This window comes from Microcaecilia unicolor, chromosome 10 (genome assembly GCF_901765095.1).
Source record: "Microcaecilia unicolor chromosome 10, aMicUni1.1, whole genome shotgun sequence".
Classification (NCBI taxonomy): domain Eukaryota; kingdom Metazoa; phylum Chordata; class Amphibia; order Gymnophiona; family Siphonopidae; genus Microcaecilia; species Microcaecilia unicolor.
In genome coordinates, this window is record NC_044040.1 from 155,043,204 (window position 1) to 155,115,292 (window position 72,089).

Consider the following 72,089-nt stretch of genomic DNA (forward strand, 5'->3'; position numbering starts at 1 on the left):
ATCAGTCCATGATCTCTAGAGGGCTCTGGGAACAAATACGGAGGAGGAGACCCCCGGGGAGGGAGGTCTATGAAGGGAAAGTGGCCATACAATGTATTCATGGGGCTAAGACGCCTTATGCTCTCCACAGGGTCAACTTACAGGGACCCCTGGGGGACATAAAGTTGGCGGTGGCTATTCTGCCCAGATTACCTCATGAGATGATCTTAGGAAGGGATTGGCCCCAGTTTATGGAATGTATGGGAGAAAGAAAAGTGTTGGTTACTACCAGGGCTCAGTCTAGCCGTGAGGCAGATGGGGGTGGGGAGGACCTCGGGGGTGTTTTCCCCTTTCAAGGCGAGGTCCTAGGGGATCCAGGCCGAGAAAGGAAAGGAAAATCTATGAAAAGAAAGGAACAGAAGGATAGAAGGGAGGCTCTTCAGAGGGTACAGAGGGAAAGTTACCTGCCGGTGGCCCCAGAGGAATTGAGGGAACAGTTTCCCCAATTTCACCGAGAGCAGGCCACAGACCCTACTCTGGAGTATGCGTGGGAGAGGGCCCACCAGGGGGAAGACCAGGTAGCCTCCGGGTTCATGGTGGACGGGAATATATTGTATAGGAAGGTGCCTAGCTGGGAGAACTCGGGGGGAGGGAAACAGCTAGTGGTACCCAGGGCGTTCCGTTCTCTGGTGGTAAGGCTGGCCCATGATCATCCCCTGGGGGGGCATAAGGGCTCCCAAGCTACACTAAACCAAATATTGGCCCGGTTTTATTGGCCAGGGATTTATAAGGAGGTGGAAAGATACTGTAAATCCTGTCCCAACTGTCAAAAGGTATCAGACAGATTCCCTCCAAAAGCCCCTTTAATGCCTCTGCCTAGGGTAGACCAACCTGGGAGGAGAATGGCCATGGATATCGTGGGACCGGTGACAAGGTCCCAGAGAGGGTTCCTCTACGTGTTAGTGGTGATGGACATGGCCACCCGATATCCATGGGCCCTGCCCTTAAGGAATATTTCGGCGAGGAATATCGCTAGGGAACTTATAAAAATTTTTTGCGAGGTAGGGTTTCCCCAAGAAATATTGACCGACCGGGGGTCCAATTTTATGTCGCAGACATTGAGGCAGGTATGGGAGGCCTTTGGAATAAAACATATACGCACGGCGGCTTACCATCCCCAAACAAATGGGATGGTGGAACGCTTTAACCGGACCTTAAAGGGTATGCTAAAAAAGCCTTGGGGGCGGACAGGACCGGGTGGGACCAGCTTTTACCATTCGTGTTGTACGCCTACCGGGAAAAGGTGCAAGCCTCCTTAGGGGTTTCTCCTTTTGAATTAATGTTTGGGAGGCGCCCCAGGGGTATGTTAGATATAGTGCAGGAGCATTGGGTTCCCCCCGAAACCACAGATAAAACCGTGGTGGAGTATTTACAGGATCTAAGGGGCCGGTTAGACAGGATACAAGAATATGCCCAAGACCAACTAGAACATAGCCAAGAACAACAAAAGGGGTATTATGACAAAGGGACCCGGAAAAGGGAGTTTTCCCCATGGGACAGGGTCCTGATATTGATTTCGGAGGATCCACATAGGTTCTCCTCCCGGTGGAAAGGACCTTGGGTGGTAAGGAGGAGACTCGGCCCCCTCACCTATGAGGTGGCGAGTGAGAGGGGTAGAGTACAAACATTTCATGTTAATCTAATGAAACCCTGGGTAGCTAGGGTAGGGTATCAAACCTGTGAGGAAGAAAGGGGGGACGAGGAGTTAGGGCCCCAAATAAGGGAGATTTTTAAGCACGGCGAGCCCGGAGTTAATCCTCAGTTACCCCAGGAGAAAAGGAAGGAAATAGGAAGGCTCTTAGAGCGCTTTAAGGATGTGTTGACGGCCTGTCCGGGGAGTACCCACTTAGTAGAGCACGAGATAATCACCGAGCCGGGGAAGATCATAAGGCAAAGGCCCTATAGACTCTCCCCGATGAAGAGGAGGAAGTCATCACCCAAGTTCAAGAAATGTTAGACTTTGGGGTAATTGAGGAGTCCCATAGTCCTTGGTCTAGCCCGGTAGTGTTAGTGCCTAAGCCTGAAGGCGAATGGAGATTTTGTATTGATTTCCGGCAGCTTAATACGATCTCCCAAACGGATGCTTATCCTATGCCGTATATAGAAGAGCTAGTGGACCGGTTGGGATCTGCCCAGTATTTGACTACTCTCGATTTAATAAAAGGGTACTGGCAAATCCCCCTGTCTCACGAGGCCCAAGCGAAGACCGCTTTTAGTACCCCCATGGGCTTATACCAATTTAAAAGGCTGCCTTTTGGCCTCAATTCAGCTGCGGCCAGCTGCCAACGCTTGCTTGACCAAGTCCTCAGACCACATCAGACCTATGCGGCAGCGTATATGGATGATGTGGTAATCCACAGTGAGGACTGGGACACCCATTTAAAGCAGGTCGGGGCAGTGCTGCAAGCTTTTCGGGAGGCGGGTCTTACCCTTAACCCTAAAAAGTGTTGCTTTGCCCAATATAGGGTCAAGTACTTAGGCTATAATGTAGGCCGAGGTGAGGTGCGGCCTTTATTGAACAAAGTTCAAAGCATCCAAGAATTTCCCAGACCCAGCCGAAAAAAACAGTTGCGGCGATTCCTAGGTATGGTGGGCTATTACAGGCGATTCATCCCTCACTTTTCCGAAATAGCTACCCCCTTAACCGATATGTTGAAGGGTAAGAACCCCGATCAGCTGAAATGGGGGGAGGAGGAGTTACGGGCCCTAGAGCAGATGCAGAATGCCCTGTGCCAGGAACCGGTGTTGAAGGCAGTGGATTTCAGAAAACCTTTTATCCTGCAAACCGATGCTTCGGGTAGGGGGCTAGGGGCGGTGCTGTCTCAAGAACACGAAGAGGCAGAGCACCCTGTTCTGTATCTAAGCCGAAAACTCCTACCGCATGAGACCCATTATTCCACCATAGAGAAGGAGTGTCTAGCCATAAGATGGGTGGTGCAAGAATGTACAGTCTATCTGGAAGGGCGCCCCTTCAAATTGGTGACGGACCATGCTTAATTTAATGAAAAACAACAATGGAAGGCTGATGCGCTGGTATTTAGCCTTGCAACCCTTCCAATACACAGTGGAGCATCGTCCGGGGAAGTGTCTGGCGAATGTGGACGCCCTATCCCGGGTAGAGGAGGATACAGAGGAGAAGGGAAAACGGGGGGGGGGGGGGGGGGGGGGGGGGGAGTGAAAGCTTAAGGGGGGGTATGTAAGGAGTATGGTAAGGAGTCTGGAGAAAGAAAGGGGATGGGGAGGAACCCCAGCTACCAAAAAGGGAAAGGAGGCCCGGTGGGGGTTCCGATCCTGCCCAAAAGGGACATAAGAGTAGAACACTACAAGTCCCAGAAAGCCCCAGGAGAACCCCGGGTAAGGAGAAATAGGGTGCAAAACCAAGAAGCTCCAGAAGAGGGAGGCCCGAAAAGGGGAAAAGCGGAGTCACCACCCTGGTGGAGGAGGTGGCTGAACCGAGGGTGGGGGAAGGAAAAGCAGCCTAGCCCGGTTAATGAGGAAAAGAGAGATCAGCTGGAAAAGGGGTGGGGAGAGGAGAAAATGGACTGGGCTCCAGAGGAGAGAGAAGGAGAGGAGCCAGAGGCAATGGAACAAGGAGAGCCAGAGGAGGTCCCTGAGGAACCGATGGAGCTGTTGGCTCTGACTCAGTCAGAGCAGGAGGTATAAGGGGCTGTCCGGGTCAAGCGGGAGGAGGTCAGGAGAAAAGGCTGACCAAGAGGGTGGGACCCGGAGGCTTTGAGCCCGCGCAAAGCCTTGCTACTTTGTGATACTGTGTTTGAAAAGCCTGGCTACATTTAGGGCTGTGTTTGGAAAAGCCCTGCTGCAAGTGGAACTGTGTTTAAAAGCCTTGCTACTTTGTGATACTGTGTTTGAAAAGCCAGGCTACATTTAGGGCTGTGTTTGGAAGGGCCCTGCTGCAAGTGGAACTGTGTTTGGAAGCCTTGCTACCTTTTTGAGACTGTGTTTGAAAAGCCAGGCTACATTTAGGGCTGTGTTTGGAAAAGCCCTGCTGCAAGTGGAACTGTGTTTAAAGGCCTTGCTACTTTTTGAGACTGTGTTTGGAAAACCAGGCTACATTTAGGGCTGTGTTTGGGAGAAGCCCTGCTGCAAGTGGAACTGTGTTTAAAGGCCTTGCTACTTTTTGAGACTGTGTTTGAAAAGCCGGGCTACATTTAGGGCTGTGTTTGGAAAGGCCCTGATGCAATTGGAACTAGGTGTAAAAGCCTTGCTGTAAATTGAAAGGTGCTGGAAACAGCCTGTCTCCCCAGGGAGCCGGGTTTTGAGTTGAAAGATCCCTAAGGAAGTGGGACAACGGAGGAAAAAGGCTCTGAGCTGAGGACCAGCAGGTTCTTTTCTACAATATACAAGTCCCAGCCAGGTGAACTCAACACAGACTGTGTTTCGGCTTTTCAGCCATCATCAGTAGTCAACTGCTGAGGTTCCCCTGAATACAAATCTTGATATCATATTCTTGTTCAAAAGAAGAATGAACCTTTAAGTCAGTATTCTGTAATCAAATAACTTTCTCTTCCACCCCTGTGATTGCTTCAATATATTACCAAGGTACATGTTGCCACCCCTCTCGGCTGGACTGTAGTGATGTGCTCCCAGATACCTGATGGTTGTAGTCGTGGAGAATATCCAGGGAACACACACTCACAGCCGAGGGAGTGGAACAAATAAACTAACCTCGTCCTTTACTCTCAAAGAATAAAGAAGGAAAATATCTAAATTTAGGATTTGTTCGTGAAATGGAAGGACCAAACTTTTAGATTTGCAAATTATCTCTTTCTTTATTGAATACAAATGCAAGCAAATTTTCATTCAAATAAACTCAAATTCACAATTAGTGTGAAGCTTAATAGAACTGCAATAACATATTCAACATTCAAATGTAGAACTACATGTATACCCTTAACTTTGTCTGTTTCACCTAAAAAGGCGGAAAAGAACCTTTTCAGATAAGTATTTAAATTGTCTTTTATCAAAATCAGATATTTGTGGTTATTCTCTTTCCTGATGTAGAAATTGGTCTCTTTGTGTGCACTATTGGTGTTTTTGCAGGGATCTCATGGATTTTTAATATCTGATGGTCTGTTCCTTTGTTTTCCCTTAAAATGTTGTGAAAAAATAATATATTTCTTTCAACACCCTTGGCAATGTCACTTAGCTGTGGTTGAATTTATTTAGGTGATGTCTTTCTTGTGTTGGAACTCATCTGGAACCCTTCAGAGGATGACTCCCCCAGATTTCTTCTCCCTAAACCTCACTTATAAAGAAAATAAATGGAGGCAAGACCCTTGAACTCCCTCTGTTCTTGTTCAGGTTCTGGTGACTATTAACCAATTCTCAATACTGTGGCCAAACTCTCTAATTGAAATAAAATAAGTTAAAGGTTTTCTCACTACAAAACCTATTTCTCACTGTTGTTTCCCTAGTCTAAAATGATCCAGCAGGCTTCAACATTCCATCTTACAAACTTCACATAAAAGCATAACTTTTCCCTTCACAGCTATCAGATCAATCTGGAGAATACAGCACCCTCAGACAACAGCAGTGCTGGATTTTCTTTATTCTGAAGTCAGATTCCAAACCTTGCTTGCACTGAACTCAGAACTCTCACAAACAACACACCTTCCCCCCAGACACAGCTTAATGGCTTCTTTCTTCAAATCACAGATTCACCTCTCAGTCCTTCCCCTGTGTCAGAGTTAAAATCCTTACACACTTTTTCCTGACACCCTTATAGTTTCTTTCACTTAGTATAAGAGAGAAGGAAAAATTCTAGACTTGGTCCTTAGTGGAGCGCATGATCTGGTGAGGGATGTTATGGTACTGGGGCCGCTTGATAACAGTGACCATAATATGATCAGTTTTGATATCGACCTTGAAGTAACTGTACACAGAAAGTCAAATATGTTAGCGTTTAACTTTAAAAAAGGAGACTATGATAAAATGAGAAGAACGGTAAAAAAAAAAACTTAGGGGGGCAACTGAGAGAGTAAAAACTGTACAACAGGCGTGGACACTGTTCAAAAATACCATCCTGGAGGCCCAGGCCATACATATTCCGTGAATTAGAAAAGAAAGACGGAACTCCAAAAGACAGCCGGCCTGGTTGAAAAGTGAGGTGAAGGAAGCTATTAGGGCTAAAAGAAACGCCTTCAGAAAATGGAAGAAGGAACCGTCTGAAAATAACAAGAAGCAGCATAAGGAGTGTCAAAGCAAATGCAAGGCACAGATAAAGAAGGCCAAGAGGGATTACGAAAAAAAGATAGCATTAGAGGCAAAAAAACATAGTAAAAATTTTTTTCGGTATATTAAAATCAGGAAGCCGGCAATAGAATCGGTTGGGCCGCTGGATGACCGAGGGGTAAAAGGGGCAATCAAGGAAGACAAAGATGTAGCGGAGAGACTGAATGAATTCTTTGCTTCGGTCTTCACCGAGGAAGATTTGGGTGGGATACCGGTGTCGGAAATGGTATTTCAAGCGGACGAGTCGGAGAAACTTACTGACTTCACGGTAAACCTGGAGGACGTAATGGGGCAGTTCGGCAAACTGAAGAGTAGCAAATCTCCTGGACCGGATGGTATTCATCCTAGAGTACTGATAGAACTGAAAAATGAGCTTGCAGAGCTAATGCTAGTGATATGCAACTTATCCTTAAAATCGAGCGTGGTACCGGAAGATTGGAGGGTGGCCAATGTAATGCCCATTTTTTAAAAAGGCTCCAGGGGAGATCCGGGAAATTATAGACCAGTGAGTCTGACGTCGGTGCCGGGGAAAATGGTAGAGGCTATTATTAAAAACAAAATTACAGAGCACATCCGAGGACATGGATTACTGAGACCGAGTCAGCACGGCTTTTGTGTGGGGAAATCTTGCCTGACCAATTTACTTCAATTCTTTGAAGGAGTAAACAAACATGTGGACAAAGGGGAGCCAGTTGATATTGTGTATCTGGATTTTCAAAAGGCGTTTGACAAGGTACCTCATGAAAGGCTACAGAGGAAACTGGAGGGTCATGGGATAGGAGGAAATGTCCTATTGTGGATTAAAAACTGGTTGAAGGATAGGAAACAGAGAGTGGGGTTAAATGGGCAGTATTCACAATGGAGAAGGGCAGTTAGTGGGGTTCCTCAGGGGTCTGTGCTAGGAACGCTGCTTTTTAATATATTTATAAATGATTTAGAGATGGGAGTAACTAGCGAGGTAATTAAATTTGCTGATGACACAAAGTTATTCAAAGTCATTAACTCGCGACAGGATTGTGAAAAATTACAAGAGGACCTTACGAGACTGGGAGACTGGGCGGCTAAATGGCAGATGACGTTTAATGTGAGCAAGTGCAAGGTGATGCATGTGGGAAAAAAGAACCCGAATTATAGCTATGTCATGCAAGGTTCTACGTTAGGAGTTACGGACCAAGAAAGGGATCTGGGTGTCGTCGTCGATAACACACTGAAACCTTCTGCTCAGTGTGCTGCTGCGGCTAGGAAAGCGAATAGAATGTTGGGTATTATTAGGAAAGGTATGGAAAACAGGTGTGAGGATGTTATAATGCCGTTGTATCGCTCCATGGTGCGACCGCACCTTGAGTATTGTGTTCAATTCTGGTCGCCGCATCTCAAGAAAGATATAGTACAATTGGAAAAGGTGCAGCGAGGGGCGACTAAAATGATAGCGGGGATGGGACGACTTCCCTATGAAGAAAGACTAAGGAGGCTAGGGCTATTCAGCTTGGAGAAGAGACGGCTGAGGGGAGACATGATAGAGGCATATAAAATAATGAGTGGAGTGGAACAGGTGGATGTGAAGCGTCTGTTCACGCTTTCCAAAAATACTAGGACTAGGGGGCATGCGATTAAACTACAGTGTAGTAAATTTAAAACAAATCGGAGAAAATTTTTCTTCACCCAACGTGTAATTAAACTCTGGAATTCATTGCCGGAAAATGTGGTGAAGGTGGTTAGCTTAGCAGAGTTTTAAAAGGGGTTGGACGGTTTCCTAAAGGACAAGTCCATAAACCGCTACTAAACGGACTTGGAAAAATCCAAAATCCCAGGAATAACATGTATAGAATGTTTGTACGTTTGGGAAGCTTGCCAGGTGCCCTTGGCCTGGATTGGCCGCTGTCGTGGACAAGATGCTGGGCTCGATGGACCCTTGGTCTTTTCCCAGTATGGCATTACTTATGTACTTATATAACTACCAGCAGAAATCACAGTCTCTCAGAACCTGAGTCTCAACTGTTTTCCCCTATTCTAAAAAGAGTAGGCAGCCATGTGTCCACTTAATACCTGAGCCTACAGACTCTCATTCCACCTTCCATGACCTTAAATTCCCTTAGAACTTAACCATTCCATTCACTGCATGCTGGGACATACATACCTCTGTTTCACTCCAAACCAAACTAAATTTGGTTTAAAACTTCTCACACCTTTCTATTAGTACAGCTCTCTCCCACCCAAAATACATCAGTTTTTCCCCACATGTATTCAGCAACACAATCATGAAAAAGGCAGTCTGTTTGAAGTACTCACTTTTAAGCTCAAATCATCTCATTCTCAGCACCAAAACTCACCTTCACTCACTTTCAATATTAAAGTACCCTTTTTCAATATCACATTTCACTTTAAATTCACAAAATCCATACTTTTATTCTTACTTTTGAGAAGGGAACGTGACTATAGACTATTGATTCGATGGGCTGGCCCCCCCCCTCTGCCGGGTTAGGGGTATAGGTGGTGGACTGTCGGACTGGGAATAAGTGAGAGGTTCCCCCTTTTCGGCTGGACGGAAGGGTCTGTTGCGGACTCGATTGGGGGAACCGAGTAATGTTCTTCACAACCCGTGTACTCTTCCGTGTGGTTGCGAGGCCAGGTGACTCAGGTGAGGCTGGGTGGGACGTCTCCCCGGCATCCGACTCTGACCCGGAAGTCTCGGCGTCAGCGGGGCCTTCTGCTAGGCCCGTAAGGTCAGGGTACATAGGAGCATAGGGCGGCGGCGCAATGTCGTCTTCGTATGCCTCCGCCGTAGCAAGTATCGGGGCTTTTGGAGGCTTCTTCTCGGCCGAACCCTGAACTTTCCCTGCGGTTTTCTTCGGGGGTTTTTTCCTAGAAAGTGTGTTGGTAGTACTGGGCGTAGTTCCTGCCTTGACTCTGGTAGCAGGGGGCGTGGTCTCAGTGGCTTCAGTGCTAGGGGCGGTAGGCCGTATGGGGGCGGTCCCTGCGGCCTTCGGGACGGCAGCGGTTGCCGAGCTTTGGAGAGCGAAGGCATGGGTCGGCAGGGTTCTAAGTTTGGTTTTCCGGCCTTTTCTCTGCTTTACCAACATAAGGGCGGCCTTTTCTACCTTCCGTTGGGCCCAAGCCGGCGGATCCCGGACTACATCCAACCACGCTTCTATGTATGGAATGTCCTCGGGACAGCCGGGGTTTCCCTCAATTATAACAATATTCATGACCGCCGCCACTTTTTCATACTCGAATGACCCTTCCGGGGGCCATCCAGCAATTCCTAGCCCTGGCCACATAAATTGACATCTCTGTATCATCCCGGCCCTGCTACATTTATCTAGGTCGAACACTTCGCTAAAGTGTTCCGTCATTAAATCTAACGGTGAAGACCCACCCCCGCCCATCCTAACCTGAGTGCCAAAGGACAGGTGACGGACAAAAGGGGGAAAAGGGAGGTGGAGGAGTAAGGGGTCTCGTTCCACCAGACACAGAAGGGTCAACACTCGGCCTGACCAGGACGCGGTCGCCCGGCCTGGAACTGCAAGCCCACTCACACACTTTCATACGCCACAAGAAACCCCCCCCGTTCGTTCGCCGCTCGGTTTCGTTGCCGGAGCCTAGTGAGTTTCGGGACCTAGTCGGATACCAATAGTCCGTATTAGTCACTGGCTAAAAGAGGGTGATCACGCCTCTTCTTCGGTCCTTACTGGGCCGGTCACTACGTAGAGTATACTCGCCTGTCCGCCGGGGTCGCAGGCCGCGCCGTCGTGCGCTTCTCCCTGAAATGGAAAAAGGTGCCTTGTCGGAACCACACAGCCCCCTCTACAGTCAGGCGGAGTGGATCGGCCCTCCTCCGGGAGATGGACGCTGAAATCAGCGGTGGCCACTCACCACCTCCTCGGGTGGGAATCGATGACCCGATCCGACTGCAGTGGGGGAGGGGAAGAATATAATCCGATTCCCCTTTCTACTTCTGTCCCATCTGGGTCGCCAATGAAACAGGTGGGAAATCAGGAGACGAAAGGCAAATTTTGGTTCCAAACAAGGCAACTTTATTGCTAGCAAGTGAACAGCACCGAGTAGCCTCGGGACACTGTGTGTCATAAATCATCTGACGCTTACATTTATACTTCCCTACTGGGCCTGCGCATTTGGCCCCTTACACGTCATACCTGTCATGCGCAGTAAACATTTGTAGTTCTTACAGTACAAAATTGTAGTCCCAGTACGTACACACGTCATAACACTGAAATGATACTGGCAAGAAAAACGAAACTTAGCAGCTTATTCTGTACACACACAATGCTCCTTTCTAGCACAGGAGATAAGGTGCGGCTCAGGAATGCAGGGGGGTGTCAGCACCCTCCAAGGTCGCCTATTCAGATGGCGTTGCTACATGCAAGCTGGTCTTGTATAGGCCTTGCAAACTACTGTTACAAGCTATATATCTAATAGCCCTGCATTCTGTCTGTACATTAGTAAACAGCAAACTTGTCTTGTTAGTAAACAGTAAAACTGGATAAGGCACAAATGTCCAGTGCAGTAATAAGGTGTGGCCAAACAGCCAAAAGCAGAGGTAGAGTGCATAAGTAAAAGTCCATCAGTAGGCACAAAACATGAGGTTGTCCTGTTGCTCAGTAGTATTCAGGTAGTACCGGCGTTCCACTCCTTCATTCCCCCCTTTTGATACTTGAACATCCATTCTGGTGGAGAGTATCACCTCCATGAACCCTGAAAAAGGAAAGAAAGGACAAGGATAGTTAGCGAGGGAGGCAACAAGCGAGCCCTAAGCCCTTGCGCAGCCGTTGGTTGCTTCGCCGGGGTTGAGACGGAGGGCCCCTAGTGGAATCCCCCCCCCTTTGTAGCCGGTCTTTTGCTGGCACAAGGGTGATGGCCCATTGAGTGACTCAGGGGGTTCAAAGTGCACATCAGCCACAAGGTGCTTCATCGTCAGCTTCATCAGACTGGGGAATGGGGGAGTACATCTGGAGAGCCATAAGTTGGGCAGCAGCACGGCGGTCAGCGATGCTTTCCATGGTGGAGCGGAGACACCTGAAAACTAAGGGGAGAGACAAAGGTATTATTAGGCAAGACAGCAAGAACAGGCCACCCATGACGAGGAGGCCTTGCAGGCTCCCGGAGGTTGGGAGCCAGCTGGTGAGGGAGGAAGTCCAATCCCACGCACTGTTCCAGGTTTGGACGGGGACGTGGGCTAGTTTGACCATCCGGTCAGTTATCTCCCTGATGACATGGCTCTGGTCATCAATCTGTAAGCAGCAATTACTGAGGTTAAACTTGCCACACACCCCGCCCTCCTGGGCTAAGAGGTAGTCAAGAGCCAAGCGATTTTGGTAGACGGCGGTAATGAGCTTAGTGTTCTGTCGAGCTAGGATATTGAGGGCCAGGGCAGAATCGTTAGTAAGGATTTCGAGTACGGCCTGTAGGCGAATAATGCGATTCAGCATGTAGATAGGGGTGCGGTACCCGTATGTACCATCTTCAGCCCATGTGGCCGGTCCATAGTAGTGAATGATACGTTCAGGCGGCCACTCGTTGTCCTTCCAGTCTCCAATCTGGACTTTGGGCTTGATGATTGGGAAAGACCGTTTTCGTCGGGTAGGGTTATCAGGCCCCTTTTCCACGTATAGGGGGATTCCCAAAGTTTCGCCGACTTGTATGGGCAGAAGGAAAAAACTAGGTCGGACCGTGCCCAAGAGGCAGGTACCATACCAGCGGGTCGGGAGTTGTTCATAGGCCCTGCGTCCGCAGATATAGTAGTAGCCCACCGGGGCTACCCACTTGAGGGAAGCGTTCCCTCCGTATGTCCATGTCATGTTCAAGGTGGGTTCTGTCCAGATAGGCTCCGGGGCGGGCAGGTTGTCCGTTTGCCACCAGGTCGTCCGGCTGCCATTATACTGAAGAACCCCCGTACAAGCAGAGTCTCCCACTGGTACAGAGTAACGCTTCGATGGCGCTCGACTAGCGCAGAGGGTACCTATGATATTTGTTCTCAGGGCCCATTCGTACGGCTTCGGCCGTTGGGGAAAGGTAATGTTAGTGGTGTTGAGTGCATCCCATGTGTGTTGTCGGATCTCTCTCGCTTCCCAGGGCCATTGTTCACCCATGTCGGTGCCTCCACAGACGAAACAGTTGGCAATTCCGAGGGAGAGGGCGATGTTTTCAGCCAAATTGAGGAACATATTTCGGGCTTCTGGGGAAATGGGGAATTTAGTCTCGGTCTGCTCAGCACGAGCAATTTCATCAAATACGTCTTGGTAGCCGACAACAGTAGTCTGGTAGTGCGTAGGAGGCTTCGTTTCGAGACTCTGATATATGGTAATATATGTCAACGGATCCATTCCTCCGCCGTCAATGCCGAGGCCCCACGTTCCTCTCCAGGGCATGTCGTGTCCTCGGATGGGCCAGTCTAGGGACACATAGTTACCAGAACCTCGACGAAATTCGCCCAGGCCGGCGCATCCGGCATATCCTCCTCCCGTATAAGCACAGACTCGGTCCCAGCCCGAGGCTCGAGTGTCGCCGGCGCATGGGAGCCACACCCACGGGGAGCAGCATCTCATGTCTGGACTGAAGGGGCAGACATACTTGTGGTCCTTAACGTATGCCTCTCGCCAACTCTGGCTACCACACTTGCGAGACCAAGGGTGCTTGTCCATGGCGGCACAGACGTCGAAGGTGAGGGTTGCTACAGTTTGGATGCCACCGACAAGGATACGAGTGGAATTAATATAATACAGAATGCCATCTCCCTCGACTCCCGGAGGTCCGGCCACATACGCAGGGAGTCCTACGCTGAGGGTGACATTGTAGTATCTTGGTTTGGTAGGGCTGTGGCAGATAGTGAGATTTCCTTGGAGGCATCTGTGGAACTGTTGGAGGCCATTCGGAGTGATGAGGGCACAAGTCGGGAGAAACTGGCAATCGCCTTCCGGGGGCTGCGTCTGGTGAATGAGGGTAGTGACTAGGTGATATCCTCCCTCTATACGGTGGCGCACGAGGCGCAAACATTCAGTACAGTTCTGGCTCAAGGGGTAATAGCTCGGGACTGAGCAAAGGAGGAGTAGTAGGCTCAGCATCATATATGCGGTGGAAGGTATCCGAGCCTTTGCAGCAAGAAGATGATAAGGCCCACGATGATGGCTGCGATAAAGAGAGAGCCAAAAACGCAGTGGGTCCAGAAACTGAGTTCCTCTTGCTGGGCAGGCATGAATCTGGTGGTTCACGTCTTTCTTAGAGTCAGCCGTAATGGAGCGTCAGGATGTTGGTGCGCAGTCCAACGCTTCAGGGAGCTGCTAGTGGGAGCAGCAGGCTTCAATCGGGTCCAATGTATCCACACTGGGCTTCCTGCAATTTTAACAGCGGTGGAGGTCGTTAGGAGAACAAGGGAGGGCCCCTTCCATTTTGGCTTTAGGCAGTCAGATTCATCCCACTCTTTTACCCAGACCTCGTCTCCCACCCTGAACCTGTGCGTAGGATTGGTGAGGACCAAGGGAGCTACTCTTTCAGTGTACTGCTGGATGTCTTGCACTACCTGGTGTAAGGCTCTCATCTGTTTCACTAAGGAACTCTCACCCTGTATCTGCAAGGAGTCGGGAAAGGAGGGTAGTGGTGGTGGCCTAGCATACATCATCTCGTAGGGAGTAAGGCCGGTAGCCTTGGGGGTACACCTAAGATGCAGCAAGGCCAGTGGAAGCAGGTCGGGCCATTTGGCTTTTGCTTCTTGGCATAGCTTGGCTAGCTGGTTCTTCAGGGATCGGTTAGCCCTCTCCACTACTCCACTGCTTTGGGGTCTCCAGGCACAATGCAACTTCCAATCGAGGCCCAGTCTGGTACTGAGCTGTTGTGTTACTTCGCTAGCGAAGGCGGGACCGTTGTCAGAGTTTATTTGCTTGGGGAGGCCGTATCTGGGTAGGATTTGATGAAGCAGTAGGGAGGTAACTTCTTTAGCCATTTCCGTTCTAGTAGGCTGGGCTTCAATCCATCCGGTGTAGGTACACACGGCGACGAGGATAGCTTTGTAGCCGCGCGCCGGGGGCATGTGTGTGAAGTCAATCTGGCACACGTGGAAAGGGCTGGTGCCTCGGAGAACATGTCCTGGCATAGGGCCGGGCCCCGTTCGAGGGTTGTTCCGGGCACAAGTCGCGCATCGGCTGGAAGCGTTTTTTGTCCACAGGGATAGTTTGTTGATGTAGTAGGTCTTCTCAAGTAAGCGCCCCAGGGCGTCCCTTCCCAGGTGGGTGCGGTCGTGAGCCTCCTTGGCCACCGTCCAGGCCAAGGCTTCGGGTATCCATATGCGCCCATCCTGTAGTATCCACCAGCCACTGCGTGACTGTAGACCCTCTTGCTGGGCCCATTCCGTTTCTTGGGGGGTGTAAATAGGGGTCTCCGTAGGGAGCTGGACGACGAGCACGGGGTCAGGAGGGTGAGAGGAGTAGGGGAGCTGACTTGCCCTTTTTGCAGCGTCGTCCGCCCGCTGATTTCCCCGGGCGATAGGGTCCGTTCTTCCAGTGTGGGCCCTGCAGTGCATCACAGCCACCTTCTTCGGCTTCCATACCGACTCGAGTAATTGGCAGATCTCAGCGGCATTTGCAAGTCCTTTCCCTTCAGCTGTCAGAAATCCCCTCTCCTTGTACAAGGCTCCGTGCACCTGGAGGGTGAGGAAAGTGTATTTGGAGTCGGTGTAAATGTTGACAACTTTCCCTTCAGCCCACAGGAGGGCTCTGGTGAGGGCGATTAGCTCCGCTTTCTGGGCTGATGTTCCGGGTGTCAGGGCCATAGCCTCGATCACATGGTCCTCAGATACCACCGCATAGCCAGCTCTTCGAATTCCCTCTATCACCTGGCTGCTTCCATCGGTAAAAAGGGTGATGCCCCCTTGCCAGGGTTGATCCTTCAGGTCAGGTCTGCTCGAGTGCACAGTGGCCATTACCTCTTCACAGTCGTGGAGTGGTGGTTCAGGGGCCGGAAGGAGGGTGGCAGGATTGAGGTTGGTCGTGTCCAGGATCCGCACCTCCGGATTTTCGCACAGGAGGGCTTGGTATTTGACCAATCGGGAGTTGGTCATCCATCTGGGTCCGTGGCTCTCGAGTAGGCCGCGGATGGTGTGGGGTGTGGTCACAAAAAGTGTTTGGCCGAATGTGAGTTTATTGGCCTCGTGTATCAGGAGACAAGCAGCAGCAATGCTTCGTAGGCAGCCCGGCCATCCTCGTGCCACGTTGTCCATGCTCTTGGAGAGGTATGCTACAGGGCGTTGCCAGGTACCGACCAGTTGGGTAAGGACTCCAAGTGCCAATCCCTTCTTTTCGTCGATGAACAAGTAGAACGGCTTAGTCACATCTGGCAGTCCGAGCGCTGGTGGGGCCACAAGGGCCTCCTTGAGGTCCTGAAGGGCTTTCAGTTCGTGTTTCTCCCACCGGAGATTTTGGCCCTCGAGTTCAGGTCCTTTCAGTTTGGCGTACAAACTGTGGGTCAAGATGGCAAAATTGATAATCCAAATGCGGCAATATCCAGCGGCTCCGAGGAGTGCCCGTAGTTCCTTCTTATTTGCAGGAGTGGGTTGGTTGCGGATGGCTTGGGTTCGGGGGATACCGAGCCTTCGGGTTCCTTCTCGGAGGCGAAACCCCAGATACTCGACTTCGATCTCGCATATCTGCGCCTTCTTGCGACTGGCCCGGTACCCCTGGGCTTCCAGGGTCTTCAAGAGGTAGAGTGTAGCTTCAGCACATTCGGTGTACGTTTCACGGGCCACCAACAGGTCATCCACGTATTGGACGACCGGCCCATACTCGTCCTGATACGTCTTCAGGTCCTGGGCGAGTTGGTCGCCGAAGAGGGTAGGCGAGTTCTTGAACCCCTGGGGAAGACGGGTCCATGTATATTGCTGCTTGGTTCCCGTCTGCAAGTCTTCCCACGTGAAGGCAAACAACTTTTGGCTGTCGACAGCAAGAGGGATGGAAAAGAAGGCGTCCTTCAAATCAATGACACTGTACCACTTGGTCTGAGATGGCACTTGGGCTAGGATGGAGTATGGATTTGGTACGAGGGCAACTATGTCGGCTACCTGGTTGTTGACTTTCCTCAGGTCCTGGACGGGTCTGTACTCGGATGTTCCTGGTTTCTTAACGGGCAACAATGGGGTGTTCCATGCGGATCTGATTGGTTTAAGGACTCCCTGTTGAAGGAGTTTCTGTAGATGTGTATGCATACTATGCCGGGCTGCATAGGGGATGTGGTATTGTCCTTGGTTGACAACTTGAGCATTTGGTTTGAGCTCAATCCAGATGGGGATAGCGTTAACGGCCAGTCCGCCGGGGTTCAATTCTGCCCATACATCAGGCACTTCATCCATTATGGCTCGCCTCTGCTGGGCGAAAGGGGTGTTCTGGTCGTAACGGCAGTCGCCGGGTCCTACAGTTGGGGGAACGTGTAGTCTCCATTCTTCTCTTACTGGACAGATAAGTGTCACTGGCCGATCTTCAAAGCGAGCTTCCACTTCACCCGTAGTCTTGAACTTCAAGGTGGCCTGGAGCTTACAGAGTAGGTCTCGACCAATCAAGGGGACCGGGCATCCAGGGATGTGTATGAACTGATGGGACACCATCGTCCCTCCGATCTGGACTTGGCGCTCTTTGAGGAGGGGGGCCGCAAGGGATTTCCCGGAGGCTCCCACAATTGGTATAGTTTCTTTCGTGGCTGGGGCTATGGCTGTGGTGATAACAGATCGCTGGGCCCCTGTGTCTAGTAAGGCCTTCATAGATTCTGTCCCCACCCGAATTTCCACCAGAGGGTCAGTGGGGACTCTGCCCTCCCGGTTTCTTCATGCTGTGCCGTCTCGGGTAGCGTCCACAGCCATCTGCCATTCCCTCCGGTCATCCCGTCCTCTCTCTCTTCGGCCCCTTCCACGGCCTCGCCTAGGGGCCCCCGTGCGGTCGCCGGTCTCCTCCTCTCTCTGCCGGTCCCATGATTCCTCTTCTCTCGGGTTGTCCCGTATCTCCTCTGGACAATCAGCCCACCAGTGTCCTTCTTGTCGGCAATTTGCACACTGGTTACGCCCTATGGGGGACCGCGTTCCTCTTGTTCTCCTGCCCCTCCCCTTTGGTCTAGACCTCATTCGTTCTTCCAGCACCGTGGCCAACACATCTGCCTTCTCCCGCATCCGTCTGGTCGATTCCTTCCGGGCCTCCACCTTCTCCTCCTGGTCGCGATATCCGAATACGCGATCAGCTATAGCTTTCAGTTGGCTTAGGCTCATCCCTTCGAACCCCTCCGTTCTCTGTAGCTTTCTTCGTATATCCGGTGCTGACTGGCTAACAAAACTCATAACTACGGTTGGGAGGTTCTTAGGGTCTTCGGGATTTATCGGGCTGTGCCTTCTGAATGCTTCCATAAGTCGTTCAAGGAAGTCCCCTGGACTCTCGTCCTTTTGTTGGACTACACTGTGGATTTTTCCCATGTTAGTAACCTTCTGCTTCCCCTTCTTTAAGGCGGCCAGGTACGCCTGTTGGTATCGGCGGATAAAGGTTTGGCCTTCGGCGGTTCGGTAATCCCACGTGGGGGCAGCGATGGGCGCCTCCGTTTCTAGTAGGTTCTGTAAATTGGCATGGGCCGGATTCGCATCCCGGATGGCTTGCTCCATATTTTGTTGTAAAAGGCGGCGTTCTTCAGAGGTCAGGATGTGGGCGCTCAACTGCCTAAGGTCGGCCCAAGTTGGATTGTAGCTGTATATAATGCCTTCCACCAGCTCTATCAGCTGTTCGGGTTTCTGGTCGTAGGACGGCCCATGGAATTTCCAGTTATACAAATCGGCACTTGAGAAGGGAACGTGACTATAGACTATTGATTCGATGGGCTGGCCCCCCCCCTCTGCCGGGTTAGGGGTATAGGTGGTGGACTGTCGGACTGGGAATAAGTGAGAGGTTCCCCCTTTTCTGCTGGACGGAAGGGTCTGTTGCGGACTCGATTGGGGGAACCGAGTAATGTTCTTCACAACCCGTGTACTCTTCCGTGTGGTTGCGAGGCCAGGTGACTCAGGTGAGGCTGGGTGGGACGTCTCCCCGGCATCCGACTCTGACCCGGAAGTCTCGGCGTCAGCGGGGCCTTCTGCTAGGCCCGTAAGGTCAGGGTACATAGGAGCATAGGGCGGCGGCGCAATGTCGTCTTCGTATGCCTCCGCCGTAGCAAGTATCGGGGCTTTTGGAGGCTTCTTCTCGGCCGAACCCTGAACTTTCCCTGCGGTTTTCTTCGGGGGTTTTTTCCTAGAAAGTGTGTTGGTAGTACTGGGCGTAGTTCCTGCCTTGACTCTGGTAGCAGGGGGCGTGGTCTCAGTGGCTTCAGTGCTAGGGGCGGTAGGCCGTATGGGGGCGGTCCCTGCGGCCTTCGGGACGGCAGCGGTTGCCGAGCTTTGGAGAGCGAAGGCATGGGTCGGCAGGGTTCTAAGTTTGGTTTTCCGGCCTTTTCTCTGCTTTACCAACATAAGGGCGGCCTTTTCTACCTTCCGTTGGGCCCAAGCCGGCGGATCCCGGACTACATCCAACCACGCTTCTATGTATGGAATGTCCTCGGGACAGCCGGGGTTTCCCTCAATTATAACAATATTCATGACCGCCGCCACTTTTTCATACTCGAATGACCCTTCCGGGGGCCATCCAGCAATTCCTAGCCCTGGCCACATAAATTGACATCTCTGTATCATCCCGGCCCTGCTACATTTATCTAGGTCGAACACTTCGCTAAAGTGTTCCGTCATTAAATCTAACGGTGAAGACCCACCCCCGCCCATCCTAACCTGAGTGCCAAAGGACAGGTGACGGACAAAAGGGGGAAAAGGGAGGTGGAGGAGTAAGGGGTCTCGTTCCACCAGACACAGAAGGGTCAACACTCGGCCTGACCAGGACGCGGTCACCCGGCCTGGAACTGCAAGCCCACTCACACACTTTCATACGCCACAAGAAACCCCCCCCCCGTTCGTTCGCCGCTCGGTTTCGTCGCCGGAGCCTAGTGAGTTTCGGGACCTAGTCGGATACCAATAGTCCGTATTAGTCACTGGCTAAAAGAGGGTGATCACGCCTCTTCTTCGGTCCTTACTGGGCCGGTCACTACGTAGAGTATACTCGCCTGTCCGCCGGGGTCGCAGGCCGCGCCGTCGTGCGCTTCTCCCTGAAATGGAAAAAAGGTGCCTTGTCGGAACCACACAGCCCCCTCTACAGTCAGGCGGAGTGGATCGGCCCTCCTCCGGGAGATGGACGCTGAAATCAGCGGTGGCCACTCACCACCTCCTCGGGTGGGAATCGATGACCCGATCCGACTGCAGTGGGGGAGGGGAAGAATATAATCCGATTCCCCTTTCTACTTCTGTCCCATCTGGGTCGCCAATGAAACAGACACACACTATACGTTTTTTCTTTCTCAATCCATGTTCACAGCCCTGGTCTCTCTGCTCACTCCAGTCTCCCTGGCAACTCACCCCCCCCCCCCCACTAGAGGATCTGACATCACTCAACCAATCAGCTTGTCAGAGAAAGACATTTTTTTTTCTGATCTGTTTAGAATCTCCCTCCCCCATAGAAGTAAATGCAAAACTTCCTAAACAGAGAATTTAAAAGTCAAATATTAACCTGACATGTACCCAAAACAGCAAGGAACATTTTAAAGTACAATCCCCACTTAATCATGGTTTATTTCTTGAAAAATAAAACCACATTTAAGAAACATCTCACACTTTCTTCAGCTAACTCCATAACAATTCCCAAACTAAACTTTAAACCTTTTCCAGCCAGAAGCATCCACCAAAACCCTGGAACAAGCCCCCCCCCCCCCCCCCCCCCCCCCCAGAGCCCCAGGAAAAAACATTTAATATATGTTACTGAGGCAGCATGGGCATAATTATACATATATAAGAAGCCATATTAATTGGTGTTTAAAAGCTTGGTGCTTGAATTCAACTTTTCAGTTCTGCAAGTGATGGAGGAATGTCATCTGGTTTAGATTATTTAGAAATTTTACGTTTGCCAAGCTAAAGGGTAGAAAGGTCAGAGAGAGCAACTTCTTTCACCCTTTGTGAGTGATGGATTGCTAAATGCTGGCACATCTGTATACCATTATGAGCCAGGCATATTGCAGGCAATTTAAAAGGATTAGGCTGAAATGCTGTTTAGTTAGAAGAAAAGAATTAGATTTTAGAAGTGCTTAATATGTAGATATTCCTGATATTTAGAATATGTCTTATAAGGGATACTGATTCTGCTTATTTTAGAATATGTGTATTTTGTGTAGTTAATATGTAGAATACCTTTTTAAATCTAATGTTTGTTCAACTCTTTGCCTTACGTTCTGAGTAGGGCTGCAGTGAAAAGGTCAGCATATGGTTTGAGTTTTCTGCAGTTCTGGCTGGTTTAATGTATGGAGCTGATAGGTGAAAAGGGTCAAGAAAAGTCTTGATTAATTATAGGTAAATGTAGGAATGGTCCTGAAAGTAATAACAGACTATAGCTGTATGCTATTAAGTAAGACTGGCCCTTGACCCCTTAATGAATGCCAGAGTTCAGTTAGCAGTTAGTATGGAGTTGACTAGGAATATGAGAAATTAATCATAATGAAAATGTAAGAGTTCTGGTGCCAAATTGTCTGGTTTGAGGGGCCCCAGGTCATAGGTCAGTTTGAGAAATATCAAACCTATGTAACTGATATTTTTAAAGTAATGATTGGCTGAGGCAAGGTAACCAATCTATTCTTTACCATCTGGAAAGTAAGGGGGGCTAGAGAGGGGGATAGCACTGTATTTAAGTGGGAGTAGAAGCAGTTTACGTCAGAAGGAATAGACAGGAGAAGGAGAGCAGAAGGAACAGACAGGAGAAGGAGAGCTGAAGGAAGACAGACAGCAGAAGAAGAGAAGCAGCTGAGACAGAAGCCATAACATCCAGAGAGCTGAGAGAGAGAGAAGAGAGCTAGAACTGATGTCCTGCTTTGTTTGCTGGCAAATAAAGAAGATTTCTCCCTCATTCTGGTGTGTGCTGCTTGACTCCTGAAGTACCACAGATTCTGCTAACAATAGGGGTAATTCATGCATCCATTCCTGCAACATTACCATATATTACATACATCCTTCAGTTCCTTGAGGAATCATAAAGACTAATACAACAGCTAGCTTGACCTGTCACATCTCCCTCTCTTTAACTAATATTCTCAACATATTGGTCTGGTATTCTTATGGCTCAGCCAAAATATGTCCTAGTGAGTACTGTGATCTGTTGTGGTTCCCTTCCTGCAATAGAAGATGTCTTCCTAGAAGATGTGCTGGTAGCAGGATGTACAGGATCTCCCATGCAAATTTTGATAGATGTGGCCAGCATGTTTGCATGTTTTCCCCAAAAAATCAAAATATTGTTGTCTGTATTACTCAAACATAAATAACAGTCCAGTTCATTAACAGGCTTCAAAGCAGAAAATGACACGGGGACAAAGTTTGTCCCCATCCTTGTGGGCTATGTCCACATCCCTGCCCCGTCCCCGTGGGACCTGTCCCTCTCCCTGCCTCATCCCCGCCCCGTCCCCATAGGATCTGTCCTCACCCCATCCCCACAAACTAGTCTGTTCCCATCCCCATCCCCACAGTTACTGTGGGTCCCCATCCCCATGTCATTCTCTATTCATCACTCAGAGCTAAGCACCTGTTGTACTTGAAAGGGATATTCAGTGAGATCACAAACTTTATAACTATAATATCAAAAATGCTGATATGCATTTTCGTGTGTGCTAGTGAAGCTTTGAGGTTTCATTTATTTAATACTAGCTCTACCCGGCCACACGTTGCTGTGGCTCAGTCTGGTTAAATGGAAAAGAAAGAAAAGAGGAAGCGCACGTTTCTAATATGTTTAATTTCACAATGCTTGTGGGTATACAATATTTTTTGTTGTTCCATTGTGTGTGCAGAGATAGAGATTGTCTGGTTTGCCGACTGTAGAACATGCAACATATAATTGTCCATGTGAGAAGCAATCCGTGTGTAAATGTAAACGGGTGAATTCTAAAGATTGGCCCTGAGCTTTGTTGATGGTGATTGCAAACGCCAATTGAATTGGGAATTGCAATCTGTTAAATTGAAATGGCATATCTGTTGGAATCATAGGAATGCGAGGAATGAGGACATGTTCACCTTTGAAAGGTCCTGTCAAGATTGTTGCTTGTACGACATTGCTCATTAATTTTTTTACTGCAAGTCGCGTGTGGTAGGAAAGCTTTGGCTGGTTGATATTTCGCAACTTGATAATTGGCACGCCAATTTTCAATTGCAGTATGTGCAGTGGCATCCCTGGCAGATCGAGTGAATTGAAAAAGTCTGTTGGATAATTAAGCGCTTCATCTGCTTCCAGAACAGTGTCGACGGACTTGTATGTGAGTGGCTCGCTTTGAATGTTAGACTGAATAATATGTTCAGTTCGTAGACGTCTTTGTTCTTGGCCGCAAGAATAGCTCATTCTGTCAGCGAATCGTGATTCTTATAATTGGTTTGAATATTGGGAAATATTTTTTCAACCAATTGTTCTTTTGAGGTCACTAAATTGCAGAAGTTATGAGGCAAAGAAATTCGTCCTGAGGTCAGATCAACCGGCACCTTTCCGTTCCCAATTTTCAGCAATTGATGTGAGAATATCTGAGCTGATTGATAGTTTTGCAGCTGGACACGCATATTTGTAGTTAAGTTTAACGTCTTTACGTGTTGCCACAAAGTAGAGTATTTTAGGCAAGCATTTATTTCGTCCGCTGGTGTCGATCGAGGAACTACAGGTAATGTTTGCCTGAAATCTCCTGCAAGCAATATTAATGTGTTCCTAAATGGACTGATGTTTCCACGCAAATCTTGCAATAATCGATCAAGAACCTCGAGCGATGTTTTTCGCTGTGCTGTTTCCTCGGCACGTATATGAGCCATTCTTTGTCTGTTTCACTCATTCGCTGATGCCCGTTCTTCCTCAGTTTGATTTGCAATTGTAGGTATATAAAAACATGCGCATATTCAAATGCAACGTTGTGTGGAAATTTCAAAGCAATCGGAGAAGAACTTTCGGAGATTTAAGCCATTGTCAGCCTGTCGCGTTGATTCTGTTGAGAACGAAGCAGATCTGAAGCTGCAGAACGCGATCGCCGTGCTCGCAACCGTGCATCGTCAAGTCTGGCTGCACATCGCTCTGCTGCTTCCTCGGCACGTATTTGAGCCATTCTTTGTCTGTTTCGCTCGTTCGGTGATGGCCGTTCTTCCTCAATGTGATTTGCAATTACTCGTCGCACTGCTTCCGCTCCGCGAGTACAACAGCTGTGACATCTATATAATAGTAGGTACTGTATATAAAAACATGCATGTAATTTGAAAGCAATCAGTGAAGAACTTTCGGAGATTTAAGCCACTCTCAGCCTGTCGCGTTGATTCTGTTGAGAACGAAGCAGATCTGAAGCTGCAGAACGCGATCGCCGTGCTCGCAACCGTGCATCGTCAAGTCTGGCTGCACGTCGCTCTGCTGCTTCCTCGGCACGTATTTGAGCCATTCTTTGTCTGTTTTGCTCGTTCGGTGATGGCCGTTCTTCCTCAATTTGATTTGCAATTACTCGTCGCACTGCTTCCGCTCCGCGAGTACAACAGCGAGTACAACAGCTGTGACATCTATATAACGTATATAGAAACATGCACTTATTCGAATGCAACGTTGTTTCCAAATTTGAAAGCAATCGGTGAAGAACTTTCGGAGATTTAAGATTTTGAACAAACGAACATTTACATTTTTATTTATATAGATTGTACGTCTAAAGGTGGCCACACATCTCTGTATAATATTCACACACTTTTTTGATATTATAGTAACTGAAATGGAGACATCATTGAAGTCTCTACTGAGAGCTGGTGTGTGTAGTTTTGTGCATTTTTCATTTTTATTTTCTATGTTGTATTTGCTCCCGAATCAGATTGTAAGGTTAGTATGCAATGCATTACTCTAGATGCAAATAGTAGCTGCTGTCAGCAGAGACATTTCTTATTGGTACATGTGGTAAGAAGTTTTCTCCATTCTTTATTTTTATTTTCTATGTTCAAGGTTGTGTTTGCTCATATTGCAGATTGTGAGGTCAATATCAGGCTTATTTTCGAAAGAGAAGGGCGCCCATCTTTCCACACAAATTGGAAGATGGGCATCCTTCTCCCAGGGTCGCCCAAATCGGCATAATCGAAAGTCAATTTGGGGCGTCCTCAACTGCTTTCCTTCGTGGGGATGACCAAAGTTCACAGGGGCGTGTCGGAGGCATAGCAAAGGTAGGATGGGCGTGCTTAACACATGGGCATTCTCGGTCGATAATGGAAAAAAGAAGGGTGTCCCTGCCGAACACTTGGCCGACATTACTTGGTCCTTTTTTTTTTACGACCAAGCCACAAAAATGTGCTCTAAATGACCGGATGACCACCGGAGGGAATCGGGGATGACCTCCCCTTACTCCCCCAGTGGTCACTAACCCCCTCCTACCCTAAAAATTTAAAATATTTTTTCCAGCCTCTATGCCAGCCTCAAATATCATACCCAGCTCCATGACAGCAGTATGCAGGTCCCTGGAGCAGTTTTAGTGGGTACTGTAGTGCACTTCAGGCAGGCAGACCCAGGCCCATCCCCCCTACCTGTTATACTTATGGTGGTAAATGTGAGCCCTCCAAAACCCACCACAAACCCACTGTACCTACATCTAGGTGCCCCCCTTCATCCCTAAGGGCTATGGTAGTGGTGTACAGTTGTGGGGAGTGGGTTTTGGAGGGCTCAGCACTCAAGGTAAGGGAGCTATGCACCTGGGAGCTTTTTCTGAAGTCCACTGCAGTGCCCCCTAGGGTGCCCGGTTGGTGTCCTGGCATGTGAGGGGGACCAATGCACTACGAATGCTGGCTCCTTCCATGACCAAATGGCTTGGATTTGGTCATTTCTGAGATGGGCATCCTCGGTTTACATTATCGCCAAAAATCAGGGATGACCATCTCTAGGGATGACCATCTCTAAGGTCAACCTAAATGTTGAGATTTGGGCGTCCCTGACCGTATTATTGAAATTAAAGATGGCCGCCCATCTTGTTTTGATAATACGGGTTTCCCCGCCCCTTCGCGGGGACGTCCTGTGAGGACATTCTCAGGAAAACTTGGGCGCCCTGTTTGATTTTGCCCCTCCATGTAATGCATTACTCTAACTCCACATTTTAGCTGCTGTCAGAAAAGATTTATTTCTGTTTGGTACATGTGGTAAGATGTTTTCTCTGAGATTTAAACCATATAATTGCTCAGCACCTGACACTGTGAAAGAAAATGGTTTTGGTTGGAAAATTTATGAAGTGGAAAGAGAAAGTACTTTAGCCTTCATATGTGGTATAAGTAAACTAAAGAAAAACAAACTGAACTTTCATGAATAAAATTTCATACTACTACATATCCCCCCCCCCCCCCCAATATTCAAAAACATTTATCTGGCCAGGATCAGCACCTGGCAGATTAAATGCTTCATAACTGGCCATCTGCAAATTTTCAGCAGAACATGGCTGGTCATGACCCGCTGAAAATTCATGGTTAGCTGCTAGCCAAAGGCCTGTTATATTGGGCGATATAATTGACTATCTGCCAATTTTAAGCACAAGTTTGGTAGCCATATTTGGCCACATGAATACCAGGCTTATCTTTGGCCAGTTCAAATTTAACTGGCTAGCGCTGAATATTGTCATGACTGATTAAGTTTGAACCAGTCAAAAATAAACTGTATATGCAATGCTGGTCACTGGAAATGGCTTGACATTGAATATCCAGGCTCAGTGCTGACCCTGGAACTGGGCTAACTCCCACGGTCTGAATATCAGGCCCATAGAAAACAAGATGGTTCATGGCCAGCACAGAAAAAGAACTGCAGATTTTCCAGGACTGAACTGGAAACAGTCATGCATCTTTCACTTATTTATTTAGATTTTGCTCACACCTTTTTCAATAGTAGCTCAAGGTGAGTTACATTCAGGTACACTGGATATTTCTCTGTCCCAGGAGGGCTCACAATCTAAGTTTGTACCTGAGGCCATGGGCGTAGACTGGGGGGGCGAGGGGGGGTAATGCCCCCCCCCCCCGAACGACGACAACTACGACTTACCCGGGGCACCAGAAGTAAAAGAAACAAGCAGACACGCTCGTCTCCGTCCGCTTCGCTTCCCTGCCCTCTCAGCATCCCGCCTGAAAGGAAATGACATCAGAGGAATGCGGGACGCAGAGAGGGCAGGGAAGTGAAGCGGACGGAGACGAGCATGTCTGCTTGTCGCTTTTACAACCCCCGCTTGCTCGCCCGATGCCCGTTCACCACTGGACTGGAAGGCTCCTGATTAGTCCACCACTGTAAGGAAGGAAGCCATGTAGTACATCTCCGTTTCCATTCCCCCGCGCAGCTGTCGCCGTTCACTCAAAACACAGCAAGCAAACCTGCTGTGAGCTGCTGCATCCACGTTGTCGTTTGGGCTAGGTTTGGTTTAGTGGAAGAACTTGTAGGAGGTGAGTTGCTTTTTGGTGTGGGTTTTTGTCTACATGAAAGTTTTAAAGGAGAAATCTACTTTTCATTGTCAGGAAGGAAGGAAGGGAGGGAGAACGAGCTGGCTTGATATCTCATACATATTCATTATGGTTATTCCCCAAAAAAGCCAGCTCTTTTTCCCTTCCTTCCTCCATATTAGCATATTCATTTGCATATATATATATATATATATATATATATGCAAATGAATATGCTAATATGCTCCACCCCATCCTTTGCCCCCCCCAAATGAAACAGTCAAACTACGCCCATGACCTGAAGCAATGGAGAGTTAAGTGACTTGCCCAAGATCACAAGGAGCAGCAGTGGGATTTGAACCAGCCATTGATGGATTGCAAGGCCAGTGCTCTAACCACTAGGCCACTCCTCCTCCTCTTGGTGTGAAGTGCTGAAATCAGAAAGCTTATATGCAGAAAGGCACAATTAAGCAACATGTCTCATTCACTGGATACTATCCAGTCAATATTTTATAAGTCTTTTGAATACTGACCTGATAGTTTCCAGTCGATGAGATGTATTACCTTATTTTGACTTTCTGCATACAGGAATTCTGAAGCCAGCACTTCAGACTGGTAAGAAGTGTAACTGTTTCCATTTCAGTGCTAGAACATCTGGATTTATTTGTGTGAAGAAATAGTGTGTTTTAAGCCTGTAAAATATATTGGATATTTTCCTGCCTAAGGGGTCCTTTTACAAAGGTGCGCTAAAAAATGGCTTGCGGGTTTTGGGCGCGCGCCGATCCATTTTTTAGTGCGCCAGTAAAAAAGGCCTTTTTAAAATTTTTGTTGAAAATGTATGTGCCGCAAAATGAAAATTGCCGCACATCCATTTTGGGTCTGAGACCTTACTGCCAGCCATTGACCTAGTGGTAAAGACTCACACAGTAACCGAGTGGTAATGACCTACGCGCGCCAAATGCCACTTGGCGTGCGTCCGTTGCGCGTGCCTGAAAATAAAAAATATTTTTCAGACCCACGTATTGTATGTGCGCCAATAATGAAATTACCACAAGAGTCACGTGGTAGTCTGGCGGTAACTCCACTTTAGAGCATGTTGGGCACACATAGGCGCTTATGCGGCTTAGTAAAAGGACCCCTGAATTAATTCTGAAGAGTATTTCTCTAGTTTGGCCAACAGAAGGTGCATGTTTATGCTTAAAGCTGTTACAGAGGACTGACTTCTCTTTCTTCTAGTTAGTACACAGATAATAGGAAGTGCCTGTAGTGATGTAACCAGTTTTTATTTGAAACTTGACTGTTCTGGGCTCTGATTGGCCTGGAGTTTGAAATTACCCAGCAGATGCTGGTTGTTGCTTCAGTTTCAGCCCAGGAGGAAAGAGAGACAGATCTCTTTGCTGAGGCTCTGTGAACAGTTAAATATCATGACCTTCTCAGGTACTGTTTACAGGGCCACCAAGAGACTGGGCCGGGCCTGGGCCAAGGCTGCCCCTGGGGCCCTGCCCCTGCTGCCCCCCGAGGTCACTGCCGCCGCTCCCCCCTCCACCGCCCCCCGAGGTCACCGCCGCTCCCCCCCTCCATCCGTCCCCCTTCCTCCGCCACCGGGCCTGGCCCCCTGCATTGAAATCACAGTGCCTCTCACCTCCGTGTGAAAGCGCTGCAGGCAGCAGGGCAGCAGATAGCCTCCCTTCGGCCCTCCTTCCCTCCTTGTGTCCCGCCCTCGCGGAAGTTACATCAGGAGTGCCTAGGAGGGGCATAATTGAAAGGGACACCCAAGTTTTGCTGAGGATGTACTCGTGAAACGTCCCGATGGAAGGGCAGGGAGACCCGTATTATTGAATCAAGATGGACGTCCATCTTTCATTTCGATAATACGGTCGGGATGCCCTAATCTTGAAATTTAGGTCATCCTTAGAGATGGTCGTCCCAAGACTTAGTCATTTCTGATTTTCGGCGATAATGGAAACCAAGGACGCCCATCTCAAAAACGACCAAATGCAAGCCCTTTGGTCATGGGAGGAGCCAGCATTCGTAGTGCACTGGTCCCCCTCACATGCAAGGACATCAACCGGGCACCCTAGGGGGCACTGCAGAGGACTTCATAAATTGCTCCCAGGTACATAGCTCCCTTACCTTGTGTGCTGAGCCCCCCAAAACCCACTACCCACAACTGTACACCACTACCATAGCCCTTACGGGTGAAGGAGGGCACCTAGATGTGGGTACAGTGGGTTTGTGTTGGGTTTTGGAGGGCTCACATTTACCATCACAAGTGTAACAGGTAGGGGGGATGGGCCTGGGTCCACCTGCCTGAAGTGCACTGCACCCACTAAAACTGCTCCAGGGACCTGCATACTGCTGTGATGGACCTGAGTATGACATTTGAGGCTGGCGTAGAGGCTGGCACAAAATATTTGTAAAGAGGTTTTTTGACCACTGAGGGAGTAGCAGGAGGTCATCCCCGATTCTCTCCGGTCATCTGGTCAGTTCGGGGCACCTTTTTGTGCCTTGGTTGTAAGAAAAACAGGACCAGGTAAAGTCGTCCAAGTGCTCGTCAGGGACGCCCTTTTTTTTCCATTATGGGTCGAGGACGTCCATGTGTTAGGCATGCCCAAGTCCCGCCTTCACTACATCTCCGACACACCCCCATGAACTTTGGTCATCCCCACGATGGAAAGCAGTTAGGGACACCCAAAATCGACTTTAGATTATACCAATTTGGGCGACCCTGTGAGAAGGACGCCCATCTTCCGATTTGTGTCGAAAGATGGGCGTCCTCTTTCGAAAACGATCCTGCTGGTTATAAAATTGCCTTCTAAATTTATAAGTCCCCTATCCATTGATTTTCAGTGGAACCATAGTGCTGCCAAAATTTTCTCTAATCATCTGAGCACTATCCAGATAGTTCCAGGGCAATGCAAGGGCATTCTGCCTAATAATATATATAGTGGCCATATTCATCCATTCATCATATACCAAAATTAAAATACATGGAGGAGCGTTTTTGAAAAAAACATCCAAAGTCCATCTTAGAGCCATTTTCAAACAGGAAATATGTCTGGGCTTACCTTTCGAAAATGAGTCTAAAATGAATGTATTTGCCAAGATGTCTGAAAAAAGAGCCATTTTCCAAACTGGTACATCCAACTTACACAAAAAGCAACCACCAAAGTGGAGAAACTGGATCTGCTATGAGGGGAAAAGTGGAAAACAAAAAGTAGCATGATCAACATGACACTTCCATAAAAACCAAGGAGATGAATAGTTAAAAAGGTACTTTAATAAAGGAGGAGACTCGACAAGGCACCATGTTTCGGTGAACAACACCTGCCTCAGGAGTCTGTATGTTGTCAATGCCGGTAAAAAGTACAAACTGAATAAAGCCTTTAAAAAGGCTGATGATTGGTAAGCATACAAGGCACGTGTAAAAGAAAAACAAAACTGTGAGGATAATTGAATGCAAAAAGTGCCCAACAGAAAAATCACTGTGTCAGCTGACACTTGCCAGACAGAACTACTACATTCAGTTGACAAATTCTCAAATCCTCAACGTCTCTTTGCCACACTGAACTATCTCCTCAAAGTGCCTTCACCTCCAACTCCCCCTTCACTTTCTCCCCAGACTCTGGCTGAGTACTTTCATGATAAGGTTCACAAGATTAAACTTGAATTCTCAACCAAGTCACCTCCACCTCTCTTTCCTTTAGTCCATTCTCTCAACCCTTCTTCAACCCCTGCCTCCTTTTCTTGCTTTTCTGAAATCACTGGAGGAAACTGCATATTTTCTTTCCTTCTCGAAAATAACTACCTGCTCCTCTGATCCTATTCCCACCCATCTACTTAGCACTATTTCTCCTACTATTGCCCCTTTTATCTCTCATATCCTCAATCTTTCACTTTATACTGTGACTGTTCCTGATGCCTTCAAACATGCTGTAGTCACACCACTCCTCAATAAACCTTCATTGGACCCTACCTGTCCTTTCAACTATCTCCCTCTTCTCTTTCCTAGCCAAGATACTTGAATGTGTTGTTCACCGCCATTGTCTTGACTTTCTTTCATCTCAAGGTATTCTTCATCCACTTCAATCTGGCGTTCACCCTCTTTATTCAACTGAAACAGCACTTGCTAAAGTCTCCAATGCCGTGTTCCTGGCCAGATCCAAAGGTCTCTATTCTATCCTCATCCTTCTCGATCTATCTGCTGCTTTTGATACTGTTGATCACTGCCTACTCCTTGATAAGCTATCCTCACTTGGATTTCAGGGCTCTGATCTTTCCAGGTTTTCTTCTTATCTCTCCCATCGTACTTTTAGTGTATACCCTGGTGGATCCTCCTCCACTTCTATCCCACTATCAGTTGGTGTACCTCAGGGATCTGTCCTGGGAACTCTTCTTTTCTCCATATATACTTCTTCCCTTGGTACTCTGATCTCATCCCACAATTTTCAGTATCACTTTTGTGCTGATGACTCCCAGATATCTCTCCACACCAGAACTTTCTGCAGTAATCCATGTCAAAGTAGCAGCCTGCCTGTCTGACATTGCTGCCTGGATGTCTCACCACCATCTGAAACTATACATGACCTAGACTGAGCTACTTATCTTTCCCCCTAAACCAGCCTCTCCTCTTCCCCCATTCTCCATCTCTGTGAATAACACTCTCATCCTCCCTGTCTCATCAGCTCGTAACCTTAGGGTCATCTTTGAATCCTCTCTCTCCTTATCTGCACATATTCAACAGACCAAAATTTGACCTTTCCTTTCTGAGCACACTACCAGAACCTTTAACCACACTCTTATCACCTCTCACTTAGACTATGGCAACTTGCTTCTCACGGGTCTTCCACTAAGCCATCTTTCTCCCCTTCAATCTGTTCAAAATTCTGCTGCATGACTTATATTCTTATGCTGTTTATTAATTTTTCATAATGGATGTGTTTTTGTTTATATAGACTCCTGACGCAGGCCTGTATGGCTGAAACACAGCTGTGTCGAGTCCCTTTCTCCCTGCTATCTTAAGACTAATAAAGTTCATTTTTTGATTTTCACAACCAAAGTGTCGTCTTTTTAATGTATTTATATTTTTAATACATATTTTGTGATTATTTTTACATTTTGATAATTTTTATTTTTTTGTACTATTTTATTTTTATTTCTGTTCCTGTGAGTCATCTTCGCTGTTTTTGTTTTTCTGTTGTTTTTTTGCGAATACTTGTTTCTTCTGTTTTTTTGTATGACATATTCTGCCAGTCTCACTATGCTCATTAGCCCTCTCCTCAAGTCACTTCATTGGCTCCCTAACCATTTCCACATACAGTTCAAACTCTTTTTATTGACTTACAAGGGCATTCACTCTTCAGCTCCTCAGCACCTCTCCACTCTTATCTCTCCCTACATTCTTCCCCAGGAAATCCGTTCACTAGTTAAATCTCTCTTATCTGCACCCTTCTCCTCCACTGCTAACTCCAGACTCCATTCCTTTTATCTTGCTGCACCATCTGCCTGGAATAGACTTCCTGAGCCAGTACATCAAGCTCCATCTCTAGCCATTTTCAAATCTAAGCTAAAAGCCCACCTTTTTGATGCTGCTATTAACTCTTAACCCTTACTCACTTGCTCAGTACCTATGTTTTATCATTCCCACCTTAGTAATTCCCTTAGCCCTTATTTGTCCTGTTTGTCTGTCCTAATTAGATTGTAAGCTCTGTCGAGCATGGACTGTCTCTTTATGTCCAGTGTACAGTGCTGCGTACGTCTAGTAGCATTATAGAAATGATAAGCAGTAGTAGTAGTAGTAATAGAAACAGGCTTATTTTATCAAACCTGCTTCTCTATAGGAAACTCGGCTAAAGGTTGGGCTGACTATTGTGGTACATCTTTTCAGCTAATGTGTAGCAACATACTGTTGGTATTTACCACAAACATCTACTGTTATCAAAAAAGCAAATCTACCACACAGATATGAGACCCTATGCAAAAAGTGCTTCCTTTTTATGAAAAAGTACATTGTTTGCATGGTAACATGATTTTTCAGTCATTGCAGGAAAGAAAAATATATTAGCAGATACTCAGTTAAAGTGTGAGTGTCCAAAAAAAGCATAGCCCTATAATTGGATATTCTGTATGTAGTATATATAAAGGAACAGATTCTAGAATTTCAGAGACTGATTGCAACATTATCTGGTACTACTGTGCAGGTGGCATTTCCAATTATCACTCTTCTGTCCTCGTCGTCTTTAAAAAGGGCAGTGAAACTTTTGTTGGTAATTGCTAGTGATAAAAAAAGGTCCTGAACACCTGCCAAAAACCAACATAAAAAGATCTACAAACTCTGAGAACAAAATGCCCATTTCATTTATCTGGGTCCAGTTCAAACATCAGTATGTGGGAAACTTCACAGTCACAGTGAGAAAGAACAGTGAACTCATCATTTAGTATGATTGTTAGTTGAATCGTTAGACAATTATTAGTTCAGATTGTATTAAAGATAATATGGAGCTGAGTTTAGATGTTTGTATGCCATTTGAACTAAATAGTGGGTTTACATATGTGTGTCAATTTCAGAATAGATGATACATCTAGAAACCCCAGGCATGCATGTTCCTGTATGCTGATGGTGCACAAACACTCAAGAAATTGTCTTTTTTGAATCTGGTGCATGTTAGAGGAGACCTGATGTCAGTATAAGTTGCCTGATTGTTTATCCCTATCAACCTTGTATTTTTAGCTTCAAAACCTTTTACCTATATTGGCCATCTAGAGCCCTTTCTGCCCTCCTGTTTCATAGCTCTCTCTGACTCTCTCTCTCTCTTTCTTTACCATCACCCAGTGGTGTCGCGAGGGCAGCAGACACCCGGGGCGGGTCGCCGCTGCGCACCCCCCCTCCCGGGTGCAGCGTGGCGCACCCTCCCCCCCTCCGGAGCGCAACCCCCCCCCCCAGAGAGCATACCTGGAAGGCGGTGAGGGGCGGGCGGGAGAGCCAATCTGCCGAGTGCACGCCGCTGGGGGGTGTCGGCGCCTCGCTGGTTCCCTGCTCTCTCTGCCCCGGGGCAGAGAGAGCAAGGAACCAGTGAGGCGCCGACACCCCCCAGCGGCGTGCACCCGGGGCGAACCGCCCCACCGCCCCCCCTTCCTACGCCACTGCCTTCACCCTTTCCTTTTTTTTCCCAGTTCCTGCCATGAACTGGTCTGTTAATTGATACATTTGTATCAATTTGCTTGTGTGAGTGTCTGCTGCAGGGGCGTAGCTATGGGTGGGCCCAGGCCCGCCCAATCTCGGCTCAGGCCCACCCAGGCAGCTGTCCAGTCCTCCTCTGCATAATTTTGTTTTTAGGGCAGCCATTGTAGTATTAGACGCTGGCGCCGCTACTCCATCGCTCACTCCCTGAGTCCCCATCCAGTTCTGAAGTTTCTGGACTCTGCTGCTTTGCTTTGCTCTGCTCCTCCCTCTCATGCGCGATGGCACCGCAGTGCTGCATAGGAGGGGAAACTGTGCTGGCTATCGTCGCGATCGAGGTTGCGGTTCCTCCACTCTGCCGGTGGAGGTCTGCCCTGCCTCAGCATCACTCCCCCATGGCCCCACAACAGCACACATGGAGCAGAGCACAATGATTGCTCTCTGAGTCTGCTCCACTATCTGCCACCACCACTGAAGCCCAGCTGCCCAGACCAGGTAAAATAACTATATATTTTTAATTTTAACATCGTGTACAGTGTAATGGTGGGTGGGGGTGTGCTCTTCACTGCCTAGGTAAAAAAAAGGCATATTTAATCATTTTAATATACCTTTTTTCACTGGGCAGTGAAGAGCCCACCCCCACCCAGAAGCCCACCAACAATAAATTTGTTATAATGCTCAGTTTACAATCTAAAAAAGGTTGTATATTTTTCATGTTGATGGGTTTTGGGGGTTGTTCTCTGCAGTGCCTGGGTTACAAATTTTTTAAAAAATGTTTTAAATTTAATATAGGCAGGTTTCTGGGTGGAGGTGGACTCTGCAGTGCCCAGGACATTAAAAAAAAGTCTTATATTTAATGCTGGTGTCCTTCATGGTTGGGGGAAGAGATCCCAGACCATGGGAGGATGGGTAGGGGGTAGGACAAGGCTGATGCTAGGCTAAAGCGCGGGGTGGGGGGTTAGGGTAGGGCTTATCTATGGGATGAATGATTGGGAAGGGCTGATACAGTGCTACGGGGAAAAATGGGGAAGAGGGTAAGGTAGAGAAAGAAAGGGCTGGTGTTGGGCTATGGAGATGGATGGTGGGGTAGGGAAGGGAAAAGCCGATGCCAGGCTGAAGGGCAGGGATGGACTGATGCCAGTCTACAGGACAATTGCTAATATTTGGTCCTCTATTCTGTAATTGATGAGAGTTGGTATGTGCTCTGCATGTGACCAACGTGAGAGATTCTGCTGGCATGTAGTTTGTGTCAGGTTGTATGAGTCTGACTTGTCTGACTTTTCCAATGGGAAGTGTATTGCTGTTATGTATATGCACTGCTGCATAGGCGGTCAGTGGCCCAACTGTTTGGGGAGGCTAAAGGGGGCGGGGTTGTGGGTGGTGCCAGGGGGTGGGGCTTATATCCATAATTGTCTGACAACACACAGGAAAAATAAATAAATAAAAGTAAAATAGTCACAATACCTTTAACAATTCAACATCAGATCCTCCAAAATATTATAAAACCATGTCTGATGTTATGACAAACAAACTAAAATTAATTTAAAGTGTTGATGTCACCTTAGTACGGCCAACACATAATCTCTCCACTGCAAAACACTATACACAAACTTGTGCAAAAACACACTCAGAAACTTACCAAACCATAACAACACTAATTCCAAGGACAGGACGAGCTACAATCTTGTGCGTGGAAAGGCAGCACTGTAATTACACCAGGTTCTAAAACACCAATGCACTACCTAATGTAACCCTATGGGTTAAATTTGAAAAGATTACCTGGCTCCTTCTAGATCTGGTGTAGAGACAGTGAGCAGTGCAGTGAAACTGAGTAGTCTGTGTGCATGCGCTGAGTGTTCCGCATGCTGATGGAACTCTCAGGAGAGTGACAAACAGCTCAGGCTGGCAGTTGGGAAGGAGCTGTATTGGTGAGAACATGTTACTAGGAAAAGACTGGAAGAAAGTTGATGCTGGAGATCATCACCTGAAAGAAAAGGCGCCCACCAATCAAGAGAGCCAGAGAGAGAAAACAAAGAGAGCAGCTAAGTGACTGAAACTATTTTAAAAAGTGCACATAAGAGAAAATAGTAAAGGAAACCTGAACAATAAGTGAGAGATAACTAAAAGAAGAAAAAAAGAGTAGTGGAAAACTTACATGTTGGGATCCTTGGGGGTCTCCTGGGGTCTGAGGGACAGGAGAGGGGAGACTTTGAAGAGTCTGGTGTTTTGTGGAATTGAATGTACTTAAATGATTTATGTAACTAATATTTATACTTATCTGAGAATGCTCTCAATGTTTCTAGAGACTAAACTGATTTGTGTTGCTAACCTGTAATTGGAATACATATGTTAAATTTGCAAGTTGATAAAATTTCATTAGCATTTAAATATAATTCACTAATAAAAAAATATTTTCCTTTTATTGTAAAACTCCCTGGTTGGTGTTGAGTCATTTCGGGGAAACACTGTGACATATTTGGTACCATCATTGTAATACCTTGCTCTGCCACCAGGGGGATTACACTAGTGAAAAAAACAAAACCAAAAGGGCTGCAAATAGTACACGCTAGCAGAATACTGCACCTTGATCACACATGAAAAACACATGACAACAGATATGACAAAGGAACTAGAAATCAAAAGATATGAAGGCAAAATATGGAACTGGAAAATTACCTCAAGAAGTCAGACTCGGCATGCAGCAATACTAGAGAAATTGAAACTTACGTGCAAAATATCACAGATGCACATTTCCAAAAGCTGACATATTCCAATTAATACATTCTGAATAAAATACTTTTTTCTCCCTTTGTTGTCTGATCATTTAGTTTTTCTATTCGCTTTGGTCCCAGTGTCTTCTGTTTTATGGAGTCTTCTTTCCATTTGATATTCTTTCACTCACCATGTCCACCATCCTCCTGTGTCCTTATGCGTTCTGTCTACCATCTATGGCACCCTGTCCCTATCCTTCCTCCAGTTGCAGCATCTGTCCTCAAAGCGTTCCGATCCAGTCCTTAAATTCAGCAGTTTCCCCTCCATCCATATTCAGCATTTCTCCTCACTCCCCTCCATTCATCCATCCATGTCCAGCAACTCTTCTCTCTCCCCTGCCCCCCTCCATTCATCCATCCATCCATCCGTGTCCAGCAACTCTCCTTTCTCCCCTGCCCCCATCCATATCTAGCAAATCTCTTCTCTCCCCTGGTCCTTCCATCCATCCATCTAGCAAATCTCCTCTGTCCCCTGACCCCTTCATCCTTCCATATCTAGCAATTCTCCTCTGTCCTCTGCCCTCCCCTACATGTCCAGTGATTTCTCTTCTCTCCCCTGTCCCGTCTACCCCCTCTCTCCTCATCCTTCCATCCGTTTTCCCTCTTTATCTCCCCATCCTTCTGTGTTCCTCTTCCTCTCCATATCCTTCCATTCGTCTACCCCCTCTCCCGATCCTGCCATCCAACGTCTACCCCCTCTCTCCCGATCCTTCCATCCAGTGTCTCTCTCTCTCTCTCTCTCTCTCTCTATCCCCTTCTTTCCATCCAGTGTCCCTCTCTCTCTCCCCATCCTTCAATGTTTCTCCTCCTGTTAGTTTCTCTCCCTACCCTTCCTTCCAGCGTCGTCCCTCTTTCACCCCCCCCCCCCACTTTCTCCTCATTTTCAGCAGCTTCTCCCTTTCTCCAGGACTCCAGCCCTTCTCCATGTCCCCTCCTTCTCTCCCCATCTTCCCACTCTCTCCATTATATCTGCCTTGTGCCTGTGCCTCCCGCTCCCCCTTCCACCCGGTATTAATTTGCTGGCCAAAGCTGCTTCTCCTCTTCAGCAGCAGCGCCTCGAGTACCAACAACAAAAAAAAAAGGTAACACGCGTTACATGCGCAGGAATCAGCTGGGAGGACCGATACCATGCAGCTGCAACCGCACTGGAGCCCCCAGGAGCAACAGCTGGCTGCTGGAACAAGCGCGGGACTGTACCGTAGCAGCTTTCATTCAAGCATGGGCTATCGGCACTGCAACCGCTCCTCTCTGTCCCGGAGCAGAGAAGGAAGTCGACGTCAACTTCCTGCTCCTCCAGGGGTAGAGAGAGGAGCCGCTGCAGCGCAGACAGCCCATGCTTGAAGGCTGCTACCATGGCCCCAGTCTTACTTCTTTACATTTTTCGTTGCGCTGAAGAGGAGAAGAAGAGGAGACTTTCCCGCTTTGGCGGGAGTGCGGGAGATGACCCGCCAAAGCGGAAGTCTCCCGACTTGGCACTGGTCTGGGTCTGTGTTGGGTGAGCGGGCCTCGGGCCTGGAGGGAAAGTGGCTTCTCCCGTGGCTATGTTTGGGGGGCAATATGATGGGCGGGGAAGGTCACAGCTGGGCTGGGGAGGCTTAGCCTCCCCAAGCCTCCAATACGGGGCGCCTATGCACTGCTGCATTTATAAAAGTACTGTTATTGGTATTCGTGTTCAGAATTGGTGTTGAGATTTGCAACATAGGTTCTAAGAAGTTTCTTTGCAGTATTTAGTGTTACTTCGCAAAGTACCTGATAGTTAAGGGATTTTGTATTGCTATTATTGAGGTACTACCAGAATTTGAATACATCTTTCCTGTGTATTTATTTTGCAAGATCCTGTCGTATGTTGAGAGGTTTGCCACTGTAGTAGACTTATGTCTGGTCAATTTTAAGATATGGAAAAATGTAATTATATTTAAAAATATTGGTTTTTCTGTTATGTATGTGGTTTACACTGATGCAGCTGTTAGGCAGACTACTTAGAAATCCATCATCAAGTGCATTCTAAGGCCTTATTTTGTAGTATCCCAAGAAACACTACTCATACCTATATACATAGTGCCCACCCATATTAACTCTGGGCTCACCCAAAATGTCAAGTCTGGCTACGCCACTGGTCTGCTGTTCTTCTGTGCGACAGTGGCATGTATGGTAGGCTTCTGATTATGCAGGCAGAGGCGTAGCCAGGTTCTGATCTCAGGGGGAGCAGACTTTTATAAAATAGGCGCTGGTTGGTGTCAGCTAGACAGCAGTATCTGTGTTGTTGCTCAGGTGCTATGGCGGGCAATGATTAATACTGTTGCGTCCTGCCTACAAGGAAACCGTAAGTTACATCAGGAGGCAGGACGCAGAAGAGGTCCCTGGACTGGCCAGAGCAGGCAACCTGTCTTCTTAACTACAAAGTAAAAATATTCAGGAATAGCACACACATTCCTTCCACTGTTAGACACCTTGTTTAAATCAGATGGGCTTTTGTTTGTGTGGTGACTGGCAAGGGGGTACTCCAGGACTGCCCTAGAACACAAAATTTACCACACCATAACAGCCCTAACCCACCTATCAGAAAACAGTGCTATATATATTACACTGAACTGTGGAGTACCAATATACCTACTATTGGGAAACTGGAAAAAACTGCACTGTTACACATTCCTACACAGACACTACATGCTAGCAGAATCCTTCACCTCAATCATACATACAGAACATGGACAGACCCTCATCTATCCTATATAAAAATTCTCACCTCCAACGTTCTATTCTTGCTGCCTGTGTCCGTGGCTTTCTTCAGAGTTGGTCTGCTAGGCTCCGTAGATCAGGCTAACGTCACACGCAGCACTGACCAACCGCACGATACCAGCATGAGGCCCCGCCCCTGCCGCCCTCGCCACCACACCCCCTCCCAAGGTCACCGCCGCTCACCCCTCCACCCCCCGAGGTCGCCACCGCTCCCCCCTCCACCCCCCCCAAGGAAGTCTCGGCAGCCATTTTGAAGAGTGATCTGGCAATGGGGGAGGGTCAGTGCCGGCAGCGGGCAGGCAAGACTGGGGATCTTTCCTGCCTGCTCCAAAGACTTCACTGGACAACCTGGGTGGCTGGAGTGGGGCAGGGGAGAGAGGAGAGTCACTGGACATGGGTGGCTGAAGGGTGGGGCAGGGGAGAGAGGAGGGTCGCTGGACATGGGTGGCTGGAGGGGGGGCAGGGGAGAGAGGAGGGTCACTGGACATGGGTGGCTGCAGGGAGGCAGGGGAGAGAGGAGGGTCGCTGGAGATGGGTGGCTGGAGGGGGGCAGGGGAGAAAGGAGGATCGCTGGACATGGGTGGCTGGAGGGGGGCAGGGGGAGAGGAGGGTCGTTGGACATGGGTGGCTGGAGGGGGGCAGGGGGAGAGGAGAGTCACTGGACATGGGTGGCTGGAGGGGGCAGGGGAGAGAGGAGGGTCGCTGGACATGGGTGGCTGGAGGGGGGGGCAGGGGACAGAGGAGGGTGGCTGGAGGGGGGCAGGGCAGAGAGGAGGGTCGCTGGACATGGGTGGCTGCTCACAGAGAATCTGTGTATCGCACACATACTCTCTCACAATCTGTCTCACACACACTCTCACTCACACACACTGTATCTGTGTGAAACACACTTTCTCTCTCTCACACTCACTGTGTCTCAAATACGCAGTTGCACACACACTCTCTCTCTCACACTCACTGTGTCTCAAATACGCAGTTGCACACACTCTCATTCTCACACACACACTCTCTCTCTCACAGACACACTTGCACCCAGTCTCACTCTCTCTGTCTCACACACACATACTCGTACATTCACTCTGAAGCGTTCTCCCTCTGGCACCGGCGATTCACAGTCAGCCTTCTGCCAGCATCGGCGCCTCTCCTCAGGCGCGTCCCACCTCTGCGGAAAACAGAAAATTGCATTAGAGTAGGCGGGACGCGCCAGAGGAGAGGCCCCAATGCTGGCAGAAGGCTGACTGTGAATCGCCGGTGCCAGAGGGAGAACGGTGCTTCAGGGCAGTAAAAGTGACTGATCACGCAGACGGGAAGAGCGGGCAGAGGAAAAGATTAGAGAGTTGCTTGGGAGGGGGCAGAACAAACTATTGGCAAGAGGTGCATAGAGGGACATAATCGAATGGGGCCGGCCATCTATAAGGGCGGCCATCACTATGATGGCTCTGTCAAGCAGCGTACACGACTGTATTATTGAAACAAGATGGCCGGCCATCTTTCGTTTCAATAATACGGTCGGGGCCGGCCAAATCTCAACATTTGGGCCGCCCTTAGAGATCGCTGGTGTTAGAGATGGCTGCCATTTGTTTTCGCCGATAACCGAAATTAATGGCGGCCATCTCAAACTCAGCCAATTCCAAGCCATTTGGTCTTGGGAGCAGCCAGCATTTGTAGTGCACTGGCCCCCCTCACATGCCAGGACACCAACTGGACACCCTAGGGGGCACTGCAGTGGACTTCACAAATTGTTCCCAGGTGCATAGCTCCCTTACCTTGGGTACTGAGCCCCTCAACCCCCCCCCCCACAAAAAAAAACCCACTCCCCACAACTGTACACCACTACCATAGCCCTAAGGGGTGAAGGGGGGCACCTTCATGTGGGTACAGTGGGTTTTGGGGGGTTTGGAGGGCTCAACATTTACCACCACAAGTGTAACAGGTAGGGGGGAGGTGGGCCTGGGTCCGCCTGCCTGAAGTGAACTGCACTCACTAAAACCTGTTCCAGGGACCTGCATACTGCTGTGATGAAGCTGGGTATGACATTTGAGGCTGGGATAGAGGCTGGTAAAAAAATGTGTTTTAATTTTTTTGGAGGGATGGGGTTGGTGACCACTGGGGGAGTAAGGGGAGGTGATCCCCGATTCCCTCCGGTGTTCATCTGGTCAGTTCGGGCACCTTTTCGAGGCTTGGTCATGAACAAAAAGGGACCAAGCAAAGTCGGCCAAATGCTCATCAGGGCCGGCCTTTTTTTTTTCCATTATCGGCTGAGGCCGGCCATCTCTTAACCACACCCCCATCCCGCCTTCAGTACACTGCCGATACGCCCCCTTGAACTTTGGTCAGCCCTGCGACGGAAAGCAGTTGAAGCCGGCCAAAATCAGCTTTCGATTATACCGATTTGTGTTGGAAGATGGCCGCCCTTCTCCTTCGAAAATAAGCAGGATCGGCGCCATTTCTTCTAGAAACCTGTTTGGGGGAGCAACCGCTCCCCCTGCGCCCCCCCCCCCCTAGCTACGTCATTGTATGCAGGTAGTGGTCTTCTGGGTGGACTGCTGGAAGGCTTCTAAATGTACAAATGTACTGTTAGTAGGTTCATGATTCATATATACAGGGTGAGGCAAAAGAAAAAAAGTAAACCCCTAGAGTTTTTTGCTGTTTTCTCAGCAACCACTTGAAATTTCAACGTGAAGTTTTACATTTATATTTATTGTTACTATTTACATTTATGTGCAGACTGGAATGAGATTATCTTTAAACACGGCAAAGTTACAGATTTGTAGCATGGCCACTCAGAAATTTTCAAGCATACAAAAATGTTTACATTGTCATTATTTGAAAGAAAAAAAAACAGGCTACCAGCTTACTGTTAATGATATCACAGTAACAAACACTATTGTACAAACGACCAGTGGCCTCCAAACTCGCTGGACCTAAACTACTTGGATTACCATCTCTGAGGAGCAATGTTGGAGGCCTATCACAAGCTCCACCCAAAGTCTCAAACATTCGCCAAACTCAAGGAAGCACTGCAGATGATCTAGGACAGCCTATCACAGGCACCAATCGACAAGGCTGTTGAACTTCTCAAAGGACTGAAGGCCTATGTTAAACCTAGGCATGGACACTTTCTGCATTCACAGTAACTGTAAAATTCTGCCACATAAGAATCTGAGTAGTCATACTGGGTCAGACCAATGGTCCATCTAGTCCAGTATCCTGTTTCCAAACAGTGGCCAGGTCAGGTCACAAGTACCTGGCAGAAACCCAATTAGCAGCGACATTTCATGCTACCAATCCCAGAGAAAGCAGTTGCTTCACCATGTCTGTCTCAATAGCAGACTATGGACTTTTCCTCCAGGAATTTGTCCAAACCTTTTTTAAACCCAGATACACTAACTGATCTTACTTCATCCTCTGGCAAAGAGTTACAGAGCTTAACTATTTGTTGAGTGAAAAAATATTTCCTCCTATTTGTTTAAAAGTATTTCCATGTAACTTCCTCAAGTATCCCCTAGTCTTTGTACTTCTGGAATGAGTGAAAAAAAAATCTATTTACTTCTACACCACTCAGGATTTTGTAGACCTCAATCATATCTCCCCTCATCCATCTCTTTTCCAAGCTGAAGAACCCTAACCTCTTTAGCCTTTCCTTATATGAGAGGAGTTCCATTCCCTTTATCATTTTGGTCGCTCTTCTTTGAACCTTTTCTAATTCTGCTATATCTTTTTTGAGATAATGTGACCAGAACTGAATGCAATACTCAAGGTGTGGGCGCACCATGGAGCGATACCAAGGCATTATAGTATTTTTGGTCTTATTCACCATTCCTTTCCTAATAATTTCTAGCATCCTGTTTGCTTTTTTGGCCGCCGCCACACACTGAGCAGAAGATTTCAGCGTAATATCTACAATGACACCCAGATCTCTTTCTTGAGTGCTGATCCCCAAGGTGGACCCTAGCATCAGGTAAATATGATTTGGATTATTGTTTCCAATGTGAATCACCTTGCATTTGTCCTCATTAAGGGCCCTGTTTACCAGGGGTGTAGCCAGACCTCAACAGGAGGGGTGCCAGAGCCCGGGGGACATATTTTGGCCCACCCCCCTGCTGCCGCCCTCCCACCGCCATCTGTGCCCCCCCCCCCTGCCACTTCTGCCTCTCCGCCGCCGCCACTTATGCCTCCCCACCGCCGCTCCCCCTGCCACTGCTCATCCCGCTGCTGCCGCTGGAGGGTACCTTGGCTGGGGGGGGGGGGGGTCCCCAACCCCTGCCAGCTAAACCATTTTTTCTGCTCTGGTCTTACATTGCTAGCACCCTGTCCTGCTTTCAGCACCGTGCATGCTCGTTTTAATGACACTGAGCATGCGCGAGCATGGTTGTATAAACCAGCGTGTACGGTGCTGAAAAACAGGACAGAGCTCCAGCAATGTAAGACCAGCGTGGAACAGATGCCTTAGCTGGTGAGGTTTGGGGACCCTCGCCAACCAAACCAGGGACCCCGGAACCAGTTTGAGCGCACCCAGGCCCCTGTGACCCCCCATAGCTATGCCACTGCTGTTTACTAAGGTCCGTTAGCATTTTTAATGCACCTACAATTAGCACGCGTTAACTGTGTAGGCGCCTACAGGGATATTGTAGACATGTACTTGGTTAAGACGCATTAAAAACGTTAACGCACCTATAATGGAGCTTAGTAAACATGGTCTTAAATTTCATATACCATTTGGATGCCCAGTCTTCCAAGTTCCTAAGGTCTTCCTACAATATTTCACAGTCCACTCTTGTTTTAACAGCCTTGAACAGTTTTGTATCTGCAGATTTAAACACCTCACTCTTCATTCCGATTTCCATATTATTTATAAATATATTAAACAGCACCAGTCCCAGTATAGATCCCTGCGGCACTCCACCTTCCTTCATTGTTTAAATGATGTTATTTTACTGTGTTTTAGCTTGAACATTTTTACCATGCAAAAATCACTAGGTAGTAACGCTAAAATGTCAGTAATATCAACGTAGCTTAAAATAATTAAAAGTTGTTATATAGTAATACGTAAGTATGATGACTAAATAAATATGTAAAATTTTGTGTTGAAATTCAAAGCAGTTGTTGATAAAACTGCAAAAAGCTGTAGGGGGTTACATTTTTGTTTTTGCCTCACCCTGTATATATATATATATATATATATATATATATATATATATATATATATATTTTTTTTTTTTTTTTTTTTTTTTTTTTTTTTGTGGGTGTTTGTGCTGCGGATGCAGAGACCATAGAGGAAGGCAAAGAAGAGACATCTTTATCAGAGAATTTCCAGGCCCAGGACCCAGTTTCTGGACCTTACTGATGAACTCCACATTAGGAGATTCTGCTTTGAGAAACAGGCCATTCTGCATCTCTGCTTGTAACTACAGCCTCAGCTCCAATCAGTCATATAGTGGGGGAAGGCTATGCAAGTACATCTGAAGATCACCACAGCCCTTGCCTTTTTTCACAACAGGCACATTCCAGTCCATTCTGGCAGCCACGACTGTAATCAGCCAGTCTTCTATCTAATTCTACATTCATCAGTTTCAGAGGGCCTGATAACTTTGCTGCTTCCCTCAGGATGTGTTGTGTCCCCTTTAAAAAGTATGGGAGAAGCAAAGAGGATCCGTGAGAAAGAGAAAGGGTTTGTAGAGATGAATATGTAGAATGGTGAAGTTCAGTAAATAGTGCTCAATGATAGAAATTGGGATGATCCACGCTAAACAAATATTCTACAAAGAGCACTGTCATCAGTTATTCTCTGGACCTTGCTTCTTCTTCTACCCCAAATCAGTCCACAATCCTCCTGGATTTGGCTCCTTCATTCTCTTTGATGGTTGCTTCTCCTATCTGACTTTGGTCTCCAAGCTATAATCATCGCTCCTTGTAAAAATAGAGCAACCAGCCTCCAACTTCCTTGGAGTCACCTCACCTGCTGGGAGGTCTTTATTTAGTTCCCTCTGTATAGTTGCTGTGAGTCCTTGCTCCCCACCAATCAATAGTCTTTTGTCCTCTAGAGTCCTGGGGCAGACAGGCATCCCCAACCCCTTTCTTGGGCCTAACATGGTCCCTTTCTCCCCTCCAGGGGTTTCTCAGCACACTATGTTCACAGTTTGTGTTCTATATGTAAATGGAATGCAAATATCTCTCCAGTTCACAGTTCATGAGCTAGGTGTTCTTGGTTCACTCCCAGCAGTTAGGGAATTGTACCAATGGAAATCCTCAAGGCACCCCCCTGGCACCTCCCACATAGTCTTCCTTGATCATCTTCAACCACCTACATCAGGTCCCAATCCAGTCGCCCTAAGTGTACAAGTGGACTATGAAACCAACCTCAAATCCAGGTTAGCAGTCTATAAACCTATTGGATGTTTCCTCTCATTGCCCCATGATAGGTATTCTGCACAGAATAGTTTAGCATGTATATTGTGTCTAATCTTATGTGTAAGCATTTATACCTGCTAAAAGGTGAAGTAAATGCTAGCACTCAATCAATGGTAGTTAGGTGTATAAAAGGCATTGTTTTACAACATTGCCCCTAAATCCTTGAAATGCTTCTGATCCAATCATGCTCCTCCTGTGGTTACACCCTCTTTGGAGTTGTGTGCTATAAAATTTAGGTGCACATGTTATAGAATAGAGTGTAGGGCAGATCCACACAAAACTCCTAATGACTGCCAATTAACATCAGTTATTAATTATTAGCACCCAATTAATTAATTAGTTTATACACAGATCTGTGATCTATGCCCAAAATTGCACACCCAACTTTGGGCGACCTATATAGAATTTAGTGGTTGGTGTGAATATTTATTTATTTATTGGGATGTATTAACCACCTTTAAGAAGAGATTCATCCAAGGCGGTGTACAATAGGTACAGTTTAAAATAAAACTTATAATTTTGTTAATAGCATAACAATAGTAAAATAACCAAGAAGAAACATAAATACAATAAATGAAGTAAACATGAAAACAGTAAATTGAAACCTAATAACAGAACTACCATGAAACAGAATCAAAAATATACACATTTAACAGCACTGGAATTCAAATACCAGAGATATAATACAATTTTAGCATAATACTAATGAAACACCTAATAAGTATGCATTAGAACATTCAACTAACAGATATGATGCTAAAGATTTTCTACAATACGGCTTACCATATAGCTGAGGGACCAAGAGCAGATATTTGATGGGAACAAGATTCATGGTACAGAGTCAGTTGGGATAGTTTGATGGTTAGTTATACTCAAGGCAAGTTTGTTGTACAGTTAAGCAAGAGATAAGGAACCGATCTAAGTTACAGTGTGTGTATCAAGCTAGTCCAGGTGCAGAATGAGTGTATAGTCAGTCACCCTATGTATTAAAGGCTTGGGAGAACAGCCAGGCTTTCATCTGCTTCCTTAAGTAGAGGTAGTCTCGAGTTCTACATAGCCCCTCTGGGAGTAAATTTGAGAGTGTGGGGACTACTCCTGGGAAGGCTCGCTAGCAGATATCACATCGTACAATTTCTTTTGAAAAATACAGATAGTGATGATCCTTGAGAGGACCTTAGAGGTCTTAAAGGTGTGTGAAGGACTATAAGTAATCTGGTCCATTTTGTCTGAGGACCTTGAAAATCAAACATAGAGTTTTAAATTTAGCCCTGTAAGATACTGGTAACCAGTGTAGCTTTCGCAGGGAGGGTGTGATATGATCACACCATGTGCAGCCTCCTATCAGTCGTGCTGCAGCATGGACAAACACCCCCCCCCCCCTCCTTCCTGCAGCCATTCCTGCACACATCCCCTTCCTGAGCCATGACAGGACAGATTCCCAATCACTGGCAGATACACGCACAGAATCAGACAGGCAGACCCTGAGAAACACAGAAGCAGCGCTGTATTATCTTTCTGCCCTAAGTGCTGTAAGTCTATTTCTAGATAAAATACCTTTTGACAAGCCACACTTGTGTGTTGTATTACTGTGCTACCAAACCCACTGCCCCTAAAAAGTGGACTTAGGACCAGAGAAAGGATCCAGAACCAGACCACAGCCAAAGTTGCTGTCTGACCTCTGGGGCCATAACAAACATCGTGCTGTGAATGGACAAACTGAATAGGCTGTATGGTCTTTATCTACCTCATTTCCTGGGTTCCTCTGTTTTTTAAATCTGTTATTAAGTACTGAGGAAAAATAAACTTAAGAGCCCTTTTACTAAGCTATTTTGTTCTACTTAGTTAATACTGTGACTTTATGCTTAGCAAATGCTAATTGCTCTGTTAACTGACTAACACAGAATTGGTTTAGTTGTGGGCAGGGAAAGGGCAAGGACTATGGGGTCCTTTTATTAAGCTGCGGTAAAAAGTGGCCTGCAGTAGTGCAAGCGCATCTTTTTGGAGTGCAATGTGCCATTTTTTACCGCATCTAGGAAAAAGGGACATATTTAAGGGGCCAGAAAATGAATGTGCCCTAAACTTGAAACCAGCGCCATCCATTTTTGGCTTGAGACCTTACCGCCACCCATTGACCTAGCGGTAAGGTCTCACACGCTACCCGTGTGGTAAGCATGCAGTGCACACCATCTGCTGTTTACTGCCGGGTAACAGGCCCGCACTAGAAAATAACATAGTAACATAGTAAATGACGGCAGATAAAGATCTGTTTCTCCTTTCCTCCAAGGTATACATGTTCAGGTTAGCAAGTCTCTCCTTGTATGGTTTGCAATGCAAATCCAATACCATTTTTGTAACTTTTCTTTGCACTGCGTCCAGTCTTTTTACATCTTTATCCAGATACGGCCTCCAAAACTGAACACAATACTCCAAGTGGGGCCTCACCAACGACTTGCAGAGGGGCATTAACACCTCCTTTCTTCTGCTGGTTATGCCCCTCTCTATGCAGCCTAGCATCCTTCTGGCTATGGCCGTCGCCTTGTCGAATTGTTTCTTCACCTTTAGATCCTCAGACACCAACATCCCAAGGTCTCTCTCCTGAGTTAAGCTTACTAATCTCTCCCCTCCTATTCGGTATCTCTTTTTTGGGTTTCTGCACCCCAAGTGCATCACTCTACACTTCTTGGCATTAAATTTTAACTAAGTAAAACTAGCTGAACATACTAGTAATCTTAGACATAAAAAAGAAGCGCCTTTGGTAGCCCATTGAATAGCATAAAACCATTTAATTGAAGATCTTACGTGTGTAGCTTTGGTTCAGGTCTCTCCCCTAAAAGGGGAGGTGATGTAAGTGGACAACGTTTAGCGATTGAGCAGAGGTACATTTTCTCGTAGAGTACGGTGGCCCCAAGGGGACTCAATTTGGAGGTGGAATGGCTATAGTGGATGTTCCTTTAAATAAGGGTGGGGTAAACTGAGAGGTCAAGTATTTAACCCCGGTAGAAGAAGTCAAGGGTATGAAGCCTTTGGAGCAGAAGTCCAGAACTCCGCTTGAACAGAAGTCCTTCTGGTAAGCAGCCATTATTATTATTATTATTAATATTAACATTGAAAAAAGTGAGTGTAAGCATAAGATTAAAAAAATTAAGACAGCAATGTTTTGAGTCCATGTTCTTGAATCGTTACAGATTATGGGAAGTGGTTCCTCCTGCTGAAGTACCACGAAATGTGGTCTCTCATAGAGGAAGTAATGATTTGTTAGTGACTTGATTTAATACGAAGGTTTTCATGGAAGCCTTTGAGCTGCCCTGGAGCGTCACTATACATGGAGTTTAACACGATATTCACATGGGAAATTTATGGCTGAAGACAGATTAGAAAGTGCAGTAATCAGCAATCCCTAAAAGGGAGTTCAAAATATGGGAATTGGTTAAGAGACCCCAAAACGCACAAGATTATAACAACAAAGGAAATGCTGCATGGCAAGCCTGTGGAGATAAGTGATAATTCACTATTCAATTTCGTAATGAACTGTTACAGAGTAGCATTATTGTGATGCTTACAAACTTATAGGAACGTCTCCCCAGTTGACATTGAAATCATAGAGGAAGCGGCAACTTTTTGGGACTCAAATCTGTAGGCTAAAGACATTATAACATCAAAATATATTTGGATAAAAGTGTTAAATAACTTTATGTGAGGTTGTTTGTTATGGATGTTTGAATGACGCAGCGAATGAGCAGCACGAGTGAGTTCTATGTAAAACTCAGGGGTATATATAGAATGTGAATTTTTTTTTTTTTTTTTAAACAATGTCCGGAGTACTTTAGGATAACTTGTTTGGTTGGCAGTACTCTGGCGTTTAATTTATATCCCCTTGTATGTAACTAGACATTAAATTTTAACTGCCAGACCCTCAACCATTCTGCTAAGGTTTCTACCATGGGATTCGGTGCACACCAAATTCAGAATTACCACCTGGTTCACGGGCTAGTCAGGTGGTAGTGCCAATTTGGCATGTGCTGTATGTGCGTAGGCTCTCCCACGCCATTGTAAAAGGGACATTATGTTTGCTATTTAAAGCCTTTTGAATGGGGGTTCTTGGCTACCTTTCTGCAGTGATTAAAAGATATGTCCCTAACAAGCATCTTCGGTCCTCACAGTGGACCTTGTTGGAAGTTCCGCTTTTGTCTCTAGTCAAGTTATCATCAACTATGAATTGGGCCTTCTGTTATTCTGGCCCTTAACTGTGGAATCAGTTGCCAGAGGAAATAAGAAGTACAGTTAGTTATCTGCAGTTTCATAAATCTTTGAAAATTCGGCTTTATGTAAGCTCTTTTGGGTAATTGTGAAAGATGTGTCTGGTCATTCTTTGATGCGCTATTAACTTTTCAGCATATCATTGATAATTTAGTATTGCAGTAACATACTGTTGTAATTTTTTTGTTATAATTATTATACAATTGATATATGGTGAATGTTGCTGTTGTTTTGTAAACTGCTTTGGTGCCTATTGATATAAATGTGGTATATCAAATCAGGCTGCACCCATAAAATCATTTACGGAGATGCCCCGGTCTACATGGTAGACCTCATAGACCTGCCACCCAGGAACACTAAAAGATCAGCATGCACATTCCTGAATCTCCACTTCCCCATCTGCAAAGGACTAAAATACAAATTAACACATGCATCTAGCTTTTCCTACATAAGCACACAGTTATGGAATGCATTACCACTTGACGTGAAAAAAATGGGCGACAACCAACTTTCGGAAATTACTGAAGCCTTACCTTTTCAACAAGGCATACCGCAACGACCCATTTTTTGAACTTTAACGTATTATATGAACTTTAACGCATTACCATTGTATCTATTATTCCAAATTTGATCTCTTTATACCTGTTTGCTTAATTTTACTATATCAATTATGTATCTTTTACTCTGAAATGGCGATCGCCATGACGGATCAATGTAAGCCACATTGAGCCTGCAAATAGGTGGGAAAATGTGGGATACAAATGCAACAAATAAATAAATAAATATATGGTGAATGTTGCTGTTGTACTGTAAACTGCTTTGGTGCCTATTGATATAAATGTGGTATATCAGATCAAATCAGGCTGCACCTTATACTAATGTGTGGTATGGTATGCTCATTAACTATTAATATAGCAGTGCACTTAACATGTCCTACATGCATTATCTCCATATTAACTGCTTAGGAAGATGCTAGGAATGCCAACGGTTAATGCAGAGGCTTTGCAGTTACCATTTAGTAATTTTAGCAGTTATCATGCAGTAATTGCAAAACATTACCACATATTACTAAAAGGGCTCCTATTTTGTTAACAACTGGCCATTAACTAAAATGCAGTGCATAGTGATTTTACCTTTTATTTTTTAGTTTTCTGAATACTCTAAGTCGAAGAAATCATCTCAGAGGTGCCTTACACTGGCCACCCATCACATTCCTCTATAGCCCCAGATAGAAGGGATTAACTTGTCCTGTGCACAGAATGCTCCAGACAGAACATTCATGCTCCCTAATTCTAGAAACTTGTGCACCCAAATTTCTCACTAGTGTGCAAATTTGAACATGCAACTTATAGAATAAGGTAATTTGCACACATAACTTAGGGTCTTTTTTGTCAAGCCACACTAGCGGCTCCTGGTGCGGTAAAATCGACAAAGCACATTCACTTTGTGACCTGGAGCTTTCAAGGTATTATGGCATTAGCTTGTGTTATTTACCATAGGTCCTATTTGATGCAATGAGACCTATTGAATAATAAACACATTAATTGCATTACAGGCATAGTTATCAGTGTGGGCTACCATTAAGATGGGTTATTTTACCACTAACTCAAGCTATTTTAGCACAGATCCCATTTTATGCAATGAGACCTAGTTATTAATAATCCTGGCTAACAGTAAAATAACCCATTTTAATTGTAGCCCGCTTTGATAACTACACCCCTAAGTGTATATTAATATAGCAGCATACTTTAGTAAATCTAGTCCTAGCCCTTCTGCTTGTGTAAATGCTGTTTGACAATTAAAAATCCTTATATCATTGCTCATTATGCTATATGTTGCATTAAAACCAGAAACTTACCAATATTTCTATCCAATTTAACATTTTCTATTCATCCTAAAAAGCATTTGAGTAGCACGATTTCACTATAAAATGTTAACATTATAAATCCTGAAGTAACAGTTTAAAACAGCACGCAATGCACGGTCCAAGTTTACCGAGAAGCTGAGAAATTAATGAGCAATAGACAAAAACAACATTGTGAATGTTTATCCTTGGCTTTTAAACAGCTCCAAGCAGGGTTGTCCCAGACTGTCAGAACACCATGACAGTCAGCAGCTGCAGTCCCAGCTGCCAATGCTGGCACCCATACATGCTCAGTTCTTGTGGTGTTCTGATGACCAAGGGTTTGGGCTGAAGATGTCTTCAGATGGCAGGGCTTGGGGATCCCAACCAGCCACACCAATGAATACCTTGGGTTGGCAGGAATCCCCAAGCCCCACCAGCTGAAGACATCTTCAGCCTGAACCCCTGGATCATCAGAACACAGTTGCAGTCTACGGTAGCGCTCCCAGTCCCACACATCCTCACCCCGCACTTAGCCTTCAATGCCACAGTGTAGTTAATCTCTAGTATTCACTCTTTTGAACATATGATCCCAATGTCAATCCAACTACATCGGCTACCAAAATTCTGTGCTAGGTTTACGATGCTGTGTGTTATTTTTAAATCCCTTAGATTTAATAAAACATCAGATTATCCTTCTTGTTGTAGAAATATATTCTACTATACTCTACCCTCTCCTCCCCAGATATTCAACCCGTGGTGATCAATGATTTTAAAACTGCTGGCATCCATGAGCTGAATTAGACCCAGAAATTGAATGCTGGCCTAACTGAGGCATCGATGTTGAATATCCAGGTCATGTGTGGCCATTAGCAGTTTTCTAGGTAATCAAGCAGATAATCAAGTGGATAAAATTGGAACAGTCTTTTTGCCATCCTAACCTTTATCCAGTTGGCAGACTGAAAACTTCCTCTAACTGGGTAAGTGCTTGCTTGCTTCACCCTTACTCTGCCCCTGTACTGCTCCAGAAGAAGTCAGGTAGTTCCATGGTGAGGAGTACTCAAAAGGGATATAACATATGAGAGGCCCTTTGGAAGGGGGATGTGTGATTGAGGGGGATCAAGTGGGCACTTTATTTTCATTGTCTGGCCCCTTTAAGCAGTGTGCAAGAGCATCAGGCTACGGCTTTGCCAGGGATGGTAGAATAATGCTGCTTGTGAGCTAGCTCACAAGCAATGTTATTCATTTAACACAAGAGTCAGTAACCTACAGTACTGAAGTAACTCCAGTTAGTGACACCTGTCATAAGTTAAGGTGTGGTACAAGTCTGATTTTTACTGCAACTTTATAACTTGTGCGTGAGGTCAATGAAGAACCAGAGAGTATTTGTGCATGAGAGTGGAAGTAAGGAGCAATCAATGGTGGGGGGGGGGGGGGGGGGGGGGAGGGGGAGGGGAAGGAAGAACAAAGATTGAAAGAGAAAGGGATTAGAAAGAATATGGAGTAAACGTTGGGAGAGAGGGAGGGAAAGAGTAAGAGAGAGCAAGATGTGGGAAAAAATAAGATAGAAAGGGGAGAGAGATGTAAGCAAGGGAGAGGAGGAGGTAGGATGGGAGAGAAGGAAGAGAAAGAGATGAGGGGAGACAATAGAATGGCAGGAGAGAAAAAAGGAGAGGGTCCTGAATTGAGAGGATATAATCCACAGAGATAATGTAGGAAGGGGAGAATGAGAAATGGGAGGATAGCAGGATAAAGTGGAGGAGGAATGATGAAGGAAGAGCAGGCAGAAAAAGAGAAAGAAGAAGAAAACAAAAGAGAATAGAAAAAGAAGAATGCATTCAAGTAACCATTGATGCAGGAGATAAAGAAGAAAGAGGTAGAACTGAAACAGACAAAATATGGATACAGGACTGAAGGAGACATGAAATGAAGGAATAGAGACAATATCAGAGAATAAAAGGTGCTGAGATGGAAAATCAATCCGGAGACACTATCTTCTCGATTAATATTATTTATCAAATAATAAAAGTTCCACTCATTATTTGATAGATAATATTAATCAAGAAGAAGCTGAACCCCCCTCCCCCTTGGTGGTGGGGAAAAGGATACAGAGGAATACAGAAGGTCCTTGGACACTCTTTCCCCTCTCCCCTCTAATATTAGGGTAACCAGAAATCTAATTTCCCTGGTATGTTCATCCAATAGACAGAGAGCAAAAAGGGTTTACTGGGAAAGAAACAACCAAGGACAAAATTCTAGCAGAAGGTTTTTCCAGTTGTCTCACTTCAAGGGACCAGGCTACAAGAGAAAATCGAGAAAGTGTTCTACTCTATCTTAAACTGCTGTACACAGAGCTTGAATGAAGTTTATTTTATCTCCACATAGTGGCTACTTCCTTCCCACCCAACAAAGAAAACCAAGAAAACCATTCTGAGCTTCCTGTCTAATTTATAAGAAAGAGGAAGAAGAGGTCCCCAACCTAAAGAATTTCCTGTGAACAGCCCAAGTTCACAGGTGCCTGCTAAAACAGCAGGCAGTACATGAATAAATCCTATATCAGACCAAAAGACCATGTTTTATAAGCAAATATTCAGATCTTTGCTCTACTAGAACTTGGTTTCTGTTCCACTGTGCGCGCTCTCTCTCTCCCCACTCTGTTTCTTTAATATTCTTCTTCTTTTGCTGTGTTTTCAGTTTTTTTGCTTTTATTTTTACTCTCATTCTATTCTTTGATCTAACCTTTCATTATTTCCTGTTATTGAATTGAGACTCTACAATTGCAGTTTTCTTTCACTCAGAAATGTACCTTTTGATCTTTTATATTTCCAATACATCATACAAACTCTCACTATTCTTCCTTTCTCAAATATGTACAGTATAGTGGCCACATTCATGCACAGCCAAACAGCTACTTTTAGACTGGTGAAACTTCTATCTGGACAAGTACTCATGCATTCTTTCAATGGCATTGATTGCTTTTCTCTTCCCCTTCACTGAAATACAATAAACTCATTACCTTGTGCAACTTTCTTTTATGTTTTCTTCTTTACCAGCTCTCAAATCATAGTTGTATTTAGCTTAAATCTCACTGGCTGAAATTTGAAGTCCCAGTTTCACAATATTTCACTCTCTAGGACCAGAGAAAACTCATAGATCTTCTCTATTGCCTTCTCATAAAGTCAAAGGCTGGGATCTTAATTTTTTTTTTTTTTTTTGCAACTGCAGTCTTCTCTCTCTTATACAGGATCCTATAGTAGAGAACCAGTTTTTATTTCCTAAAGTAAGATTTTGTAAAAACTGGAGATCAGCTCAGACCCATGCTCCTTAGAACCTGTATAAACATCAGAATCAAACATATAAAATGCAAGTGACCGTACTACTCACCCTTAAATGCGCAGTAGAGACTTCCATCTCTGTCCCGCCCCCACGTCAATACGTGATGACGAGGGCAGGACAGAGAGGGAAACTGCGCGAAGGGGAGGGAGGGAACTGCTCCTCCCCCCAAGGTCGCCGCTACCGCTCCCACCACCCGGAGTCGCCGCCGCCGCCCCCCTCCACTCGGCCCGGGCCCTCTCTTCGCTATTGAACTTACATCGCCGAAAACGCAGCAGGACAGATCAGCTGAGCTCCCGTCAGCCTTCCTTCCCTGCCTGTGTCCTGCCCTCGTGTGATGGTGAGGGTGGGACACAGGCAGAGAAGGAAGGCCGACGGCAGCTCAGCTGATCTGCCCTGCTGCGTGTTCAGCGATGTAAGTTCAATAGCAAAGAGAGGGCCCGGGCCGGGTGGAGGGGGCGGTGGCGACTCCGGGGGGGGGGGGGGGACCTGTAGCAGCGACCTCGGGGGGGAGGGGTGGCGGCGGTGACCTTGGGGGGAAGGGTGGAGGAGAAATTCTGGACATGGGAGGTATCAGAAGGCGGGGGCTTGGAGCTGGGAGGGAGGGACAGAGGGCCTTGCAGCTGGCATAGAAGGAGGAGGGCCTTGGAGCTGGGAGGGAGGGACAGAAGGGGGCCTTCGAGCTGGCTGGGAGGGAGGGACGGAGGGGGGCCTTGGAGCTGGGAGGGAGGGATGGAGGGGGCCCTTGGAGCTGGGACGGCATGGGGCCTTGGAACTGGGAGGGCAGGCAGGGGGCCTTGGAGATGGGAGGGGGGACAGAGGAGGGCCCTTGGAGCTGGGATGGGGGGAAGGAATGGAGGGGCCTTTGGAGCTGGGAGGGAATGGGGCCTTGGAACTGGGAGGGAGGGCAGGGGGCCTTGGAACTGGGGGGGAGGGACTGGGGCCTTGGAGCTGGGAAGGAGGGATGGAGGGGGGCCTTGGAGCTGGCAGGGAAGGAGGAAGAGCAGGGGGCCTTGCAGCGGCGAGGTGAGGGGACCCTGCAGCGGTGGGGGGAGGGGGCCCTGGAAAACCCCCATACCAATATTCGCCCGTTTTAACGGGCTTAACGGCTAGTAATAGTATAAACATGTGCATGGATTGTGACAAAATCCCTAGGTAACAGCCCTTAAGAAAAATAGTTTAAGGCCCTGCCTCCCTTAGCTAAAAAAACAGTTATTAATCCCAAACACTTCAGAGCTAAAACTAGGAACTTGTCTCTAATATAGAAATTATATATTTTTTTACCTAAGAATAATATTCTTAATTCATACTTTATTATGATACAAATACTGTATATACAAAAATTATCTCTTTATTAAACAATAAAATGCATGCTTTTCCTAATACTATTGCACATCTTATTCATAATATAATCTAGGATACATTTCAATGTCACTTGTGGATTCAGAACTGATAGTGGTTCAAATACACATAATCCTTATAGTACCTCTCTTGAACTACAACAATGTTGTACTTGGGGATATACCCATCCAACTTATCTGCATTTGTAGTAATGATGTTGAAACTTCCTTATAAAAAGAATTCTTGTGAATCACACTGATCTTCTACTATGTCAATATCCATATTGTCTCTTTCCAATCACCATCTTGATGTTGTCTAAGTGACCCCACCAAGAAAGGTGAAGTGGAGACCAAGATTTGAGATGAGATTGTATTACATCAAGAATGTTTTTAGCGTTAACTTCTATTGTTTCTTCATAGGATGGATTTAATTGTATATTGAGGTGTTTTAGACCTTTGGATGACCAAACCAGCCCAAAAGGAACTGCTATATTTGGAGTAGCATAAATATTAAGTAATAAAATGTCAGTTTCCTCAAAAATATGAAGGTTGCAGGTCTCTCAAAAGATAACTTATGATGGTCATGTAATGAACATCAAGGTACTCTTCATTTAATCTTTGAATGCCATTGTACCAATTTATTTTGGAACAAAATGAGGCAAGTTATCTCATCCATATTCAACTTTACTGAAACTATGAATCCTAAAAAGCTTACCTTTAAGTAACATTAGACCATTCTTTAGATGTTCACAAATCTATACTTTTTGACACATTGATAGCAATTACCTTTAAATATGTACTATCCAATTGGAAAGATAATTCACAATTTAATATACATTTTTGGTGGAATAATGTCTTACAAATTCACAGATATCGTACAGCCACTACTGGTAATTTTCACATAATCATAACATTTGGTCACCTTTACAACAATTTTTGGAGTCAAATCCAACTAACTAGCCACATGAGCATAACATCCAAGTTTTTGTTTTAATATTTACTTCTCTTTTTTCTTTTCCTTTTTGTTAACTATTATTTATATAACTTCCATTAAAGTGCATTGTTAATTTCATCTGCATATTTGTTGAGATTGTGTATTCATTCAATTGAAACTTTTGAACACCATAATATTATTCAATTTTCATCCAATTATATGTATTCTTGTTGTACATTGTCAATACATTTATAAGAACTGTCTATTGTCATATAGTTTTTCATATGGAATGGAAGTTGGAAAACATTGTTATCTTGTATTGTATTGGATGTTTGTTATCCTTAACATTTTAATAAAATTTACTTTAACTACAATGGCTCTTTCCAAACTTTCAGCTTCCACAATGTCACATTCCATACTTTTGAATCCTTATGTCGTTATTGCTTAGTATCATCAACCTATTGTTGACAACCGAACATGGTCCATGTTTCTGTATTGCGTCTTCAGGGGTTGAGACTGTGATAATATACAAACATTCACTGCTTTTACTGTTTAACTAAATTTTGCCACATTTAAAATCATAAAACCCATTTCACTTACCTAGTCATAAAAGCTCACTACCTGGATACAAAAAGCTGAACGCTCCAAATAATGCAATATAATTCATAGGTCATGTTTTTACTCATACTGTTCCATTCATAAGAGAGGGCATAAAAAAAAGAGGTTAATTTTATTGACCTTTCTTTTGCACTGTTTGTTCTAAATCATATTAGCAGACCACGTTTCCCAGAGATACTGCAAAAGTTAATTTAGAAAGTGCTCATTTTCAAAGCACATAGACACAAAGTTACATGTAGCTTTGTAAGTCTATGTGCATTGAAAATGAGCTTCAATATCATTGAGGAAAAGAACTATGTAAACTAGTAGTTGGTAAACAGATATCTTCCCAACTCAGAACAAAGGTAAAGCCATACTTTTCAAGACCTTTTACAAAGCTGCGGCAAAAAGTGGCCTTGCTGTACCCTTATGCGGGTCTTTCCCATGCGCTAAGGCCACTTTTTCTGTGGCTGGAAAGTGGACATTTTTTTATTTTCAACATTAATGGCCACACACTAATGTTTATTTATTTATTTAACACATTTGATATACCACTGAGGCGTACACCCCTGGACTCTATATAGTGCGCTTAGATTTAAGTTCCAAAATTGGCGTAGATTCTATAACACCTCATGTAACTTAATTGGCTTAACAAGCTAATGAGTGCTGATATTAGCACTTAACAAGAAATAATGAGTACTAATTGGCACTGATTAGAATTTAGGTGCACAACTCGCTAAACATATTCTGTAACAATGTGCGCCAAACTTCTAACGTGCGCAGGCAAAGAAAGGGGCATGGCTATGGTTGGGGAAATGGGTGTTTCATGGGTGTTCCGAAATGTAGGCGCCTAGTTATAGAATATGGCCCAGGGCGCCTAAATCTACGCGCCAGGATTTACACCATGTTTTAGTTGGTGTAAATGGATGCGTGCAGATTTAGGCAATGAATTATCAACTAAGCTTATTCTTTAATTGGTGCCTAAATCTAGGTGCCGATTATAGAATATGCTTAGTCTGCACTGATTTCAGTGCCAATTGTTTAGGCACCATATATAGAATCTCCTCCACAGTGCTTAACAAGTACAATTTTCTATATAGGTACTAGTACTGTCCATAATGGGCTCACAATCTAAGTAGTATGTATTGTACCTGAGGCAATGGAAGGCTAAGTGATTTGCCCAGGGTCACACAGAGCTACAGAGGAATATGAACCTGGTTCCCCAGGATCTCAATCCACTGCAGACCATAAGGCAGCAGTCATTAATATGTAGACCCTTACTGCCACCCATTTTGTAGGGGGTAAGGGTTCACATGCTTAATCAGTTAATGCACGGGGAAAGTGGCTGTGCTAACTGATCAGCACAGACATGCCAACTCTCTACCCCCTGACATACTCCTCAGCCAAAAAATAAAATGTTATCTTTTAGTGTGTGGGTAGCATGCACACATCGGGACTTTACCGTGGGACGCCTCAGCATGTCCCACAATAAGCCCTTTTAAGCAGCGGTAAGCACACGTTAGTGCTTACTGCAAATTGGTAGAACAGTGTGCACTCTTTTAGCACTCTGCCCAACTTAGATGACATTTTGTTTACATCAGTACATTTATATGAACATAGTGATATGTGAACATGTCCTGAATGCATAAGCTGTGGCAGCAAGTAAATATTGCATTTGCAATATGCTTATTCCACTACCATACACATTGAGATAAAATAACACAGCACTTTTTGGAAGCAGTTGCACAATGAATCATTGCGTTAATGTAAAAAACCATTTCAGAAAAAGATGTCATGCAAAGTTGCTTATCCGAAGAAAACAGTGTCTAGCACTTCCCATCAGAACAACCACAGCAACTTTCCTGATAAAGGCTTGTGGTGGTGCTTTGCTACCCTTTGGTTTTAAGAAGCCTTTCGAAATCTTGTTGTGGGTTTTTTTTCTTTAAGCACAGCTTGTTTGTAATTATAAAAGCTTTTACCACATACATAAACACATTTATTGAACATAAGGACATAAGTGTTGCCATACTGGGACAGACCAAAGGTCCATCAAGCCCAGTATCCTGTTTCCAACAGTGGCCAATCCAGGTCACAAGTATCTGGCAAGATCCCAAGAGTAAAACAGATTTTATTCTGTTTATCCTAGAAATAAGCAGTGGATTTTCCCAAGTCCATCTTAATAATGGCTTACGAACTTTTCTTTTAGGAAATTATCCAAACATTTTTAAAACCCTGCTAAGTTAACTGCTTTTACCACAATTATTGGCAATGAATTCCAGAATTTAATTACACATTGAATAAAGAAATATTTTCTCTAATTTGTTTTAAATTTATTGCTTAGAAGTTTCATTTTGTGCCCTCTAGTTCTTGTATTTTTAGAAAGAGTAAATAAGTGATTCATGTCTACGCCTTCCACTCCACTCAGTATTTTATAGACCTCTATTATATCTCCCCTCAGCCGTCTCTTCTCCAAGTTGAAGAACTCTAGCCTTTTTAGGCTTTCTTCATGGGGGTAGCTGTCCCATCCCCTTTATCATTTTGTCGCCTTCTCTATATCTTTTCTAATTCCACTATATCTTTTTTGAGATATGGTAACCAGAATTACATATAGTATTTGAGGTGCAGTCACACCATGGAGCGATACAAAGGCATTACAATGTCCTCATTTTTGTTTTCATTCCTTTCCTAATAATACCTAACATTTTATTTGCTTTCTTAGCCGCCGCAACACACTGAGCAGAAGGTTTCAACATATCATCAAACATGACACCTAGATCCCTTTCCTGTTATAATTCAGGTTCCTCTTTCCCACACGCATCACTTTGCACTTGATCACATTAAATGTCATCTGCCATTTGGATGCCCGGTCTCCAGTCTCATAAGGTCCTTTTGTAATTTTTCACAATCCTCTTGCGATTTAACAACTTTGAAAAGCTTTGTGTTATCAGCAAATTTAATTACCTCACTAGTTACTCCCATCTCTAGATCATTTATAAATATGTTAAAAAGCAATGGTCCCAGCACAGACCCCTGGGGAACTCCACTATCTACCCTTCTCCATTGAGAATACTGACCACTTAACCCTACTCTCTTGTAACCAGTTTTTTAATCCACAATAGAATACTACCTCCTATCCTATGACTCTCATATTTTCTCTGGAGTCTTTCATGAGGTACTTTGTCAAATGCCTTTTGAAAATCCAGATACACAATATCAACTGGCTCACCTTTATCCACATTTGTTCACCCCGTCAAAGAAATGCAGTAGGTTGGTGGGGCAAGATTTCCCTTCACTAAATCCATGTTGGCTTTGTCTCATTAATCCATGCTTTTGAACATGCTTAAATTTTGTTCTTTATAATAGTCTCTACCATTTTGCCTGGCACCGATGTCAGGCTCACCGGTCTATAATTTCCCGGATCACCTCTGGAACCTTTTTGAAAAATTGGCGTTATATTAGCCACCCTCTAATCTTGTGGTACCATGCTTGATTTTAAAGATAAATTACATATTACTAACAATAGTTCTGCAAGTTCATTTTTTATTTCTATCAGTACTCTGGGATGAATACCATCTGGTCCAGGTGATTTTCTACTCTTCAATTTGTCAAATTGTGCCATTATATCTTTCCTATCCTATTTTGGAGTTCCATTTTATTTTGTGTATATATGATTTTTAAATTGTAAACCGTTAAGAAGGTTATTCCCATGGATGCTATATCAAATTTTGAATAAAACTTGGAAACTTGGAAAATCTGGCTTAAGAAGCTAAAAAGGTCTATATGAAGGCTGTACTGAGATGGTTGTTGCGCTCGCACCAAATTAGACAGCTCTCTAGTGTAGGGCCAGTATACAGAATAGGCCTCAGTAGACAAGGAATTTAATTAACATTTTCTTTAATGTAGTTAGAAAGGCCACAAAGTTTAATAATTTAAGCCCCAGCAAAATTGTTAATCCTGAGACTTGAGGTAGTCAGGGACTTGCGTTTTTGAGTTTCAAAGTTAGGGAGGCAGTGTCTTCCTGGAGGCTGCGGACCAACTGAATAGACTCTGCACCACTGAACTTGCTGGAGTCGATGCAGGGCCCCACCATTCAAGCAAGATCAAAGTCCAGCCAAGCAAGCAGAAGCCACTGTTGCAGAGCTAACTGGATACAAGGATACTTAGTTGGGGAATAAAAAGGGGAAAGAAAGAAGAGCAGGAGCATGGGGATTAAACAAGTGAATATCCTGAAGTTTTTCCTGAATCTGAGTTACCTATAAAGTAAGAGTAACACAAAGAGTCAGCTCTTTGGGAAGGGTGGGAGAAGGAAGCATAGTTGTCAAAAAAGAAGGGGAAACAAAGGATACACTAATACTTATTTGATTCTGTCCTTTGGAAATAATTACTGAGATAGTTTTTTGTGATTTTATTGTATTGTTCTCACTATTTGCTCAAAGCATAAACATAAATATTATTCAATATTTGAAATACTTCAGCTGGATTTCCATTAGCAATTGCTGCAAAGTTTGGAAACCACCACTGACAAGAATTGAAATGTTGTTATCTTTATATGTGCCTGGTCCTTTAAAAAAAATCCTGAAATTTAGTTTCATTTCCTCCACTTGATCCAGGATTCTGTGGATAGAGTTAGTGATTTGTACTGCTTTGTTCAGGATTAGAGTTGAACTCCTAAGTTGGCCACAACTATGAACACCTTTTCCCTCAGGGTCTAACTTAATCTGAAAAAGAGTAGTTACAATACTACCCTTTCTTCCTTTTATCAGATCACAGAAGAGGAAACTGCACATCTCTTCTTCTCCAAACTCACTACCTGCTCCTCTGAATTTGCGTGCATGACTTGCTACATGCTATGGGCATGAGAGGTGCACAGGTGGGTCAGCGGTGTTCCTAAAATTTGCACGTAGTGTATAAAATATCAGGGATGTGTGCCCAAATTGTGCACCAGGAATTACATCTGGTTTCAGCAATCATACCTCACTGGGCAGAAGATTTCTGCTTATTGTCCACAACAACACCTAGATCTTTTTCTTGGGTGCTGACCCCAAGGTGGACCCTAGCATCAGGTAACTATGATTTGGATTATTCTTCTCAATGTGCATCACTTTGCATTTGTTCACATTAAATTTCATCTGCCATTTGGATGCCCAGTCTTCCAATTTCGTAAGGTCTTCCTGCAATTTTTCACAGTCCGCATGTGTTTTAACATACTTGAATAGTTTTGTGTTATCTGCAAATTTAATCATCTCACTTGTCATTCTGCACTCCACCAAGGACTAGATCTAAATGGATCCCCCTCTTGTTAGTTCCTGGACCAGTTGCTCCAAGAAGCAGTTATTTATTACATCTAGGAATTTTATCTCCCTGGCTTTCCCTGATGTAGCATTTATCCAGTCAATATTGGGGCAATTGAAATCAAATATTAAACAAAATCTATTCCCTTCTGCTTTGGGCTCAAGATTGATCAGCCACTATCTAAAAAAGTGGAGAAAAAAGACCTCAGAGAGCACAGATTTAGAAACACACAGTATACAACTGCAATCAGTAAATAGCTCATAATAATCATCGGTCAGGATGGAAGGGTTTCAACGTGATGACATTAGTTGGTTCATCACCTTTCTTCAGCTGGGCACACACCCCTCTACTTGCATTCTGAGTGTGGATTATTAAGCCTCCTAGTCGGTGTGTCATTTCCCCTGATGATGCCTATGGGTGAAACAGGATCTCCTGTTGGGATTTATTGATTTTCACAACTGGTTATGATCTACTTCAAGAAGCTAAGTACTGTAGATTATCACACTCGTTTAAAGACTGCTGTGTAGTATTTGTTGTTGACTGGAAGAACTTTTTTTTGCCTGTTTTGAGTTTGAGATTGCCTTATTGCCTTAAAAATGAGAAGTGGAGTTTTTTTCTCTGACTGATGATTATTATGAGCTATTTACTGTTTGCAGCTGTGTGCTGTGTGTTTCTAGCTCTGTGGTCTCTGAGGTCCTTTTTCTCTACTTTTTTAGAAAGTGGTTGGTCAATCTTGAGCCCAAAGTAGAAGGGAGTAGATTTTGTTTAATATTTAGGTTTTTTTCTGCTCTACCTTTGGAAGTTCCTTCAAATTAAGGGGGTCTTTTACTAAAGATTAGCTCGAGTAATCTGCAGCAGGGCCCATAGGAATAAAATGGGTCCCGCAGCAGATAACTCAAACTAATCTTTAGTAAAAGACCCCCTTAGTAATTGAAATCACCCATTATTATACTGTTGCCCAATTTGCCAGCTTTCCTAATTTCTGTAAACATTTCTTCATCTGTCTTGTTTGTTCTGTCCTGGCAGACAGTAGTACAGCCCTTCAAGAATAATCCTTCCCTTCACATGTGAAATTTCTATCAATGATTCCTTACTGCTACCTTACTGTAGAATGTTTATTTTGTTTGACTCAATTCCCTCTAACATATAGCGCACCCCCCCCCCCCCCTCCAATTTGATCCCCTCTATCATTGCATTAGGGACTATTAACTTGTGGTAAATTGCCTTTATCACATGTATTGTAATAACAATTTTCTAATGACAAGAAAATATTGTAAGCTCTGTAGATTGTACAAACCCTGAATTAACATATCTCAACACTGGATGTCACACTTTCTCTATGAAAAATCAACAGCTGAGTCTGAGCTCTCCTTGTCATTTACTTACCAAAGTGAGTCATGAAAGCAGAACTCAGCAGGGGCTCTTTTGAACTGTGGACAAAAAGTCAACCTGAGGAGCACTGTAGGAAGCCTATCCAGCTTATAATCAAAAGAGAAAAACGCCTAGATTTCGACCCAAATCGGGAGATGGGCGTTTTTCTCGCAAAGGCGCCCAAATCAGTATAATCGAAAGCCGATTTTGGGCATTTCCAACTGCACTCCGTCGAGGAAATGAATAAAGTTGACGAGGGCATGTCGGAGGCGTGGTGGAGGCGGGACTGGGGCGTGATTATCAGCCAAGGAGAGATGGGCGTCTTTAGCTGATAATCGGAAAAAAAGGCGTTTTTATTGCGATTTTGGGTCACTTTTTTTGGACCCTTTTTTTTCATGAGCAAGTCTCAAAAAAGTGCCCCAATTGCCCAGATGACCACTGGAGGGAATCGAGGATGGCCTCCCCGGACTCCCTCAGTGGTCACTAACCCCCTCCCACCAAAAAAAACCCACTTTAAAAACTTTTTTTCCAGCCTGTATGCCAGCCTCAAATGCCGTACCCACCTCCATGACAGCAGAATATGTTCGATCCTGTCACAGCCTTCCCCTGGGTCAGATGTGGCTCTCGGGTGCACTACAGGGTCACATCAGCATTACTTTGTGGTGGGTGTAGGGTATTGGGCTCCGTGATTTCATTAGCTTGTGTTACAGTCTCACGATGTTGGTAGTTGGTAGGCTCTTCTCCCATGGTGCTTTTCCCCCTGCTTACTGGGTCAGAGTGTGTCCAGTTTTGTTTCCGGTAGTCCATGAGGTAGTGGCCATTTTTGTAAGCCAGTTTTAGATCCCTTCCATGTCTTAGTCACGTTAGAGAACTTAGTTCTTACCTTGAATGTGGCTGAAAGAGGGCATTGTACAGCATTCTGCCAGCTCTGACCTGCTAATCTCAGTACCAGGGGGACTCATTGCCAGTGGTGGGGCACAACCTCTGATCTGCAGTTAACTGTGAGTAAAGGCGGTTATTCCAATAAAGGACGTTTTCGGAGAGATTAGTCTTCAGGTGTAAACTGGTGTGCCAATGTTATACAGCAGTAACAAGTCCTAGAGGCCTGCGTGTATGCAGGTCCCTGGAGCACTTTTAGTGGGTACTGCGGTGCACTTCAGCCAGGTAGACCCAGGCCCATCCCCCCCCCCCTACCTGTAACACTTGTGCTGGTAAATGGGAGGCCTCCAAAACCCACTGTACCCACATGTAGGTGCCCCCTTCACCCCTAAGAGCTATGGTAAGTGTTGTACATTTGTGGGTAGTGGGTTTTGGGGGAGGGGGGTTGGGAGCTCAGCAATCGTGGTAAGGGAGCTATGCATGTGGGAGCTTTTTCCGAAGTTCACCGCACTGACCTAGGGTGCCCAGTTGGTGTCCTGGCATACCAGGGGGGCCAGTGTACTACCAATCCTGGCCCCTCCCACGGCCAAATGGCTCGGATTAGGATGTTTTTGAGCTGGGCATTTTTAGTTTCCATTATCATTAAAAAAAACAAGCGCCCAGCTCAAAAACATCCATTTTTTCGAAAATACCGTTCGTCCTGCCCCTTCACGGACCTGTTCTCGGAGATAAACACCCATGGAGATAGGCGTTTCCGTTCGATTATGCCCCTCCACGTCACATTTTGAAAAGACACCTACATTAAACCAGTTCTATAAAGACAACTGAATCGCCTAGGTACCTTTATAAATTAGGCATCCAAAACTATCCCCAGTAGTGTGCAGATGCTCCCACACAAACTTACATCTGGTCCAAAGAAGGTATAAGTGTACGTGTATTCTATACAGGGATGCATGTATGTTAAAAAAAAAAGCATGCACATACAGGGCCAGATTCTATCTATGTCACCTAAAAAATTAGCACCGAAGGAAAACATGCTTAGGTATATTCTGTAAAGCATGCCTAAAGTTAGACATGGTTTACAGAATACGCCTAAATCTGTCCATGTGACTAGAATTTAGGCACAGCCAATTATGCCAATGAAAACCTGGTATAAATGCCCACACCTAACTTAGGTGCGGAGTGGGTTATTCTATAACACAACATGTAAATTTTTAGAACTCCCAAGACCCACCGATGCTCTTCCCTTAGCCACGCCCCTTTTGGGATACATGCAGTAGAATTTACATGACTACATTTTAGAATACGCTTAGTGAGTAGTGCGCATAAATTTTAATTATTGCCAATTAGTGCTGATAATTGCTTGTTACCATTCAATTATCAGAACTGATTGCCTCGTTATTAAGTTATGCACACAAATCGGCTATGCTTGCTGATTTGTGCGCATAACTCAAGGCACCATATTTAGAATTAGGTGAACAGTGCACTGCATATTCCCCCTGCACCCAAACTATATCCCCAGAATCACCTTTGCACAGTGCACAAATTTTATTAAGCACATGTATTTACACATGTGCACATTCGGTGCATAATTTTATTAGAGCCACTTTCTACGTGTAAAGATGATTACAAAAGAACCACTGGAAAGTTTAAAACTCTCTGGTAATTTCTCCAGTTTTCTAATTTCTGATGCACTAAGGAGCTTATTTTTAAAGCATATGGAGGTCTCAAAATGCTCAGATGGACGTCCATAGCAAGGGGGCATGTTATGGGCATGTTTTCAGTGGGACTAGGTAGGTCCCAAAATCAGGGCATTCAACAGCGATTACAGAATGGAAAGACACGTCCAAGCCTAAAAAGAAGGATATCCTATGATAGGCCTTTTTCAGTCACATCCAGGGTACAAAATGATGCTCTGATTCAGTGGCGTACCAAGGGGGGGCAGTGGGGGCAGTCCACCTTGGGTGCACGGCGCTGGGGGGGGGGGTGCCGCGCGCGCCTGTCCTTCGTTTGTTCTATGCTCCCTCTGCCCCGGAACAGGTTACTTCCTGTTCCGGGGCAGAGGAAGCATGGAACGAACGAAGGACAGGCGCGCGCGGCACCCCCCCAGCGCCGTGCACCCGGGGGGTTCTTTCGTGGGGGGTCCTTTCGCCGGGGGGGGGGTTGCGCTGCATCTGGAGGGGACACTGCACCCGGGGGGGCGGAGCGCATCGGCGATCTGCCCCAGGTGTCAGCCCCCCTAGGAACGCCACTGCTCTGATTGAGCAGTTGACCACTGTAGGGATTAAGACATGACGTCTCCTTAATCCCCTAGTGGTTGCTGTCCCCCTTCCTCTCCCCAGAAAGTGAAACTAAAAAGGAATACTAGACTCTATATCTTCAGGTATTATGGGCATTGTTAGCAAAAGAGAAAGCAAGGGTTTCTTTTACAAAGGCGCGCTGAAAAATGGCTTGCGGTAGTGTAGGTGCGGGTTTTCTGCATGCGCTGGTCCATTTTTCAGTGCACCTGTAAAAAATGCCTCTTTAAATTTTCTGCCGAAAATATACGTGAGGCAAAATAAAAAGACATGCGCCAAAATGAAAATTGCCGCACGTCCATTTTGGGTCTGAGACCTTTCCAACAGCCATTGACCTAGCGGTAAGGACTCACACGGTAACCGGGCAGTAATGACCTACGTGCACCAAAAATGAAATTACCGCAAGAGACTCATGGTAGTCAGGCGGGAAACTCCATTTTGGCACGCGTTGGGTGCGCGTAGACACTTACACGGCTTAGTAAAAGGTCCCCTAAGTCTGAAAAATAGCCTAGTGGTGAATGCAGTGGACCTTAAACTATGGACTAGGGTTGAAATCCCACTGTAACTCTTTTTTTTTAAATTATTATTGTGAATCTTCAGGAAACAGAAAAATACCTATTATACCTAAATATATAAGCCACTTGCTAGTCCGAAGGCTTTAGACACTTGTACTTCTGCTCTACTTCTAAATTGAACCTCAAGCTTATTGCAATTACACACTGGTTGCATAATCATAATCATGTGTTAAACCCTTTGAAATCCAAAATTGTTCTTTTTTCAAGAGTAGTGAAATCACTTTTACCTATACCCATTCTTCTCTCTGAGATTCTGATACCTCAGGTAGATACAGTTTACATTCTTGGGGTCTTACTAGACTCTGAACTTTCCTTCCATCCTCAAATTTCTCAGGTGGTCCATAATTGTTTCTATAAACTTTATTTAATTTGGTCCATTCAATCTTTGATATTGCCTCCAGCACTCAACATTCATGTTTGTTCCCTGCTCATAACGCAACTAGATTATTGTAATTCCCTATACCAAGTATTTAGGTTCAAGGAAATGCGATGCCTCCAGATCATCCAAAATACTGCAATCATATTGATAGCTAAGGTCAGGAAGTTTTATCACATCACATCTCATCTCATCTCAAAGATGCACCCTGGCTACCTATAATTCACAGTTTTACCTATGAAATTCTGTTACTTGTATTCAAAACTCTAGCTTCCAATGAACCATTTTACCTTTCCCAGCTCCTAATTCCTTACTGTCCAAAGAGGACGTTAAGATCCGCTCAGCAGAATCAACTTATTATTCCAGTTATCATATACTAGTCCATGAACACATCAGAGATTCTATCTTTTCAGTACAAGGACTTCGTATTTGGAATGCTTTCCCTCGTTTGTTGAGACTTCTATCTACCCTATCGCATTTTAAACTGAACTTAAAACTCACCTATTTGCAGACGCCTATCAATAATACTTTTTTGAGTGACAGGACGGAGCTGGCTGTTTGTTGCAGAGCTATCCTATTGCTTTACCCCACTCCCTTTACTATCACAATTGTAGTTCTACCCTTGCTACTCATACTGTGCCATGTCTTTTGTATATATTTCATTTTTATCTTTTTTATCTCATCTTTTTTTTTCTTTCACTATATTAGATTGTAAACCGCCCTGATGGCTTCCATAGGGTGGGGAAGCAAATATTAAATAAACTTGGAAACTTGGCATGTAAGTTCAAAACTAGGACTGGCCAAAAAGTCTCCAACCTGGAACTGGGCCTGAGCACTGACAATATTGGAACTACTCTATCATTGTGAGGGAGTAAGTGGTATAGCGGCAGGTGCTCCTAGGAACACTGCTTCACAGGTGTTGAAGTTAAAAATCAACAGAGAAGCTAGTCTGAAACAGGGAAAGTTTCCATGGAGAAGTAGAAGTAAGAATTGCTGCTGATGCTGGAGCAGCTAAGAAAAGCTGGTCCAAACTTTAGAATGGAGCTGCTAGTTTGCTATTGAGGAGCTGGCTCTTGAAGACTGTAGAGAAAAGGAGCCTGAAAATTCAAGCTGTGCATACAGAAAGGTACTGAAAACCAGGGGCAACCCAAGACAATCTGCTGCCTGAGACGAGAAATGAGCTGCCACCCCAGATTCTCCTCCGCCGTCCCCCGGCACCATCTGACATCCCCCCTTCCTTCCCCAACCCCCTTCCTCAAATATACCTTTTGTTTTCTTTTCTTGTTTTTTAAAAGGCGGAGTTGGTGGTAGCGATTCCCATAGGCCATTGCCCTGCTGCCAGTCCCGGACCCTTCTTTCTGCTGTAGCCTGTCTCTGAGAAAACAGGAAGTTACATCAGAGAAGTGGGTCAAAGTAGAGAGAAGGGGCCAGGACTGGTGGCAGGGCAGCCTATGGGAATTGCTGCTGCTGCTGCTGTCACCACTGCTTTTTAAAAACAAAAAAAGAAAAGGAAGGGGGTTAGGGAAGGAAGGCGGGGGTGATGCTGCCTCAGAAGACTGCCGCCTGAGACCCCTGCCTCAGGTGGTCTAATGGTAGGGCCACCACTGCTAAAAGCTGAACTGCAGCCTAGGGTTACCATATGGCTCCAGAAAAAGTACTACTACTACTACTATTTAGCATTTCTATAGCGCTACAAGGCGTACGCAGCGCTGCACAAACATAGAAGAAAGACAGTCCCTGCTCAAAGAGCTTACAATCTAATAGACAAAAAATAAAGTAAGCAAATCAAATCAATTAATATGTACAGGAAGGAGGAGAGGAGGGTAGGTGGAGGCGAGTGGTTACAAGTGGTTACGAGTCCAAAGCAATGTTAAAGAGGTGGGGTTTCAGTCTAGATTTAAAGGTGGCCATGGATGGGGCAAGACGTAGAGGCTCAGGAAGTTTATTCCAGGTGTAGGGTGCAGCGAGACAGAAGGCGCAAAGTCTGGAGTTGGCAGTAGTGGAGAAGGGAACAGATAAGAAGGATTGATCCATGGACCGGAGTGCACGGGAAGGGGTGTAGGGAAGGACGAGTGTGGAGAGATACTGGGGAGCAGCAGAGTGAGTACATTTATAGGTTAGTAGAAGAAGTTTGAACAGGATGCGAAAACGGATAGGGAGCCAGTGAAGCGACTTGAGGAGGGGGTAGTATGAGTAAAGCGACCCTGGCGAAAGACGGGCAGCAGAGTTTTGAACCGACTGGAGAGGGGAGAGGTGACTAAGTGGGAGGCCAGCAAGAAGCAGATTGCAGTAGTCCAAACGAGAGGTGACAAGGGTGTGGATGAGGGTTTTGGTAGAGTGCTCAGAAAGAAAAAAGGGGCGGATTTTACGGATGTTGTAAAGAAAGAAACGACAGGTCTTGGCGATCTGCTGGATATGAGCAGAGAAGGAGAGAGAAGAGTCAAAGATGACCCCAAGGTTTCGAGCTGAGGAGACAGGGAGAATGAGAGAGAGCCATCAACAGAAATAGAAAACGGGGGGAGTGGGGAGGTGGGTTTGGGGGGAAAAATGAGAAGCTCGGTTTTGGTCATGTTTAATTTCAGGTGGCGTTGAGACATCCAGACAGCAATGTCAGACAAGCACGCTGAAACTTTGGTTTGGATGCAAGGTGAGATATCAGGGGTAGAAATGTAGATTTGGGAGTCATCAGCATAGAGATGGTAGGAAAAGCAATGGGATTAATGAACCAAGGGAAGAAGTGTAGATAGAAAAGAGGAGGGGACCAAGAACAGAACCCTGAGGTACGCCGACAGGAGGACAGATTGAGCCAGTCTGGGTTTTACTTCCATTGCTTTCAATGGAAGCAAAACCTGGGCTTGATCTATGTGTCCTCCTTTTTCTGGAGCCATATGGTAACCCTACTGCTGCCAAGAAAACAGCATCTGGAACAATACAGGAACCTGGTTTGGACTGGGAGCTACAGCCAGAGCTGGAGCTGTTTCATGAGAAGGATCAGCTCTTAGAGTCAGTGCACAGAGTGTGCAAGATTCTCCAAGTAAAGGAGAAGTCAGCTGCAACCAGGTCTGCT